Below are 72,089 nucleotides of genomic sequence, written 5' to 3' on the forward strand. Positions count from 1 at the left end.
GCAGCCTACGCGCGGCTATGCTTCCCGTGGAGCTCAAGGAGCGACTGGCCCAAAAGAGGTGTATCGCGGTCTCTTCGCCCGACGTCGCCGAGGAAGCTGACGACCATTACTGGTGGCAGGAACTCAAGCAGCAGGCTAGAGTATGCGGGCATGTCTCTTCCACCGGCTACAACATCGAGGTCATGGACAACGACGGCCTGAGGCGGGCTTGTCACAGGTTAAGTGGCCCACCCCCAACCCCTCGGGTTCAACCGCCGTCGATCTCATGCATGGCCCCGCTGCTGATCTCCTCTGGCTCGCTGTCAACAACTTGCCATCCTACATTGCCATCGAGCCCCTTTTGTCATTTCTGAAGGACACGTTCTGCGACGCTGGCTTGGGATCTACAGCTTCCAAGTCAGACCTTATCAACGGCGACCACGAGGAGGGCACCCTCTCTGGCTCTTCCAAGGGGAAAGAGCCCATCTGCTCTTCCAAGGGGAAAGAGCCCGTCTGTGACATCAGGGAGGGCACCCTACAGCCGTGCTCTTCCAAGGGGAAGGAGCCCATCTGCGACAACACGGAGCGCATCCAGGGTCCGTGCTCTTCCCACGGGAACGAACCCATTTGTGACAAGTGAGGAAACCCATGATTTGTTTTGCCGTGCCTCTTCACAGGGGGAAACCCATTATTTGTTTTGTCGAGTCCCTTTTGTAGTGTAGTGAGAATATGTCCAGTTTTAATTGCTATATCGGGTTGTTTGCAGTATGCCTTGTTTATTTCAGTTGTTCACAATGTGATGCTCTATATGTGCAATTATTTACTGTGCAGTACATTTCATCAATCCAGTTTTAAACATACCGATAGGAATGCATATATTTATTTGTTGTTAAGCCTGTTATAGCTAGCATATGCCTCTTTTAAAAAAATTGGTTTTTCTGTTATTTGTAGTTAGCATATGCCCAGTTTCAAATGCTATCTTTGGTTGTTCATAGTATGCCTTGTTTATTCCAGTTATTCACAACGTGATGCTCTACATGTGCAAGTATGAACTGTGCAGTTCAATTTCATCAGTACCAGTTTCAACAATACCACTATGGCCCTGTTTGTTTCGGATTCTGGGACCAGATTCAGCTTTGCCAGTGAAGCCAAATCTGGAATCCAAAACAAACAGCTATTTGGAGTTAGCTTTGCCAATGAAGCTGAATCTGGAATTGGGTCGTTTTTAGTGCAATTTCCTGAAGCACCTCAAAGTGTACTTCGGTGGTGAAGCTGGTTCGCAAAAACAGCTTCACCACTGAAGTGAATCCATAGGTGATTAAAATCCAAGCGAAGCTGAAACAAACAGGGCATGAATGACTAGATTTGGTTGCTGCATCTTGTAGTTAAACACGCCTCTCCATTTTTATTTAACAATAATCAGTGTACTTAGACCGGCACAATACCAGTTTGAATGACTATGTTTGCTTGTTGTTAAATGTTAGGCCTGTTGCAGTTAACACACCTTTTCATTTGTTTTGCTTTACTAGCGTGCTTAAACCTGCACACTGAAGCTATCTTTTCGAAAATTTTGGTTGATGTTTAGCCTGTTGTGCTTAACATGCTTTTCGATGTCCCTACACAGGACAATTTTGGGAATGACTGCTATTTTCCATCGAGGTTTAGTTTCATCCCATGGCTTATATATGCTCACTGTTCAGGATATCGGTAGCTGGTACCATATAGGCCGGGGGCTGATAAGGGACTAATCGGTGAATCGGACTTTTAACTGAATATATTTGCAACCCATTTATCGTTAGGTTAACTAGGGCCATATGTAATACTCCCTCCGTCCTGAAATACTTGTCGGAGGAATGGATGTATCTAGACGTATTTTAGTTCTAGATACATCCATTTTTATGCATTTCTCCGACGAGTATTTCCGGACGGAGGGAGTATATCTGAGGCTACATAGTAACATGCACTGTACTTAATGTCTACATATGCAATCCTAGGCTACATAGCAACAAGGAAGAGTGTTACCTTAATGTTCTGATGATGTCCAGATACACATAGAAGAGCAGCAGCAACAACAACAACAACAAAACAGCCCTGTTTGGATACTCAACTTAACTTAGAGGTTAGAGTTAGTTTCTAGCTCATGAGGTGTTTGGATGACACGGTTAGATACTTAGATTGACAATAAATGCACTAGGAGAACTAGCTCCAATTAGCACCTCTTGGGTTGGATATTTTTTTGGGTGGGTTATAGATGCAACTAGCTCAATCTAGCCCTCATGTTTAGATATACTTTAGGGCTATTTGAGCCCGAACTAGCTCAAACCAACTCTAACCCATGGATACAGCAGCAGTTAATCAGCCGATAATTTGTAAGAATGCAATAAACTCCTTCCGGCCCATAATATAAGATGTTAATTCATCTAATATGTGAGTATATTGGATGTTATAAGATATTATAAAAGAGTGTTGTACTACATCATTGTGCAATTGGTGTTTATCTTCTAATATTAACTTGGTGCTTTTAGGTGCATATGTCATTGGTAAGGATCCGCGCTTCGACCCTTTCTGCGTATGGGGAAATGAGATATCGATGAACCAGCATCAAGTGAGGAAGCTGATAAAGATTGTTAGTAAAATGGGTCAAAAGATGGCAATTAAACTATTTGTTTACACTTTATCCAATACAACAGCGAACTGCGGGATGGTAAGTAAGAACTCTGCAGCCTTTTTTTTACTGCCCATAATGAGTTGTGTTAGATGACAATGTCTGAATCTTTTTTCCTTTGCAGTGGTTCCCAAAGCAGTTTACTAAAGATTACCTCTCAAACTACATGATTGGTGGGCACGCAAAGGTTAAAGTATTTCTACCAGAACATGATCATTATCTAGATGTTTCCATGAAGACCGTGAAGGGTGGGCGGTCGACCATCACAAGGGGTTGGACTAGAGTCGTGCGTGCCTTCTGCATGGAGGAGGTCACAATATGGGCATTTTGCTTCACCTTGTTTAGCAACCAGAATGTATTTTGCCTCTTTCTTTACTGTCTTTAATAGTACAAGTATACAACTCTGGTTCATCATTCTTTATTTGGTTCTTATATAATTCTTGATGTGTACCTATGAATCGAATAATGCATCAGTTGTTTGAACCTGATGGATATGAATAAGCTATAACATACATTCAATTTCAATTTCAATTTGATATAGCAACAACTAAATTACGGTGAAATTACACTCTCAAGGTTGTTACGGCACACACGGTTGGTAAAATACAAACGTTTATGATATACACCATAATCCGAGACGGTTCACAGAGAGGAAACATGTGCACGCGTGCACACAGTTGCCGTTTGCAAAGCGTGTGCGATGTCAGACAATATGACAAACGGTGCTCGCAAACTAACCATTTGCGATAGATGCCTTATCATACCCGATTCGCAACCATGAACTGTTTTTGATGAAGTATGCATCGTAAACGTTGTACCACAGAATAGCGTGTGCAATACTTGCCTTATCGTACACGATTTGCAACCATGAACTGTTTTTGATGAAGTATGCATCATAAACGTTGCACCACAGAATAGCGTGTGTGATAGTTGTCGTGTACGACGTTGTTACGACGGTCCGACGTTTCGTAATAGTATCCGACACTCGTACGACGATTAGCTAATGATCTTAATTAGTTTCGCATACGGTTTGTGAAAAGCGAATGTGTGTGATTGTATGCTTATCATACACGTTCTATAATAGTGAACCGTTTGTGATGGGCCGCGCATCATAAACGTAGCACCATAGAATACCGACTGCGATGGCAATGCGACCACAAATGAAAAGGAGTATTGTAGGGCCCCTATCCCCGACGGTTTCTGGGTCGTGTGGGAAGGACCCCCTAATTGCCGTCACTCACTAGGCGACGGTTCCAAATGCCGTCGCGGAAAGGGGTTAAAAACCGTTTATATAGCCCCGACGCGTACCAGTGATATGATCTTTTTCATTATTTTCTTTATTTTCTTTATTTTGATAGAAACATAAAATTAAAGAAGCAAAATATCAAACTAATATTTATTATATAACCCTCACTCGATTACATAGATGGTATATCATGAAACTAGCACTCGAAAATAGATCATACTAAACTTCTATTCTTCTAGTTCAAGAAATAACTAAGGATCGAACTAAGAAGGGTAAAGATAATAAAAGTGATGGTGATACGATACCAGGGCATCTTCCCCAAGCTTGGGAAAGCCAAGGGGAGTCCCCATGCCCGTGTACTCAAGTCTCCTTCTTTGGTGATGGTGGTGATGATGAAGTGGCATTCTTCTTCCCCAGCTCACGTCTGAGGATAAAATTTTCCTCCCTCAAATCATCGTTTTCCTGCTCAAGCTTCAATATCCTTTTGCATAATGCCCTCTTGCTTTCCTGCAGAAAATGGGATGGAATAAATTGAGTCTTAGATTTGTTTACTCCATTTGGGGGACTTGACTTCTTGAATTCCACGTGCATATCTCCAGGCTGGGGTAGTGGAACTTCATCTTCATCTAAGGAGGCATCCTCCATCTCCTCCAAAACGGTGTCTTCCTCCTCATTTGTGGCCAATAGGTAGGAATAGGTATCCCCAAAGATATTTGGATCTGGAACATGGTGGGAAACATAGCTCTCCCCATCTGAATCTTGTGACGACATATTTTCATGTCTGCCAGAAAAATAGCATGAAACAAGAATAGAGGATATTTTCGCGATGCGGTGGTCAAATCGTCCGGGATTATATATAAAGAATTTTTATCTTGCGAAACAAGTATATCCCAGGAAAGCGGAGTCGGGAAGGTTCCCGAGGGGCCCACTTCCCACCAGGGCATGCTAGGAGGGGTAGGCGCGCCCTGGTGCCTAGTGGGCACCTAGGTTGCCTTCTCAGGTGTTTCTTCTTTTTGTACTTTTTCTAATATTCCAAAATTGACAGAAAATATTTTTGCGGAATTTTTGGAGTTCGTTTGCTTACCGTATCACATACCTCTTCCTTTTCAGGGCTCGAGAGTGTTCTGGAAGGTCTCTTTTATGTATTCCTCCGGTGTCATGGTTTGAATAGTGTTAGTTGCAACATTAATAGGTGTACCTGAAATATAGTGCTTAATCCTTTGTCCATTGACCACCTTCAGATTAGTGCCTTCGGCATTATTTATCTTAATAGCTCCGAAGCGATAAACTTCTTCAATGATATATGGTCCTTCCCATTTGGAGAGAAGTTTTCCTACAAAAAGTCTAAAACGAGAATTGTTCAATAGAACATACTCACCCACTTTGAATTCCCACTTTGGTTTCTTTTGTCATGCCATCTTTTAACTTTTTCTTTGAACAATTTGGCATTTTGATAGGCTTGGGTTCTCCATTCATCTAGTGAGCTAATATCTAATAACCTCTTTTCACCAGCAAATTTGAAGTCATAATTGAGTTCTTTAATTGCCCAATATGCTTTATGTTCTAACTCAAGAGGCAAATGACAATTTTTCCATAAACCATTTTATATGGAGACATACCCATAGGATTCTTATAAGTGGTTCTATAGGCCCAGAGTGCACCATCAAGTTTCTTAAACCAATTGTTTTGAGACCTATTGACAGTCTTTTGCAATATTAGTTTTATTTCCTTATTGCTAAGGTCAACTTGTCCACTAGATTGGAGGTGATGAGGGTATGCAATTCTATGGTTCACATCGTATTTAGCAAGCAATTTACGGAAAGCATCATGAATAAAATGTGAACCACCATCAGTCATTAAATATCTAGGGACTCCAAACCTTGGAAAAATAACTTTTTTCAACATTTTAATGGAGGTGTTATGGTCAGCACTGCTAGTTGGAATAGCTTCTGCCCACTTAGTGACATAATCAACAGCAACCAAAATATGTGTATACTCATAAGACGAAGGAAAAGGTCCCATATAATCAAAGCCCCAAACATCAAATGGTTCAATAAGTGAATAGTTCATAGGCATTTCCTGACGTCTACCAATATTACCAATTCTTTGATATTCATCACAAGATAAAATAAACTTACGAGCATCCTTGAAAAGAGTAGGCCAATAAAAACCAGATTGTAATACCTTGTGAGTAATTCTATCTCCCGCATGATGCCCTCCGTAGGCTTCGGAGTGACATTTCCGTAGGATTTATTCATGTTCACGCTCAGGTATACAACGTCTAATAATACCATCTACTCCTTTATAAAGATGTCAGTCATCCCAAAAGTAATGTCTTAAGTCAAAGTAGATTTTTTTTTCTTTTGTTGGTATGTGAAACGAGGTGGTAGAAATTTAGCAACAATGCAATTAGCATAGTCTGCATACCAAGGAGTATTATGACAAGCATTTATGATAGTTAGTTCTTCATCACGGAAGCTATCATCAAAAGGTAGTGGGTCATCAAGGATATTTTCTAACCGAGACAAGTTATCAGCTACGGGATTCTCAGCTCCCTTCCTACCAGTGATATGTAAAGCAAATTCTTGTAGCAAGAGAACCCACCTAATGAGTCGGCTTAGCATCTTTGTTTTCCATAAGGTATTTAATAGCAGCATGATGGGTGTGAACGATTACTTTAGAATCAACAATGTAGGATCTGAATTTATCACAAGCAAACACAACTGCTAGAAATTCTTTTTCAGTAGTAGCATAATTTCTTTGAGCGTTGTCTAGAGTCTTACTAGAATAATGGATAAGATTTAGTTTCTTATCAACTCTTTGTCCTAAAACAACACCAACAACATAGTCACTAGCATCACACATGATTTCAAAAGGTAAGCTCCAATCAGGTGGTTGAATGATAGGTGCAAAAGTTAAGGCTTTCTTAAGTGTTTCCAAGGCTTCTACATGATCATCATAAAAAACAAATGGAACATCTTTTTGAAAGAGATTAGTAAGAGGCCTAGAAGTCTTTAATAAACCTCATATAAAAACTAGCATGACCAAGGAAACTTCGAATAACTTTAATATCTCTAGGACACGACATTTTCTCTATAGCATCAACTTTATATTTGTCCGCCTCAATACCTCGTTCAGAAATTTGTGCCCCAAGATAATTCCTTCATTCACCATAAAGTGGCACTTCTCCCAATTCAAGATAAGATTAGTTTGTTCACATCTCTACAAACCTCGATCAAGGTTGCTTAAGTAATCATCAAAAGAAGTTCAGTAAACAGAAAAATCATCCATAAAAACCTCAACAATCTTTTCACAAAAGTCGGATAATATAGCAGGCATACATCTTTGAAAGGTAGCAGGTGCATTGCATAAACCGAAAGGCATACGTCTATAAGCATAAGTTCGAAAACGACAAGTAAAGGTGGTTTTCTCTTGATCAGGTTGTGATACAGGTATCTATTATATATAAAAAGTGCTTGATGGGTTAATCAGAAAAAAGATAAATATGCTAGAAATTACCACAATAATTAGAAACATCTGATCGTTGATTTGGTGGACCCATAAACTTAAAAGGTGTAATTAATGGATTAGATCTAAGAGCCCTCCATCTAAAGAAAAAACTACAACTATCCTTAGCATGTACGTGTTGTAGGAAAAAAATAAAAAGTGCTTGACGGGTTAATCAGAAAAAGATAAATATGCTAGAAATTACCACAATAATTAGAAACATCTGATCGTTGATTTGGTGGACCCATAACTTAAAAGGTGTAATTAATGGATTAGATCTAAGAGCCCTCCATCTAAAGACAAAACTACAACTATCCTTAGCATGTACGTGCTGTAGGAAAAAATGAGCGCTCCATATAGAAAAAAAAGAAACTACAACCTTTGCATGTACGTGCTGTTCAAAAAAAAAAAGAATGAGCACTCCATCTAAAAAAAACAGCTATCCTTAGCATGTATACGTGTTGTTGAAAAAAAACGTACACACAATATATTTATCTACATGTCCATTTATATAAACCTTAGCATGTACGTGCTGTTAAAAAAATGAGCGCTCCATCTCCAAAAAGAAAAAAACTACAGATATCCTTAGCCTGTATGTGTTGTTAGAAAAAGAACCCGTACACACCTTATATCCTTCTACATGTCCCTTTGAATAAACCTTAGCATGTTCGTGCTGTTAAAAAAAGTACGTAAAAAATATACACCTAATATCTTTTTACATGTCCCTTTAAATAAACCATAGCATGTACGTGTTGTTCAAAAAAAAATGTACGTACACAACTTGTGTATTTCTACATGCCCCTTTAAATAAAATTAGCATGTACTTGCTATTAAAAAAACATACGTACACACCTTGTGTATTTCTACATGTCCCTTTAAATAAAATAATTGAACAAAAAACTAGAAGATCTCTCATAACTACATGTAAACCTGGTGGATCCGATTTATCCTATCTACACATCTTATATCTATCTCCATGTTCTTAAAAAAACAAAAAGTATACATCTTATATCCATCTCCAAGTCCTTTTTAAAAAAACTAAAAGAAAAAACTACTAGATCTCACGTCCTAAAAAATGAAAAAACTACCACATCTCATGTTCTGGATATCGGTCTCTCAAAACAAAACAAAAAACAAAATAGTTACTACATCTCATGTACAGAAAAGCTACTACTCCCCTATGTCCTCGACCTCACATAGCAGTCGTTGCAATGGGTATCTGCACCAGCACTGTCGGTCTTATTGTACAACTGTCAGAGAAACAATTGGTAGAAATAGTTCATTGGTTTCAAACATTCACAAAGCACTGTCGGTCTTATTATACAACTCTCAGAGTAACAATTGGTGGAAATAGTTCATTGGTTTCAAACATTCACAAATCAATATTATGTGATATCTAAGTCCTCAAGCTTTTCTTATACTGCAACCAATAGTGAGAGCATTTGGACGTTTTTAAATTTTATATGTAGAATGCAATCAAACATGTTTTCTTATTCAGTTATTAAATCTTAATATGTCTTTGGGAGTTTTTTCAAAATTAATAGGTGTAAGCGAGCCTAACACTGCCAATGTCGGTCGCAAGACCAGAAAAAAATGGAAGAGCATAAAAAAATTAACAATACGCCTTTGCATTTGACTTTCATAACTTACTATCATCATTTTGTAAGTTGGCCATCAGTCAATCGAGTGAACATCAACAGCAGCCATCATACAGGGAGGTACAAAAACATAAAGTGGATGGTAGTCACTAAAAGACTGCCTTAATTAATTTATTAGTTCAATCATACGGTGACTAAAAATAAAAAATGGGAGGCCAGACCTGCAGATTAAAAAAATTAGACCTATCTCTGTCTAAACATGTGTTTGCACATGGAGAACTATATGTAGCATTCTCAAGAGTCAAAATTAAGGGATGGACAAAGGGTAATAGTATATAAATAAATATTTTAAAGGCATGAAAAACAATTTTAGTATAGTTCTTCTTCAATAAGATGTTGATACTGCCCTTTTATTAGATGAGACTAAATACATGAAAAATTTGTATGATCCCTCCGTAACGGTGTATTAGTCATCTTAGGTTGTGCACCACGACCAAGGTGGAAAAAAGAGAGAACTTGATGTTTATTTGCTAATTAATACCATTGCATGCAGATAATTGACGCACTTTATGCTAAGTAGTCTCAAATCATTGAATGCATACACGTCACACGTCTCCTATAGGCTGATTTCGTTTTTCAAGGCAAAAAACAGGGAACAAGATGGGTAGTTAATACACCGCACCTATGTGTTTGGGATTATTTGGTTTTCATACTATGACTTATGCACCGGTACTTAGGGAGTACTACAAACTATCTTCAAAATAATAACTAACATATCAGTGCTAACATGATATGGCGGGATGGATATGGTCTACTGATATGCATAAGTAATGGAAACATGCATAAGCATTTGATGGAAACAACTCATTCATACCTACATCGACGCTTAATATTAATTTATATTTGAGGATCATTACATAGTTGAGAGCATGAATATGAATAGGGGTACGGGAGCAACTACCAATATCAATCCCAAGCATAAATAAAGTTGATAGGCCTAAACAAATTAATATTTTCACAACTTTAATTACATTGCTTCAGCAGTACAAACACAGTAAAAGGATAAGAAGAAGGGGGAAATGTGACATGAACATGATAGGGAAAAATGTTGGACTTGCAGGGGAAAGATAGAAGCCGCTATGGAGGACGAAGATGAAGTGTCGGTCGGCCTTGATTCAGTAATATGGATGTGTCTTCTGGGGGCAATCCAGATCCAAGCTGGCTACAAGAGATGAGATCCATGCCCACAACGAATCAGCAATAGCACCAACGTTGCTCTTTGCAGAGCTGGACATCAGCCGACGACAGCAATTTGGGAGTCAATGGAGAAACGGAGGGTGTCTTTGCTCTATGAGTAGCTGGACATCAGTCACTGGTAGCAACCCGGGAGTCAATGCAGAAAGGAAGGAAAGGAGAAATGGTACAACGGGGATCAGGCAAGACCAGCCTCTGTGTGAAGATGTGGAGTGTAACAAATGCCTGAATGTTGTGTGCATCTACGTGACCATGTTGAGCTAAAAGCCCAACTAACCATTCAAGTGAAAAAAATTATTTTACTACAAACAACACAAATAATCAACTATGAATTATAAAAGACACCTATGATTAATATACATCATCTAGGGAAAAAAGTATAGTGCATATACGTATTTTTAGCGTAAATTATTTAAGTTCTGGTGATGTAAACTTTTTAAAAACAAATCCATGCTAACATATAATTAATGGGAATATGAACAAAACATAAAATCATTACAAAATAACCCATATTGACTCAAATCTCATGCATATGACACTTCTCGGGAAAATATTATATACTAAAAATAGGAAACTTTAATACGCCACAACGGGATTGAAAAGCCAGGCACACACCATGTACAAATCATTGTAGCCGCATTAGGCAAACCCATGGATTCGAGCACGTACTATTAAAATAGTCCAGCAACAATATAGCCTCCAGATATTTCCCCGAAACATTGAAGGGGTAACTCTTATATCCTTAAAATCACCACTTCACGACCAGCCCATAGAACTGGTAAATATGAAATTATTGCAACCAAACTATATTAAATACTAGCCCGCGCGAAGAGCGGGCCACTTTGCTAGTTTGAGAGAAACAGGAATATCCATCAAGAAAGCAAAAGTGTCTGTGCTTTGACAATCTTTATAACATTTTACCAATAAAAGGCAAATGGTAATGATCTTTTCTAGTGGCTTTGTTTAACTTTCTGAAATCAATTACCATTATATAGGCAGTCACAATTCTTTGTGGGATAAGTTCATTTTTATCATTAGGAACAACAGTAATACATCCTTTCTTAGGGACACAATGAATTTGACTTTCCCATCTACTATCAACTATATGATAAATTATACCTGCTTCCAGAAGCTTTAGTATTTCACTTCTTACCACTTCCTTCATCTTAGGATTTAATCGTCATTGATGATCAACAACTGGTTTAGCATCAGGTTCCCTATTAATCTTGTGCTGAGAGAGAGTGGGACAAATGCCCTTAAGATCATCAAGAGTATATCCAATAGTAGCACGGTGCTTCCTCAGAGTTTTTAACTATCTCTTTTCTTCATGCTCTGTAAGGTTAGCACTAATAATAACAGGATATATCTTTTTCTCATCAAGATAATTATATTTCAAAGTGTCGGGTGATAGCCCACAAGTATAGGGGATCAATTGTAGCCTTTCTCGATAAGTAAGAGTGTCGAACCCAACGAGGAGCTAAAGGTAGAATTTATATTCCCTTCAAGTTCTATCGACCACCGATACAACTCTATGCATGCTTAACGTTTTCTTTGCCTAAACAAGTATGCAACTAGAAGTACTTTGTAGGTGTAAAGGGATACGTTTGCAAGCTAATAAAGAATACATAAATAAAAGCTAGGGCTATTTAGATAAAGAAACAATTAAGTTAGTTTCAGTAGAGAGCTTTTTGTCACAAGAAAGTTATTTGTCCCTAGGCAATCGATAACTAGACCGGTAATCATCATTGCAATTTTATGTGAGGGAGAGGCATAAGCTAATATACTTTCTCTAGTTGGATCATATGCATTTATGATTGGAACTCTAACAAGCATCTGCAACTACTAAAGATCATTAAGGTAAAACCCAACCATAGCATTAAAGTATCAAGTCTTCTTTACTCCCATTCGCAACAACCCAATTACTCGGGTCTATGCTTCTGTCACTCACACCACTGACCATAAGGGAATCATGAACATATTACAACACCCTACAGCAGAGATCCCTCACGCTTGCATGACACGGAGAGCACCGTACCACAGGACGTCACCAAAATAAAACATACAACTCAAACCAATCACGATCATCAATCAACCCATAGGACAAAACGGGTCTACTCAAACATCATAGGATAGCCATACATCATTGCGAAATAATATATAGCGTTGAGCACCATGCTTAAGTAGATATTACAATGGGGAGAAGAGGTGCTGCACCACTGCATAGACGGGAAGAGTGTTGGTGATGACGGCGGCAAAGTTGTTGGTGTAGATCGCCATCACGACGATGGCCCCAGCGGCGACCAGCAGCACCTCCTCGAGTAAAGGCTTCCACACGGGGTTGGCTAAAATGAGGATCCCAAATCGCATGAGCAATAGGTCTTACGTGTAAAGGATCCTGTATCCTAGCTTATTTGGCAAAGCAAAGTAGAGTATGTTATAAGAAATTAATCAGTCAGTTGAATATTCAGGAGCAGTAATTTAATTGTTCAAATATTTTTCTTTTTTTATTATTTTTTAGCCCCCCTCCTTCTTTTTCCTTGACACCCCCCCCCCCCTAGATGGGAGAAGGGTTTCTCCTCTGGTCCATGACATCCGTGGTGGCGGAGGGGCGGGAGCCCCTCCGAGATTGGACCTCTTTCTCTGTTTCCTTCTATTTTTGCATTCCTGTTTTCTAGCCTTTCACGGTTTCTTAAATTCCCGGAGATCCATAACTCTGATTGGGCTGAAACTTTAACACATTTTTAATCCGGACATTAGCTTTCTTGCGGCAAAGGAAGGGCACGAACCGCCTTACAGGGGCCCCACAAGCGTGCTGGTCATGCCCAGGGTAGGGGGCGCACCCCTTGAGCTTGTGGGCCCCTCGGACATCGTCTCACGTTGATTCTGCTTCCCAAAAATAACATATATTCCAAAATAAGGAACTGGCACTGGGCACTAGATCAATATCGCGTTTGTACTTCGTTTGATATTGGTATTCTACGAAACAAAAAACATGCAACAAGAAGGAACTGGCACTGGGCACTAGATCAATATGTTAGCCCATATTGTTTCCAAAAGTATGTGAAAGTTGTATAATCACTACAGGAAAGAACTAATTTGCCGTCAGGAGACGTCTTTGCCGTCAGCTTTTCATCGGGCAGACGGCAAAGAGAGGATTTGCCGTCATCAGCACACGACAAAGAAAAATTAACGCAAAAACAGACTTTGCCGTCTGCAAAAAAAATACAGATGGCAAAGAGCATACTTTGCCGTGTGTAACAAAAAACACAAACAGCAAAGATCTTTGCCGTCTGCGAAAAAATACAGACGGCAAAAAGCATATTTTGCGGTCTGTAACAAAAAACGCAGACGGCAAAGATCTTTGCCGTCTGCGTTTTTTATTATAGACGCGAAAGAAAGAAACACAACACAGGGATCGATCACATGGATCGAAGACATGGCAGGATCTGTGCCACACATCCCCACGTGACCCCCAGCCCCCCGCACCCACGTGCCCCACGCCCCCACTGCTCTCTCCTTATCCACCTGACTGGTACCCCATCCCCACCACTATCTCTCTCTCTCTCCCTCTCGTTTCTCTCTCTGGTCTCGATCCAAATCGAGCAGGCCGGCGCCCGCCACCACCTCGCCGCCGGTCGCACCCACTTCCTCCTTCGGCCCCGGCGCTACCGGCCCCGCCACTGTCACCCCCAAGCCCGCCTGCGCTCGCCACCACCTCGCCTGCCGGCCCCGGCCTCGCTGGCCACCATCTCGCTCGCTAGCCCCGGTCCCTTCGCCCTTTGCCCCGGGCGCCGTCGGCCCTGTTGCCCCCAGCCTCTGCTTCGCCCTGGGCGTCGCCGACCCTGTCGCCCCCACCGGCCTCTTCTTCGCCCTGGGCACCGCCGACCCCATCGCCCCCACGGGCCTTTGCTTCGCCCTGGGCGCCGCCGGCCCCGTCGCCCCCACCGGCCTCGTCGCCCCCGCGTGCCTCCGTCGGCCCCGACCCCATCCCTCGATGCTGCACCACCTCCCACCTCGAGGAGCAATGACAGCTCCTCGGCCGTTAGTGTAATCTGTCCTTGGAGAACGGAAGTGGAAGGGAGAGGGGTGTGGCTGTTGGTTGCTGCTGCTCCGGTGAGCAAGGGCACAGGGGATGGTTGGAGGTTGGCGCGGGCGTGCAGATCAAACTCAAGATGGTTGCGCGTGCTAAATCTCGGGCTGCTACATTAGCTATTGCTCTTTTGTAATCTAATGAAATAGAGCAGTTTTTCCTTGGATCATTAAGTGATATATATTCTGTGTAGTCTTGTATTGTGAAATTTGTCGTTCGTCGTAGATTCTTGGAACAAAGTGCTAATGTATACTGTGATGTGCTGTTAATTGTTGTCCTCTGCAATTGGACTATGGGTTCGGGTTATTTTAATAAGAAAAATTCTTTGCCGTCTGTAATTTTTGAGGATGACGGCAAAGATAGATTCTTGCTGATGGCAAAGACATCTTTCTTTGCTGGCTGTAATATTTACGGCAGACGGCAAATCTATAGTTGGCTGACGGCAAAATCTTTGCCGTCTGCCCGATAAAATGCTGACGGCAAAGAATTCTTTGCTGATTTTGACTTTGCCGACTCACTTTGCCGTCACCCTGCTGATGGCAAAATCTTTGCCGTCTGTAATACTGCCTTTGCCGTCTGTAGAAGCCTGACGACAAATTAACTGTTTCCCGTAGTGAATAATGGCATGGAATAATCAAAAATTAAAGACACGACGGAGACGTATCATTAGGCAATTGTTTTAATTCAAACACAGGATCACTTTTAGGTGGAGGTGGGGCTCCTGGAGTTTCAATAGGTAAATTGTGTTTAAGAATAGGTTGTTGTTCAAAGAATATTTTATCTATTTCATTTGTTTCATGCAAGTGCATATCATTTTCATGGTCTAGCAAATATTGTTCTAACGGATCAGCAGGAGGTACGGCAATAGAAGCAAGACCAATTATTTCATCCTTACTAAGCAATTCTTTATCATGAGGATGTCTAGGAAACTTGGAAAAATTGAACTCATGAGAAACGTCACCAAGATTGACACAGTCAGTTTCTTTATGGCAATCTATCTTAGCATTAACAGTGTTGAAGAAAGGTCTACCATATATTATGTGACAAAAATCATCTTGTGGAGGACCGAGAACTAGAAAATCAGTAGGGTATTTGTTTTCCCCACACAAGACTTCGACATCTCTAACTACCCCAAGTGGTGTGATGGTTTCTCTGTTTGCAAGTTTAATAGTGACATCAATATCTTCTATACCATTCATAATCTCTTGATATAAGTTAAAAGTAATAGCACTCACACTAGCACCCAAATCACATACACCATGATAACAATGATCTCCTATTTTAACTGAGACAACAGGCATGTCAACAACATGCTTATTCTTATCTTTAATATCGGGTTCGGCTTCTAGCAGCTTCATCACAGAAATAAATAACATGCCCACCAATATTGTCGACCAAGAGATCTTTAACCATAGTAATACTAGGTTCTACCTTACTTTGTTCAGAAGGTTTAGGTGCTCTAATATTAATTTTGTTAACCAAGGTTGAGACTTTAGCATGTTGCTTTATCCTAACAGGGAAATGTGGTTTTTCAATGTAAGTGGTAGGCACAACTGGGTCAACATTATATATGATAGTTTCATCTTTAACTATGACTGGCTCCTCAATCCTTTCTTTATAGGGGGTTAATATTTAAACCACTTCTCATTAGGGAGGTCAACATGAGTAGCAAATGATTCACAAAAAGAGGCTACTATCTCAGAGTCAAGTCCATATTTAGTGCTAAACTTGTGAAAAGCATCAGTATCCATAAAAGATTTAACACAATCAAACACAAGCTTTATACCTGACTCTTTACCTTCTCGAGTTCCCAATCTTCAGAGTTCCGTTTAATCATTTCCAAAAGATCCCATCTGAGCTATACTTTCTCCGTCACGAGGCCGAAAATTATAAATACAAATCCGATCACAATGAACTAGATGCATAGGTAAAACTTTTGGTGAAATTCTAATTTCAATCGAGTCCAGTTCCAAGCTCCAATATCATCACATAGTCTATAACATGTCAATGCTCCCCCCCCCCCAAAGATAAAGGGAAAACATTCTTCTTAACTTCATCTCCGGGTAAACCTGCAAGCTTAAATAATCCACAACCTCCATCCACAAAGATTATGTGCATATCAGTATGCTTCGTTCCATCTCCTGCATAAGGATTAGCTAGCAGTTTCTCTATCATACCCGAAGGAATTTCATTAACCAACATTTTCAGTAGGTGCAGTAGGTTGAGGAGAAACTCTTTGTGCTTCCGGTCGAGGTGAAGATACCCCGAACAAACCCCTCAAAGGATTATTTTCCATAGTAACAAGTGATAGTATATTTCAGCACGTAATGTAAATTTTTCCTTACCAGTTTCCACTTACCAAGAGCGCTTTACTCCTCGGCAACAACACCAGAAAAGAGTCTTGTTGACCCACAAGTATAGGGGATCAATCATAGTCCTTTAGATAAGTAAGAGTGTCGAACCCAACGAGGAGCAGAAGGAAATGACAATCGGTTTTCAGCAAGGTAATTTCTTCAAGCACAGAAATTGTCGGTAACAGGTAGTTACATAGCAAGATAATTTGTAACAAGTAATAAGTAGCAATAGTAAAATAGGTTCATCAAGGTAGCCCAATCCTTTTTATAGCAAAGGACATGCCAAAACAATCTCTTATAGTAAGCAAAGCGTTCTTGAGGACACACGGAAATTTCATCTAGTCACTTTCATCATGTTGGTTTGATTTGCGTTCATTACTTTGATAATTTGATATGTGGGTGGACCGGTGCTTGGGTGTTTTTCTTACTTGAACAAGCCTCCCACTTATGATTAACCCCTCTCACAAGCATCCGCAACTACGAAATAAGAATTAAAATAAATCTAACCATAGCATTAAACATATGGATCCAAATCAGCCCCTTACGAAATAGTGCATAAACTAGGGTTTAAGCTTCTGTCACTCTCGCAACCCATCATCTAATAACTACTCCACAATGCATTCCGTTAGGCCCAAGGATGGTGAAGTGTCATGTAGTCGGCGATCACATAACACCACTAAGGGATTCACAACATCATCAAAATATCGAACGAATATCAAATTTACATGATTACTTATGACAAGACTTCTCTCATATCCTGAAGAACAAAAGTAACTGCTCACAAGACATGTTAATGCTCAAGATCATAGGGGTATTGAATATCATAATAGATTTGAACATATAATCTTCCACCAAATAACCGACTAGGATCAACTACAAGATGTAATCAACACTACTAGTCACCTATAGGTACCAATCTGAGGTTTTGGTACAAAGACCGAACACAAGAGATGAACTAGGAATTTGAGATGACATGGTGTTGTTGAAGATGTTGATGAAGATTGGCCCTTCCACGATGAGAGGGTTGTTGTTAATGATGATAGCTCCGATTTCCCCCTCCAGGAGGGAAGTATCCCTGGAGGAATCACTCCATTGGAGAGCGGCGCTCCGTCCCGAAAGTCCTCTCTTAATTTTTTCTAGGGCACCGGAAGCAGGCCAGGGGGGCCACTACCCACCAGGGCGTGCCAGGGGGAGGCGCGCCTTGGTGCCTAATGGGCACCTGGGTGGCCCCCTCTGGTATTTATTTTGTCCAGTATTTTTTATATATTCCAAAATAATTCTTCATATAATTTTAGCTCATTTTAAGATGTGCGGAATAGGTATCTCTGACATAGCTTTTTCAGGTCCAGAATTCCAGTTACCGGTAATCTCCCTCTTTGTGTAAACCTTGCATATTATGAGAGAAAAGGCATTAGAATTACTCCACAAAGTATTATATTGCATAAAAACACTATAAATAATAGTAGGAAAAGAAAAATGGACATATCAATGGTCGCTCGTACTTTCATTTGAAAGTGCGTTACACCAAAATGCCTAGCACCTTCGAATGAAGAAGAAGCGACCCCCACGATACCAGTCGGGATTCTCCCTCTCTCATATTTCGACAATATATTGTCGACACTCCCTCACAGATATTCGACTGTCGGTGATGGTTGCTTCCCCTCCTTCTCTCATGCATTACTAAGGTATATCACGACAAGAAGGAGAGGAAACGACCCCCACGACAATGGTCGACATTCTTCTTCTCTCATATATGGTGGAGACTCTCCCACACTGCTTTTTGGACCGTCATCTATGGAGCCCCACAGACTGAAAGTCAACCCAAAATGTCATTTAATCAGCATTCCAGCAAATACAGCGCACTCGATATTTCCTATATTCTAGCCCAAGTCATGCTAAAATTCCTGGAAAAATTTAGGCATGACCTTTGCTTAAAATAGGACATAGGGAGCGCCTGAAATTTGCCGGAACGGAAATGAATCAACATTCTTGCAAAACATAGGCCACTCAGAGGTGTTCCCTGCAAACATAGGCCACATGTCCAAGGATACAACCAATGCATGTCCAAATATCATCATACACATGTCCAAGGACAAGAGAAGGAGGAGGTGGACTTTTAGCTCACCGACTCAGGTGTAGAGGAAGTAGAGGAAGCTCCGATGACGATCACTCCAGGGAGATGTGACACTACAAAGACTGCATATGCCACCGAGTGAAAATTTTAGATCATCAAATCTGTTATAGCATTCTTTGATGACAAAGTTATATTACATAAAAATAATTAAATTGTCCAATACATTTCTATGTTGAAAAAATTAATAAAAATTTCTATACCTAAATTTTCTTACTATAAATTCCTATTACTAAACTTGATACCTAAAAATTTGTCATATAGCATTCCAATAAATTTATATAATTCAAAATTTTTGATACCTAAAAATTTATATTACTAAAAATTTATATCTACATTCTACAACAAAATTATTCCTATCTATTCAATTCAAAAAACCTCCATCCTACCTATATTTTGTATTTTATTCTATTCGAAATACCTAAATTCTATTCATATAAGCTATATGTTCTATTTTATTCAAAAAACTACATTCTACAATCAAATTCTACCATTCTACCTATCTACCACACTACTGCCTACTACCATTCTACCTATTTAGTGGAAGAACTGAGTGTGGGAGGGAAGAACATAGGGTGTGAGGGATGGAGGGAGGGAGGATGGAGGAAGGGATGGAGAGAGGACGGAGGGAGCTGAGGAAGGAGGGAGCGTCGGCGGCAGAGAGCGACGACGAGGAGAGGAGAGCACGAGAGAGAGTGAGGAGAGTGACTGATGAGTCAAGGCAGTGGACGGCCGGGTGGGGATAAGGTAAGCTTAGTAGTAGTGCTGGGTAGAAGTCCCGCACTACTGCTAAGCCCAATACATGTAGTGTTGGTGCAATACTCATGCTACTGATAAACGGGGCCCACTAGTTGGCAGATTATAACCATAGTTGCAGCGCAGGGCTAGGTGCATGCGCTACTGCTATAGGATTAGCAGTAGCGAGGGTATTTCGGGACACTCTGCTACTACGGGTAGCCCCGGTGGGTAAGGTGGGGACCACTTAGCAGCAACGCTGGGTGGAAACCACGCGCTACCGCTAAATAGCAGTAGTGGTTTCCTATTATCCCATGCTACTATTAAGGTTCTACCTATAAGGTATTTCCTAGTAGTGTAGACACATGTCTCAGTTTCATGGTAAGCCTGGACGATGTTCCTAAAGAACATCAAGTTCAGCACGCCTCTTTTCAATAACCATAGTTTTCTCTTCCCTGGCGTTCTAGACAACTGCAAATTTTTCCTCCTACTCTTGGAGGCCAATGTTGATATATTGAATAAGGTTGTGCTGATCTAACATGTCCAATTTCAGATTCTCAATGTCATCTCGTTGCTCTGGTAGGGCATTCTTGACACGTTCAAGTATTTTTTGCTGCTCTAGAAGGGTAATGTTGGCAATGAAGTTGACGTTGCGCATTTGGTAGGAGATGCTTCACAGCTTCATGTTGTTGCTACTGCTCTGCCAGGGCCTTCTTGATAGCTCCAAGTTCCAGCTGCTGCCATGCTAGGGCCTTCTTCATAGTATCTAGTTCGTCATGCTTGTTGTCAGGCCTTGCTCGATGGCTTCTTTTTCTTCCTGATGCACTACCAGGTCATTGATGACTGCTTCCGATTTTTGTTTCTGGGGCGAAAGACATGCAGTAAGGTCATCATTTGAGAATCTTAACTTTCCCTACAGAAAAAATATATACATGTTACAACATATGGAAAGAATCGCAAAATGTAGATGCATCTGCCGCAAAATATAGTGGTAGGGCGAACATAGGTCATAAGGAATTGTTTACAGAAAAGACTTGGCCTACTCACCAGCTGAACCCGCTTTCTCTTTGATTTGCTTGAGCTTGGTAGTACATCTGCAGTAAGAGACATGAGCTGTTTGAACTCTTGAAGCAGCACATGTATACACTTAATTAGTCACTGCTTCTAGTTGATGATGGTAATATTCCTTCCATAATGTAGATGAAGACATTAGATTGTAGTGCACAATTTACATTCCGTGACAAATGCCATAGAAATTAAACATATTGCAACCATAGATGAAGAGTTTCTAATAACACTGTCCTGTACATCTTTAGTCGTGGTCGGATCTGCATCTTTTTGTTCACTTTCAGTGCCATGTTCTATTAGTGCTTCATGGTGTGTACATCTATGTGAAGGAGCATGAGCTCGTAGATCTGACAAAGTTGGGTAATCGTTCATACAACGGGAATACAATGCAAAGCTAGTAAGTTGAGAAGCTTTTCCTGTCGATATAGGTTCTTCTTCTTCATTCGTTCCATAAGCTTCTCCCACTCCGTTTGTGACATGTCAACATCTGCTACATAGCGATGATCAGTGGTTGACACTAGTGCTAGACGAGACAATGATAATTTTAAATATTGGTGCCAAAATGAGTAAACATGCACGTATTTACTCTTAGATCAAGGTAATGAGTAAGCAATAAGAACCCTAGCTAGATTCACCAGCAGCCTTAACCCGAATAAGAACCCTAAATTTTAAATCTTGTAAAAACAACAACTTTCATATGGAAAACTAACTACATGCACCAATGAAAACGCACATGCAAATTTGATGGGGTGCATGGGAAATAATTTGATGGGTACGTGTGTGCAAACTAACTACATACACCAATGAAAACAAGTTTCCACTTCGCGAAAACTTTAGAACTTAGTATGAATCCCTGTAAAAATTTGAAGACATTGACTACAGCACAATATGAATCAACAATAAACAAAACAATGCACTAGAACATGCTGATATACCGGAATATTTTTGGCAACTTTGTAAGCTATGGGTATGCAATGCCCAGTGTTGCTCGCTTTGAGCAACTTTGTAAGCTATGAATTTTGTATGCATGATGTAAGATGTGTATGAAAGTTCAATGAATAGCCCCTCCGGGCGCGAAAGCATCCTTCTTTCTCTCGAGCTCAAATGCTCCTAAAGTGAACAGTAAAATAAAAAAAACATTCTATTTTTTTTGGCAAACATTAAGAAATGTTTGAAGTGCATGCAAATTTTTCATCACGAAATCACATTAAAGGAAGTCGTGGAACACACACACACACACACACACACAGAGCTCTAAAATGCGTTTGAGAGTAACACTTTCAGAGCATAGATTTTGTTCTTTTTATCACCCCTTACATTGATGTGATTCCATGATGAAGTTTTGCATGCACTCCAAAAATTCCTTAAAGTTTTCCACAAAAGAATTCAGAATTTCTTCTATTTTATTTTCTAATTTACTGTTCATCCAGGAGCATTTGAGCTCGATATTAGAAACTCCCCGTCCCGGCGCTCCCTCTGTTAAAAAAAAAAAAAGAGCTCCCTCATTTTCTGTATTATGTGTTATAGAGTTATGAGATAGTATAGGGACTAAATGTAAAGTGCGCAGACACCGATCTGAGTTTTTACCCAATGTTTCTTCCTCCTCTGTCCTCTCCAACTCTAACATTAAAAGTCTCCAAAATCAACCAAGTCAACCCCCACACCTCCCCCCAGCATCCCCACCTAGCTTGGAGTGTTGCATCATCGAGCAAGGAAAGGAGAGATGGAGGCCGCCATAGTGGGCGCCTTGCTGAAGGCGACCCTGCCGAGCCTGTTTAAGCTGATAGGCGACAGATGCAAGCAGCTGGAGCCTGATGTTCGATTCATTCAAAGTGAGCTCGAGTTCATGCAAGCTGCTTTCGGAGATTCTCGCTGGAGAGGCGCCGAAATCAGCAACTTGCGGAGAACCTGGATCTTGCAACTCAGAAGGTTGGCGCATGAGATCCAAGACTGCATCGACAGCTTCCAGATCCACAAAACCTCCGCCACACAGTTTGCCCACGAGATCGCTGACCTCAAGAAGAGGATACAAGATTCATCCGAGGGGCTACACCGTTATATCGGCCAGGGGGAGCCGAGCAACGGAAAAGTTGCTCCAAATCCGATGGCGAATGATGCAGAGGAAGATCTTCTTGCCTTCGTACAGAACCAATCGGAGATGAACGCTAAGGTCATCTGCGCTATTGGCTTCGGTGGCCAGAATACCGATCTTGCGAGGCGAGTCTACGAGAAGGATGAAGTCTGCCGGCAGTTTGGTCAACGGGCTTGGGTTACTGCGGTGGACAGAACCTTCGATGATGTTCTGACGGAGATACTCAGGCAACTCGAGGGGCGCCCTGGGCTGGGCATGATCATCCTCAGCTGGCTCCTTTCCATCTTGTGTTTTTTCCGTGGATTGCTTCTGAAGGTTTTTGGCACCGAGATGCCCGTCGCATCCTGGTCCAGCGCCAGCTCCGGCATCGATTATCAGCTCAGATCACTGCTAAGCAAAGAAAGGTGTGCCTCCAATCTGTTCTATATCTAATTTTACCCCCCATTTTCAGTAACAATGTTCAGTTCAGGGAGTGTCCATTTCCTCTGCTTTTCCTCTGTTCCAAACAGGGCCTCATAGTGTCCATTTTCCCCTGCTTTTAACAGAGTGTGCACATTTTGGGTAACTGTTCTTATTGGGGAAACATAAATGAATGCAAAAAACCACTAATTTCAGAACCTAAAAAGCCATATTCATGTCACTGATAGTCAGGCAAAGCAATAAAACATATTGTGGGTTGTCCTTTTATTTGTGACCTTCCTAATCCACTAATACTCTTATTCATTTATTTTTATTTTCGAACCATTTTTCATAACCCCTCTGGCTGCAGATGAGAATCGATAGTGTTTTATTTACCTCATTTCTTTTCAATTATATGTTATATAGGTATTTGATTGTGATTCATGATGTCACGAAAGAAGAGGTGTACAATAAAATATGTGCCTTCCCTTGGGCCAACAGAGTGGGCGGCAGAATCATCGTGACGACGGACATCCAGTCAGTAGCGAGACCCTGCATCTGTGGTAACGACCCACCACTGCTTGCTCCAGATAGCATCACATCTCGCCTGGTTTTGGTTGGAGAGGTGGGCACTGGGATGTTTTACAAAGAGACCTGCTCTGCACTTTGTGACGCAGCTGTAGCAAGAATGCAATGTTTTGTTGGCAGTGACTATGAGAGGATTGTTGTTGAGGACATGCTGCTATATTTCAGCATGTTCCCATTTCATCATCATGTTCGGAGGAATCCTCTAATAAGGCGATGGCTGGCTGAAGGACTACTTGTCCATGCCATACAGAAGGTGCCTGAGAATGTGTACCGTTTTCCACAGGATGTGGCGGCCGAGCATTTGGACATTCTCATCGGCCAAAATATTGTCAAGTCCATTAAGAAGAGCAACAATGGAAAGGTGAAGAGATGCCAACCTCCAGGTATGGTGTTCAACCACATTTGCGCCAGGGCTGTGATAGATAATTTCAACACCTTGCTGTGTGGTCCATGTCAGAATGAGACCATCCAAGAAGCATATGTTCGCCGGTTTTCTCTCCATCCTTACATGGCTGCTGCAAACGGCGGACTCAATGTGCCAGATGTACATTGTCTCCATACTATGGTGGTCTTTCCAACTGCGGGTGCCCAATATGGAGCTATCTTGAATTTTGACAATCATAAGCTGCTGCGGGTGTTGGATCTTAAAGAGTGCGCTGATGTGACTGCAAATCACGTCTTAAAAATATGTGATCTGTTGCTGCTGAAATATCTGAGCCTCGGGAGCAGTATTAAAGAAGTTCCGAGTGAAATAAGGCGGCTGCAGCAGTTAGAGACACTCGATATGAGTACAAGTGCGGTAGTGACGGTGTCCTCAAATGTACTCAAGTTGCCCAAATTGAAGCACCTCCTTGGCAAGTTTCGGCTATCTAGAGTGGACTGCCCAGATGAAAATCCAAGCATGATGAAGAAGGGCGCAAAGAAGGTAAAGAAGGTGTTGAAGCTCAAGGATGAATTCTCAAAGCTGAAGGACTTCTTGAGGGACAACAGTGTCCTGGAGACTCTAGCAGGAATTGTCATTGGCAACGGCATGGGATTTCCACAACTGTTGAGTGATATGGGGAAGCTGAGGAAGGTGAAGATGTGGTGTGATTCCATGACAAATGAGTCTACAGACTTGACTGGTCTTAAGGAAGGCATCAAGGCATTCACCAGTCACCGAATCCGTACGCCCAACGTTGATTACTCACTCTCTGTTGACTTCAGCGGGTCTTCACAATCCTTCCTGGATTGCCTGGAAGATCCTGGCATGCTTACATCACTCAAACTGCGAGGCAATCTGACACACTTCCGTCCAGTTGCTGCAAAGCTGGTTAGTCTACAGGAGCTGTGCCTCTCGTGGACTAATCTTAGCGGAGCTGCAATCCAAACTGGTCTCAGTAATTTGAGATGCCAACTGAAATTTCTGAAGCTGGTTGAGAACAATCTTGTGGGGCTTGCCATACAAGACAAGGATGCATTCGTAAGCCTGGAACGGATATGTCTCGTGGGCATGCAAAGTCTTGAGGAAATAATTATTCAAGATCTGAGGAAGCTTGTTTCACTCCACTTGCTCTGTCCAACTCTAGGTGCTCTTCCCGGCGTCCAGATCCGAAAGCTCCAAAGTCTCAATGAAGTCGGACTCCATTCTCAAGTTGAGGGTGACATCAAACGTGGATGGGAAGATGCTGCGATAAGCCATAAGCGCAAGCTCAGTATTGTGTCCATTGGAATACAGTAATGCCAGTTGTGTCCAAATCCTCTGCTAAGCATCATCATGTATGGTCAGTTTTTTTTGGGTCCATCTCCTCCGCATATTTATTATTCGTTTTCGTTCTTCTGCAGGCTAATTGTTGCTGCCGGCATACAATTGGATGTAATAACGACATTAGGTTCTTCTTTGTGTGCAGTGCAAAGCATTACGACAAGCCAATCACTAGAGGAACCACTTTCCGTTCTCCAATATCTTCGCTGCATTAGTATTTTACCTCCTTCCATGCAAACAGCCCAACGGATTTTACAATGAAGTTCATCCCTTAGTATTTCTTATTACTGAAGACAAGCCAAAAGGCAAGCACAGAACAAGGAATTTTCCTTACTAGACCGACTCAAGATTACCGGATTTACTCTGAGACTCTCCTCTTCATGGTTGGTCCCCAATTCAGGAGGATGGAAATTACTGGTTGGATTAGTAACCAAGAAAGAAATGGGATTCTTTCGAATGATATTGAGTCGTTTCAGTAGTAAGCCAATTGCCGTTGTAAAGAAATTTTGACCAATTCTCACAAGCAGGAGAGTTGCGATAAGGTCAGCAAAAGCCCTTACAAGTTAAATGTATTCCTTGGCACTATGCTTGACCTCCCCCCCCCCCCCCCCCCCCCCCCCCCCCCTCTATATTTCTACCACTTGCTATCGTTGATATTATTGTACCTTAAGATCTTGCTCTTCATTACGTGTTGTTGTAAATAACCCTGCTACCGTTATTACGTTTGATAATTTTAACGATAAGGCTTTAGATGATGTTCGTTTTGAGTGTTGCTATGCAAAAGATTAGGTTCATACCTCTTGTTGAGCAACTTAATTATAGTGTTCTATGACGAGGAAGAGCTGGTTGCTTTATTTAATAGGTAGCACAGGGTTCGGGGTTCAGCGGCACAGGTTTGCACTGGACGGATGCTGATGGAGCACAAGATACTAGAGCTCCATAGGCCGTAATCTCAATGACTGCAACGACCTTAATTATGCCGCCGTGCCGAGCTGTATTGTGTGAGATCATTGTACAGTACCACAATTTTACTGCTCCGGATGTTGGTGCCTAGCATCTGCAGTTTGTTGATTGTGCATTGTCAAGTAGTTTGCATCCCAAGCTTAAACCTTTTTTCAGTTGGAATGAGTACTAGCAATCTCTGAACTCAAGAACACGACACAAGCGCAAAAGATGCTATGACAATCGATTGATAAACATTTATTCACAATTGTACCAAGAATTTGGTACCTGAATTGGCAAGCGGAAAAGAAAATAATTCAATGAAGCTACAATAAAATCAAACTGTGTTTACTTCCATTGGGTATATTGGGCATTTATGTAGAAACATTATTAAAACCGTGCAACTTTTCTACCCTTTAAGGCCATCAGCGTTCATGGCCATTGGATCGTCACTTTTGGGCATTTTGGGCCATCCGATCGGCTCTTAATCGCACCCCCAGTGGCTTGGTTCGATCCTAAGGCCAACTCCAGCGCACGACCCCAAACGGACGTCCGTTTTGCCCGGATTCTGTCCGTTTGAGTAGGGCAATGGGGTCGTGTCCGGGCCATTTCTCGGACGCAGTGGCCGTGCGCCCAACGCGTGGACACATCCCGGCCGCATCCTGTCCGTGTACATTTTCTTTGCAAGCCCATAACCTTTTTTCATCATTGATTTTTGATATATGGGAATACATCACCAAATTTTGACTAGAAAAGTAAGACCAAAGAAAATAAGAACCACAAGAATACATTTTAGAATATATCCAACTTTCATAACTGCTCCTGTAAGTTGGATTAGTGCCTTCTCGATGCACTCATTGTTGATTTGCGGAGGCTCGATCTTGCGTGCTTCTTTCTTCAAGTGTAAAGAACATCTACTAAATTGTGCGCTATCAATATATCGATGTACTCTTCTTTCCAATACCAAAACTTGCATCCATTCTACACAATAAAATGTTAAGTTAGCACAACTAGTCAAATCCGAGAGCATAACCAAAGCTAAAGTAGTACATACCCCGTTGTTTAAGCACTTGATGAACACCCATCCGGGATGTTCCGGCGTTGTAGACACGCGGTGCACGACCTTCTTTGGGCAGTCGTCGCACTTAATGAGTGGCAACGGTGCGCCGACGAGCTTTTGGGCTAGCACCGAGCCCGGTCGACTGCCATTCGTGTATCTGCCGGCGGACCACCGACGGTGTAGATCTGAGCGGCTAGAGGAGGAGCCACTACCTGCATGCAGCTTTGTCGGGGCCTTCTAGCCCGGTGCCCGGCCAGTCCATCGCACAGCGCGGCCTCCCACAGCCGGGCGAGCTCAAGACCGACCGGAATCCGCTCCAAATCCGGCCGCGGGGTGTGCTAATCAGGTGGTCGTGGTTGGGTAGCTCCGGGGCGTCGAGGGGAAGTGGGATGGGCCGGCAGAGTGGAGAAGAGTGGAGGGGTGCGGCTGGAGGGGGGAGGGGGCGGATAGAAAAAGGGGTCATTGTGCCACCGACGGGCAGGCCAGGGGAGGACACGCGCACACGGCCCGCCCGTCCGCGTGCTGTCCGTTTCACTCCAAAAGCGGCCCAAACTTGGGCCCGGGATGGGTCGAAAGCGGACAAAAAACGAACAAAAGTCCGTTTGCGTCTACGCGCTGGGCCGTCTAGTTTGTCTGTTTTAGCCCAAACGAACCGGGCCGGACCGGATGGGTCGTGTGCTGGAGTTGCCTAATGAGCGCTAACCCTTATTGGGTCGTTGCTCTGGTGGCTATTTTCGGCTTGGGATTAAATTGGGCCTACTAGGCCTGTAACTGCCTCTCGCCCGTGCAACCCAAAAGAGCAGGACGCTTACCTAAAAAAAGAAAAAAAAAATGCAGGACGCTCGCAACCGTGGTCTTCGCTCGCAAGGTTGCAGCCTTCGTGTGGCGGTGTCTCCCATGGGGCGACCAAAAACGGCACCGGACCGGGCTCGATTAAACAACTTCCTGTTACAACTTACAGGAGACAACGGCCGAAGCCCTGAGAGATTTGCGGGTGGGCGTCAGCACTGCAAGATGTCGGCGATGGCAGATGCAGGTAAGGGGGAGCACTGTTGTGGCAATGTTTGTAGTAGGCAGGGAAGCATGATAGATTATTAATGGTATTGAACATGCACGAACACCGAGGACGCGTCATGGGCGGCGTTCTCGGCCGACGCGCCGCTTCAATGACGAAGCTAGAGAGGTCATGTCTGCTTTGAGCCGACGTCAATTCGGAGCGGCTGCTCTATAGCGGCATGAATGCGGGTAGCTGATGCCAGACAGAAACGCGCACAGCAAGGAGGGGCAAGGGTTGGGAGGGCTAGGGTTGTGAGAAACGGGTGTGGCTGCTGTCCGGACGCATGCAAAGTCCCCTGTAATTTGTCTTTGGTTTACAAGAGAATGTGAGTTCGAACTGCCATGCAGACCAATGCAGAATCGTATTGGATGTGACAACACGTCTGGACAGCGCGGTCCGAACGGTTGGGATCCGTTGAGGGTTAACGTGAGATGCCCTAAGTGGGCATAGAGATCAATACATTGTTTTGGTTTCCAGATAATGACAAGAAATCAATTGCAGAGCGTTCTTAGGGAATCTTTCGGAACATCTTTTGGGCCTTCACCATCAGGTTGTCGGTTCACATGTATAGAAATGGCATCTAATTCTTCCTTCATGTGCTTGATGCTTGCTCTGTTTTTTCTGCCTAGTCTCGTGAGCATTCAGGCCTGTGGCCTTTTCAACGAGGTCCCCTATATTCTCTTAGCACAATTTAGAGCCACGAGAATATATGATGTAAGAACATCTGGGCGTCTTAAACCGGCGTCAAACGCCCATGCCGCCCTCACGGTCACAATTTTTCAATCTAGACGGCCTTTTTAAACGAGTCTCAAACGTCTGGACTCACCAACACCCCTCATATCCAACCCAAATATGGGACGGATATAAGGCGTCCGGGCATGTCCGTCACGTCGGTCTGATGGCGGGGTCCCATGCATGCAGAAACGCCTGGAAACACGACGGCTTGACGGATGCCGTGGTGTGAACATCGTGTGGTGCCGCTCTGACTCGTCGCCCGAGACCAAAACTGGCTATTTAAGCCGGCCGACGTCCCGCAACCCTAGCCCATCCACCTCCTCTCTGCGACACCAGCCCGAGCCCATTCACCTCCTCGCTCTCCCGCTCCGGCGCTCCGCCATGCTCCGAAGTAAGATCATCTACTACGCAATGCTCACGCCGGAGCACCGGTAGGAGATCCAGCGGGAGATCCGGACGAGATAAGCCGTGCGCGCCGCCCGCATCGCTGTCAGGCTGCCTCTGCACTAGACGGAGCCGAAGGAGGAGGAGAAGCAGCCGGGGGAAGAGGAAGGAGAGGAGCTGGCTCCGATGGAGGTGGAGGAGGCGGAGCCAGAGCAGGAGCTGTCGGGCTTCAACATGAAGCAGACGGAGAAGGAGTTCGACGTCGCCCAATCGGAGGAGATGTCGGAGTAGCAGGCCATCATGGAGTCCATCCAGGATGAGGCATATGTGGAGGCCAACCGGGCGTTCCTCCGGCAGGAGCAGATGGCATCCGACGCGCTCTTCGCCGAACTCGACGTGGAGATAGAGGCGGAGGAGGCCGGAGCAGAGCAGCCAGAGCTGCAGCTGCCGTCCATGCTGCCGCAGCCGGTCACGGAGATCGTCGACATCTCCGACAACGAGTAGCTAGATCATTGACGTAGTACATAGGTTTATTTCGTTTGCATGTCTTTGTATGGATTTAAGAATCTAATATGAGATGTCCGGATGCAACTCGTGAAATTTGAGGCGGCAAGGTCACTGTCCGCGGGCATTTGAGGAGCCATATTTGACATATCCGGTTGTAGATGCTCTAATGCTACCAAGATTTAGTGATGTACTGCGGTACCACTCTCAAAACATGAATACAACCTGTCAAGAAAAATAAGGGAAACAATACTCCCTCCTTCCCAAAATATAAAGCTAGCTTGATTTTGCACGATTTTTGATGCACAACTTTGACCACTAATATATATCAAAATAAATGGATTAAACATGTATAATGACATCTTCGTATTTTTCTTGCAAAACAGTTTTATTTCATATGTCTGTATACTAATTTTACAGACATATGATACCTGAAATCATATTCAAAATTGTGTAACGAAGACTACAAAAGTCAATGGGCGTCTTATATTTTGGGAAGGAGGGAGTAGCATATATAAGAATTCAAGTGCTTAGGTTGACATAGCACCTGCCTCCAGACCTTGCCATCAGACATGTCAAGAAGGGATGGCAATCGCTGGACAACAGGCTGCAGTTTCTATGTACGTTAATGCAACTTGTCATGAAAAATAATACAATAACATTAGCATGGAGTATAAAAATTCAACAGCTTCAGGAGGTCGGCTAGAGTTTCAATGTGGGTCCACGCCAGCGTCAATAGCATGGCGGCATCTTTTCTTGTTTTGAACCAAATGTGTTTGTCTTTCTGAAATAGAGCCAACAGTGTGGTGCGCCATGGTGGAAGAACCCTCCTGCTGTAAAATCGGTATGATTTTGAATCGGGTCGACGCTAGTTTCAAACTTTCAATGTTGGTGATTTTGAAGCCAAGCCATAGTTTTCTTATTAGATGCCAGTACAGCGTTATCTTATCAGACGTGAGTACAAGTTTGATTGCAGCTATTAACAACAAAGTAGTTACGTCGGGAATCTTTTGGAGCATCTGGTTGGCCTCACCATCAGGTTGTTTGGTTTACATATGTATAGGAATGACTGTGGCATCTTTTTTTCTCCATCACGTGCTTGATGCTTCCTCTGTTTTTTGTGCCAAGCCTCGTGACCATTGCCTGTGGCCTTTTCAGTCAGATTCCACGCATTTGCCTTTTATAGCACAATCTAAACGCACAGGAACATATCCTGTAATACTAGCAAGATTTGGTCATACAATGGTGCCAATGTCAAAATGTTGTGTTTGTGTCGAATATTTTGTACTAGTTGGGTTACGTTTGGACTTGGTGTTGTAGTGTGGGTAGGATACTTGTAGTGTCGGAGTCGGACACGTTATACCCTTGGCCTCTTATATATGAGGAGGCACCCCACGTTGTAACCCATCACGACTAGACAGCGACAGGCTCGCAAGGGGGTGCCGGCGGCTTGTGCCGGCGCCCGGGTGGCCGGTGTTGCGGTATCTCAAGGAGGAGCGCCCGTAGTCATTGCCCCGGGGAGTAGGCGAGTTCGCCGAACCTCGTTAACAAATATCGGTGTCTTCATTGTCTGTGATTGCTTGTTCCTCGGTGGATCGACCGCGTACCTCGGATTTATTCTAACAAGTGATATCAGAGCTAGGTTACGAGGCGTTTTGTTTGGTTGATCCAGAGGAAGTTGATATCGTGGACGGGGCCGTCGACGAAGTCGGAAGAATCGGCGCGGCAGCACGATCGCGTGAAGCAGCGTCGAGTTGGAACCGCAGTCGGAGTCGACGAGATCGGAAGCAGCAGCGTGTGCGCTGGCATTGGGCCAAGGTGCGGTCCAGCACGGACTAAAGCAGGCTGCTGGAGGCGGGCCAGGGCAAGGCAACGCACACCTGGAGGCAAATTTGATAAATTTGACCTATAGACGAAATCAAATCACAGAATGAACTGTCCGTGAAACTATTTCACGTGGCTGACCCGTGGCGCCTAGCTCTCAGGCGCTGCACTAGTGCAACGCCTAGGAGCTAGGCGCTACACTGTATAGTGTGGCGCCTAGCTCTCAGGCGCTGCACACTGACTTAGTAATTTTCGGATCACACGGGTGCGACGCTGGCCGTGTAGCGCCTATCTGTGAGGTGTTGCATAGTGTAGTGTGGCGCCTTTGTGTCGGGCGTCACACAAAAAGGTCAGCCGCGTGAAATAGTTTCACAGACAGTTCATTCTGTGATTTGATTTCGTCTATAGGTCAAATTTGTCAAATTTGCCACACCTGAAGGCTGCATGTGCAAGTTAGCGATGTTGTCTGGGTGCAATCGGAAACAGCGACCGAGTTTGTTTGGAATAAAAAACAGGACCAAGTCCTGGGAAGTCCTCGTAGCCGAGCCGGACTGCTGGAGCCGTGCACGCGCAGTCGCGCACTATATAAGAAGGCAGCCAAGCAAAGGGACACGACGAGGCAAAAAAAACAACAGATCGAATCGGTAGAAGAGAAAAATCCATCAGATCGTACAGGGGCTGCGCATCCATCAGGGAGCACTACTAGCGTAGGGCTCGAGGGAGAAGACAATTGCTAGCATCGGAGATTGAGCCAGGAGCAGAACACGTGAAGACCGGAAGGAATTTTTGGTTGGCTTTGCTTTGCTATTAGTACGCGGAGATCTTGTTCGTGTACTTGGGGCATCGCGTGAGCTCGGATAATTTTTCGCAGGGTTAGCTGTACAAAGAAGCATGGCGACATCGGGTATCAGGTTTGAGGTGGAGAAGTTCAATGGAACTGGAAGCTTTGGGTTGTAGCAGACAAGGGTGAAAGATTCGTTGGCACAACAAGGATGCTTGAAGGCGTTATTGTTGCAGAAAGCCAAGCCAGCTAAGATGGAGGCGGATGACTGGGAGGAGTTACAGTTGAAAGCAGCCGGCACTATACGGTTGTGTCTGTCGGACCAGGTTATTTATCATGTGATGGATGAGAATTTGCCGAAGAAGATCTGGGAGAAGCTGGAAAATCAGTTTATGTCCAAGACTGCGACGACCAAGGTGTATCTGAAGCAAAAGTTGTATGGGATGAGGATGCAGGAGGGGTCAGATCTTGTGGAGAATATGAATGCCTTTAATCAAGTCGTGACGGATCTAGCACGCTTGGGTGCGACGGTTGACGACGAGGATAGGGCAATTCTGCTTCTTTGTTCGTTGCCATCATCCTATGACCATTTGATCACTACTTTGACGCACGGCAAGGAGACCGTCAAGAATGAGGATATTACTGCGGCATTGCTATCTTATGATATGAGAAAGAAGAACGCGGTGGAAGTCTCTCATGGTGAAGATTTGCTAGTCAAGGGTGAGGAGTGGCGGAAGGGATATGAGGCTGGGAAGAACAAGAAAAAGAAAAAGAATATACAGTGTCACAAGTGTAAGCAGTGGGGACATATGAGAAAGGACTGTCCAGACGGGGCAAGTGGTAATAAGGCAACTCATGGTGATGACTCAGACAGCAGTAGTGATGTTCTCATAGTATCAGACACTCGGTCAACCAAAAGTGAAGCGTGGATGTTGGATTCAGCTTGCTCTTTTCATGCGACACCCAACAGGGAGTGGTTCTCTTCGTACAAGTCTGGTGAGTTTGGTTTAGCCTATGTGGGCGATGACACAGGTTATCGTGTTGCTGGAGTAGGTGACATCAAAATTAAGATGTTTGACGGAGTTGAGCGGATGCTTCGGGGAGTCAGGCATGTGCCGGGGCTAAGGAGGAATCTAATTTCGCTTGGTGGTTCTTCATGATGGTGGTATGGTATTCCGTTGTGATCGGGATAGGAAGACCATGAGAATCATGAAAGATGAGGTGACCGTGATGATTGGAGAGAGGACGGCTTCGCATCTTTACAAGCTGCAAGGGAGCACTATTGCAGGTGGAGTCACGGAGACTGGAGTTGCGGGAGTAGCAGCGGGGTCTCACGACGGCGGCGGGTCTAGGGCAGACTCGTCGAGTAGCTCTCAGTAAGCTACGAAGAAGACAACACAAGTCCGGAGTACATGGAAGTTTGACACATGGACAAATTCAAGGTGGTGGAGAATATTCGCCAAGGTGGAGTTTGTTGTGTTTGTGTCGAATATTTTGTACTAGTTGGGTTACGTTTGGACTTGGTGTTGTAGTGTGGGTAGGATACTTGTAGTGTCGGAGTCGGACACGTTGTACCCTTGGCCTCTTATATATGAGGAGGTATCCCACGTTGTAACCCATGACGACTAGATAGCAACAGGCTCGCAAGGGGGTGCCGGCGGCTTGTGCCGGCGCCCGGGTGGCCGGTGTTGCGGTATCTCGGGGAGGAGCGCCCGTAGTCATTGCCCCGGGGAGTAGGCGAGTTCGCTGAACCTCGTTAACAAATCTCGGTGTCGTCATTGTCTGTGATTGCTTGTTCCTCGGTGAATCGACCGCGTATCTCGAATTTATTCTAACACAAAACATTAGTGCAACTTGTCTTGAAAAATGACAGTGACAATAGCATGCAACTTGTCATGCCTCCAGATCGTGCCATCCGGCACATCGGGGAGAGCTTGCGGTTACGGGCCGACTGCAGTTTCTATCTGGGTCAATATCCAGAAATAAGAGACGAAGCTTTCACCGAGCCTTCACAGAGCTCAGGCGATTCTGGCCGTCCGATGCGTTTGCTTGATGGGTTTTAGACCGTCGGATCGAGCCATTGGATGACGTCGGCCGTTGGATCGAATCCAAGGCACTATAGGAATGAATAGTTACCGTCTCGCGGTAAAAATCTCGTGCCACCGCGCGTAATTCCTGACCCCCGCCGAGGGCATTTTCATAATTTCTCTATGGGGTATAAAAGCCCAATGCCCATAGGGTTTCTCCCCAATCCTCATCCTCCCTCTTCCTGTTCACGGAGGGGAGCCGCCACTGCCCCTTCCCCTTCCAGAGCTCGTGCTCTTCCTCTCTTCCCCGCCCCCTCGCACCGCTGCAGCCGCCGCCCCTTCCCTTTCCACAGCTCGTGCTCTTTCTCTCTTCCCCGCCCCCCTCGCACCGCTGGCCGCTGGCCCGCCGACTCCTTCACCTCCGGGAAGCACCGCCTTGTTTGCTCATGTTCGACGGCGGCCGTGGTTGAGCTCGAGCCCGGACGCGGCGGCGCGTTGTTGAGCACGGCTGCGGCCCGAAGCGGCGGGGGTAGAGGCGCAGGGCGACGCGAGGCACCCACTGAGTGCCTCTCCACCAAATCCGGCCGCCACCAGCTCGCCTCGGCCTCCTCATCTTCGTGCATCTTCAGGAAGAAGATGACCCGCGCTGAGTCGCCTCTGATCCGCGGTGTGAAGACAGCGGTGAGTGCCCTTTCGACTTCCCCCGTTTCCACGGTCTCTCTCTCAGATTATTTGTTCATCCCCTCACGATTCGATTACGTGTGTCTGTCTGTTCATTTGCAGGGGAGCTGGATCCCAGGGGCAAAGTTGCAGTCCTCTAGAGCTGCGGGGAAGAAGAAGATGTGACTCATATATTGCCTCTCTCTGGTGGTGAAGACTCTTCCCTGGAATCAAAGATATGCCTATCCCTGCATCATATAAAGTGTGGCCTGCAGGTATCCCCTTACTTCTATGTTGCTATGTGCCTGCGTTGTTCAAGTGCATACTATGTTAGTTGCTACCTGCTGCAAGGAAAATTTAATATCTTTTAATATTCATCATCCACTGCTGGATTCCCAAAGAAGAGATTCATTGGTCTTTGTTGTTTTGTTGGTACCTTGCTGTCAAAGAAAGATCTTCAGGTCCGGCTAGGTTCCAAAGAAGAGATTCTTCTTTGTCTTTGTTGTTTTGTTAGCGCTTTACTGTGAAGCATGGCCTTTGCTTTGTCTGGCAAAATATAATACTTAAAAGGAAATGGAAAAGGTACAACATGGACGGATCCACGCCATGGCCAGACCAAAAAAAAAATGATGGAGATGTGGTTACTGGTAGTTGAAGTCAGGTCAAGTCCTCCTTTTTTGTGGTTGGATCTTAAGCATCGTCGGCTCTAAATTTGAGTTAGCTAGCCCATGTTACTCTGTGAGAGTCGGGCTTAGATTTCGTGTTCAGTTTATGTGTTTCAAGAACATATGCATGTAGATTGTCACTAATATTTGCCTGCTTCATTCTTATCTAAAACTGCAGGTATATTCCCACACTGAGCTGGATTATTGCTATGATTCGGTTGATTGGACATATACTTTATCATGCAGCAAAGCAACGGAGTCATCGATGCAGTGAGAGCTCAGTGTCGTGTCTGTTCGCTGAGCAGCAAGCTAGAGCTGCAGTAACAGAATATAGTGGTTCTACAGTGAGAATCTCATGTCTCTCTCACTATGTGTGTATCTCTCTCTTTCCTGTCCCTTTTTGCCAATCATTCATGCCTTTCATGATCACTAACTTTTTTTTGGGTTTTGTAGTTGTGGATTGCTGGGAGAATGATTACCCTGATTAGTTAGGATTTAAACATGTTAGCCCAGACCAAGATGGATTAGTTTTGATGTATTTTTTGGGTTAGAAAAATGTCAAGCCTTAACATTTACAGGAAGCTTTACATATGTTTGGATTATGGTTCTGCTGTAGGTTTGCATAGATAAATAAATAGCACTCTTGCTATCAAAGTGTGTGTTTCATGGGCCTTTCTTTGTTTAAGGGAAATAACTCAATTTTTGTATCAGCTATAATTCTGCTATATGGAAACAAGCGGTGACTGTTTCTTTTTTATGTGAACTGAGACATAATTCTGATGTATGTAAACAATCATTGGTTCTTTCTTTTTTATCTGAACTGGGAAATAACTCTAATCAGTTGTTTTTATTGTCTAAGTATCTTCCTTACCTGAAACTTGTGCCAAAACTGGTATTTCTTTCATGTGTGCCTTGTGTCATAGATTATCCAACCCCCTCTACTTCTGTACAATTTTTTGTGGTGACAGATTGCTGGCACCATGTGCATCTGAAGCTCCACCATTTCCTTATTTTTCTCTCCTGGTCGCCTCTAGGTTTCCTGGCAAGGCGATGATGTGTGAACCCTCTGCGCATGCCTAGCTATATTGTGGGATGCGGCGGAGGTGGCACATGAGCAGATGAAAGAGGAATAATTGAAGCCCCAATGCCTCCACACATTCTTGCTCCCTGACAATGGGAGTACTAGGTTGCAAACTCCTTCCCATTCCCTGACATTTACAATTCATTTTCGATTAGCCATCACCGATGTTGACTATTGACTGAAATATTTTGTTCTGTTGCTGCACACCTAATATCTGCACACTGTGCGTCTATCGATTTAGTTGGTCCTCACTGTTTCCGAAAATAGATAGATTGTCCATGATGGATGTCAAATTTGTTGTTGGAATAGTTAATGAGAATCTAGAGTGCTGAATGTTACATCAATCTTTCTTTTGCCCGGATAAACTATTAGTGTTGATCAGCTACAAAGAACAGAAAATAATGTGGCTGGATTAAAATAGAGGTACATGGATTTAGAACAGAGTAAGATATGCTTCTGTACAACAACTATTGAATCAGTAATACAAAATACATTTCTTGAATGGATTTATTATTAAGAATAAAATAAGGCGTGAGAGTTCTAAAGCGTCCACTGATAAATCCATGTAATATTTCGAGAAAGAGTTAAACCTGTATATGTTGTGTTCTTGTTATCTAATATTTAGATTCTCAGTTGTATGGAAGTAATAGTACATTTAAGACTATGATAACCATTTATTTAATAGTCACTTGAAACCGTCGCGGTCCTGACGCTTCTATCGAACTAGATTATTTCTTTTTTGCATGCTACATTTGTTTTTCTGCATAGAAGTGATGATGATAATAACATGTTTGGTACTGGGTTCATGTGCGCTTATGCAGGAATATGTATCAGGTTGCATCCTCAAGCACTAATGCTTCCCCTCTTGGATTCTGGTTTCTTCGTCCAGGAATTACCCGAGGTATGTGAGGAAACAACACTCAGCAAGAGTTTATATTTTGAGCCTGCTTTCCTGAAGAAATGTCCCGTTGTATAAGCATATTCATTTTCCCATGAATTTCATTGTTTGACATTAAGTAGGACTTTCTTATACTAAGGACCAAAATCGTTTCCCATCAAATATAATGTCTTTCTCACCTTCCCTCACTGCTCAGTCTCCTGGATGTGCCACACATCACCTCCTCGCGTCCTTGGCCGCTTCGGTGCCCGTTCATGCTCATCGGCGGGACGGTGCAAGGCGCAACTCCGATGCGGTTCCTCGCCGGCTGGACGGCGTTGAGGCGCAACCCCGGCACCCACTGAGTCCTCGGCTACAACCTCCCTCGGTGAGCTCCATCTTCCTCCTGTTCCTCTTCTTCGGGACATGGTCGTGGCTATATTGATGTGGTGCTCGTCTGGTTGATGCTCTATGCCCTACTCATGCATCGGTTCCTGCTTGAGCTCTGTAGTTGTGGATCCATGTTTAGTTGCTATCATAGGCGCTCATGTGATGCTCTGGTTTACATGTGGATGCCCTGGTCCTATAGCTATGCTACTGGATCTGCTAAATTGATCAATGACGTTCGTGCTAGGGCGATAAATGATTAACCGTGGCTGAAATATGTATGCCTTTGAGTAATCGAGGCACCTGTGGGTATCAAGTTGGATCCTCCCTCTTGTCTCTAGGATCCTTTTTGATCTGTAATACTTGTTGTTCTGTCCTTGGATGGTCATTCTTGTTGAGTGATAACCAGGGCAGCTCCCCTGTATTAACAGATTGATCTAGTGATAAGAGATGACGGGGGTAGGTTATATGACCGAGGAAAGGCCAATCTGAGCCCATTATGCAATGAACCCTGAACCCTTTTTATTTGTATTTAAAGGTGTTGCTTATCCAGAAACATCCAGAAATAAGAGAAGAGTGTCTCACCAAGCCTCCTCAGAGCTCAGGCGATTCTGGCCGTCCAATGCGTTTGCTTGATGGGTTTTAGACCGTCGGATCGAGCCACTGGATGACCTCGGCCGTCGTATCGAAGCCGAGGCATTGTAGGAATGAATAGTTACCGTCTCGCGGTAAAAATCTCGTGCCACCGCGTGTAATTCCTGTCCCCCGCCGAGGGCATTTTCATCATCTCATGTACAGGGGTATAAAAGGGGGGCCACGCCCGTGGTAAAACCCTAGCCTCCTCTCTCCTCGGCTACAACCATCCTCGGTGAGCTCCATCCTCTTGCTGCTCCTCTACTTCGGCTATTGTATGTAACATGGCTGTGGCTATATTGATGTGGTGCTCGTCTGGTTGATGCTCTATGCCCTACTCATGCATCGGTTCCTGCTTGAGCTCCGTAGTTGTGGATCCATGCTATTCTAGGGTTCGCAGGTTGTTGTTCATGTTCAGTTGCTATCATAGGAGCTCCTGTGATGCTCTGGTCTACATGTGGGTGCCCTGGTCCTATAGCTATGCTCCTGGATTTGCTAAATTGATAAGTGACGTTCGTGCTAGGGCTATGATGATTAACCGTGGCTGAAGTAAGTGTGCCTTTGAGCAATTGAGGCACCTGTGGGTATCAAGTTGGATCCTCCCTCTTGTCTCTAGAATCCTTTTTGATCATGTGATACTTATTGTTCTGTCCTTGGATGGTCGTTCTTCTTGAGTGATAACCAGGGCAGCTTTGCTGTATAAACAGATTAATCTGGTGAAAAGAGACGACGGGGGTAGGTTATATGATCGAGGAAAGATGAATCTGAGCCCACTATGCAATGAACCCTCAACCATTTTTTTGAATTTAAAGGTGTCGCTTATTTATGCTCAAGTGGTTATACCCATATTATGTAAAGATTTCTTCTCTTTCATACCTTTATTGCATATCAAAGTGCTGCTTTCAGGTGCTAGATTAATTTGGTCCTTGCTTAGCCATATAATCAAATGCCACATAGGTCGCATGGTTGATTAGAAAAAGATCATTTGAGGGTCCATGCGTATTGTGGTTGTAGTTCTGCGAATCAAAAATGTTATTCTTGGTTGCTAGATTAATTTGGTTATCCAGTCGGCTCCCAATTTCCAGTTTCTAATTATATGAGGAAATGGTGTTTTGATGTTAATTACTTTGTTCGGTACTTCTGTTTTCTAATTCTTTGCTTGATGTGTTTTCAATTGGGAGCTCTCCACTCGAAAGATACCTCAACGCCCAGCCACCTCTTTACCACCACACGCCAGTCAGCGCACGAGGCAGCGGAACTGGGTTTGTCTTCGTCCAGGGAAGTGAAGGTCTACCCCTTCTCTCTCTCCTTTCTCTGTTCTTATTTGTTTGTAGGCCCGGGCTTGTAGATTTTTTGTCTTCTCTATCTGAAGATGCTGTTGGACTGAGACTATATTCCAAATACAAGGGCTTTTTGTGCTCTCTGGTTCGGCTAGATTCCAAGTATTAGGATTTTTTGGGCTCTATGGTCTGGTGCTGTTAGTTTCGGCTTATTGTAGCTTCAGAAATGATCAATTTTGGACGTATTGAATTGGAATTTTCTCTCTGTTGGGCCCATCGGTGGAGTTCGCCTTGGGGCCTTTGAAATCCTAGAGCCGGCCCTAGGTTTAGTATGTCATTTTTCCTGAGCGTTTTCCTGAGCATGAGCGGCTGATCCTTAGAGCCATTTGCTACTGAGTGTGATCATAAGATTAAATAATGGTCTCTTACACAGCAATTTGCTTTCTTACACTGTTTGTTACTTAGTTAGTCTTTATTATATCATAACTCACGGCTTCTCTACCTCTTTTTTGTAAAGAAGAATTAAATCAATCCTAAGCCTGCACCACAAATATTTGTTTTAGCACCACAATTATCGTATGGAACTGATATTTGTTTAAAAGTTATTGTGCTCTCTGTCTCTTCTTCTACTTGATTTGTGCTACATTTTGTGCCGCCAGTAAAACTTTCTTTGCTATTCATTAGGCTCAGTTAGTGATTCGTCTCGGGCATTTTCAATAAGCAGGAGCACTTGTGAGCGGCTACCACCAGGAGGTGACCAGTACACGAGCAGCTGCATACGACAAGAGGAGATGCACACAAATGACGTAATATTCAGGTTGACCTGACCACCCAACCTTTTGCTAGGTCTGATTCTTATGCAGACTTCTCTTGCAATGTGAAGCAGCCTAACCAATTCATTACTGCCGATTCATTTATTACGATGTAGTATTAGCTAGAAATACTTGCTTTTTTTGCGGGGTAGAAATACTTGCTTCTGTGATGATAAAAGAAATGGTTATAGCATATTCAACATGTTCTCTTTAGCCTTGCGGCTCATAGTATTCGCTTGATTCAGTGACTTCGATTCAGCTACATTAGAACAAATAAATATGGGTCAAAACATTAGTCACAGTAATTTGGTTACTTACATCCCTCGGATTAGATGCATAATATTGCGTGGACACGACAAGACAATTTTTTAGAAAAAAGCGATCAGATCTGAAGCCTATATGCTATCGACGGAGTGATTTTTTATGACCTTAGACACATGTAATTTGTTCCCTCTCTCCAATATGCTTTGTTATCAAGAGATTTGCTAAAGAACTAAATGGTGCTGCCTAGCCTACTGCATGCAGCCACAAATTGAATCAATTAATAGCGAAAGCACAAAATGTTTTACTTGCAGAGTTTTTATGCTCCACTTTCAACTACTTGCATGTTTATGTTGCCTTTGACGTGACTTGTACACATGATTAGGTGGGTCATGGATTTGTGTAGCTAGCTAGCTAGCATGGCTAATCTTATGTGGCTGATGCGCAAATAGATCGAGTGTCACTTTAAATTTTCTCCACCTAATGATTTTCTTGTTATTTCCTTCTGAATACTTAGCCAAGCACTGTTTCATTCATGTGAAACTCAAGATTTGATAGTGGCAGCCTGAAAGAGATAGTGGTGCATGTACATATCTCACAATTTGACAAATAGTTAAATTCCCTATATTTTAGTATTTCTTTCTTATTCCTATTTCTGGTGACTAAATTGAACTTCTATCCTTTTGTTCCCTGAGTTCTTGATGGAATCAGCACTCAGTTACACGAATCTGTTTCAATTTGTAAGGATTTGAAGGGGCTTTTACCATTTCCATCTATTTTAACTGCAAGTATATTCAGCTGTAATTTTTATTTCAGTCTGCAAAAACTGGCGTCAGTCATGCTCTTGAAATCATTACCACAAGTTATATCTGTTGATTTCTCATAGTTTATGTGTTTCTCAGAGCTTGTGGGAGAACCCAGACGTTCTCTGCGCTCGTTTGATAGTCGATTGACAAGGTATATCTGTTTAAACCTACTTGGAACCTGCAAAATTTGATGGCAGTTTTGTTGTTCTAAGTGATGATCTTGCTGCTACCTCGAGGTATCTTCCTTCGGTTTGATACAAGTGTTTAGAAGTATATGCATCATTGTTGCTTTCTTTTACATGGTTGTTATCTGTCCTTGAAGCAAATCAACTGAAGGCTTGGTGGCAGGTGAAGAAGAGCCCTCCAGCTAAAAAGGCCAAGCTTTAGATCAAACGCCCTTGGGCAACCTACTCTTTTGGTGGGCCTATTCAGTGCCTTCTTTTATCATCTTTGTCTCCTGTGGTGTACACGGTCTTATTCTTATTTGAACTTGTGTTTTTACAGGATCATAATGTGTTAGGTACGTGCCTGCTGGAAATGCTGATCTAGTGATGGGCCATATTAGTCACACCTCTCTTAGAGTTCACAACTCGATGTGTCTTGACCCAAACCCTAGCTCAGTTCAATCGACGCCTGGTCGATTGAACAAAATGTAACCGTGCCTCTCTTTCTTTTTTATTGTTTTTTGCTGCTGCTTACTTAATCTCTTCTCGTAGGTTATGCCCTTGATGGCGCCGCCTTTTGTCGACCTGACTGGCATTTCCTCGGCCATGTGGAACCGACAAATCTACCTTACCTCTCCTGTGATGCTTTCTATGTTGTGGTTTCCTTGTATTACGTAAGGGCAAGCGCTTACTTAATCACCTTGCCTGACTTTCAGTTAACAGTCTAATTAGTTTTCTCAGTATAATTACCCAGCGCTGCTTGGCCTATATACCCTTTTGATTCTGATTAGCCTTTCCTTAAAGTTCAAGATAATAGAGTTGATGCTTGAGTACAACTGCATATAGATTGTCCTTGGAGTTTCCTTTGCAGCAAACTAAATGGATTGTAAATAAGGTTACCTTGGCCATTATTCTTTGTACGATGCAGGCAACAGTCTGCTGGTGTATGTAATTTTTTCTTGCTGGATTGAAAATTTCATGATCTATACTTCTATACAAATCATGATATGTCGTATATCTCACATTGTTAGCATCAGGTTCATGTGAAGTGGTGCCTATCAAGTTTATCGAAAAGGCGAAGCCACTTAGTATGCTTAGTAGCCATGTCTCTGTCGTTGTCTCTCCTTTATTCTGTTGCTGCTCCTATAACTCCCTCCTATATTTGCACTTTTGTTATCAAACTTCATGTCGGTGGCTGTGCTTTTGGTATCGAACTTCATGTCGAGTGGTCATTTTTTGTGGTCTTATGAACGCACTGAACTCGACCTACTAACTTGGCACTAACTGTTTGACCAAAATGTTTAGACCGGCACCCTCGTGCCAAGGCGTGATCCCGATCTATTTCAACAGGATGGCCGGCTTCTTCTCGTGCGTAGAAGCATAAGAACCATCAGGTTGCAATTTAGTTCAACCTGCAAATCATGGTCCAGAGCCTTTTTTTTGAACATCAGTATAGACACAAGCACTCATAGACACGCGCATACGCTCACCCCTATGAACGCACACACGCACACCCTACCCCTATGAGCACCTCCGAAAGTCTGAGCCGGCATATCATCTTGTAATTTACGAAGTCACCGTAGGCACCTCGTCGTCGACGGGAACGTCTCCTCCCACTGAATGCACATCCCCGAAAATCTTGAAATAAATCCAGGAATAAATGCGAACATCCCCGAAAATCCTGAAATAAATCCAGGAATAAATGCAAGCACCAGGATTTGAACACTGGTGGGCTGGGGATACCACAGTCCCTCTAACCATCCAACCACAGGTTGGTTCGCCATGGTCCAGAGTGCAGAACGTCCAGTGCTGGGCTACTGAGCTCAAGTAGAACAACTCCCTGATACGATCAACTCCCTTTGGTAACCTTCGGTCCAGATCCCGATCTCTGCCTTCCCTCCCGTCGCCGCCAGATCCCGGCTGGGCAAAGACGGGGGGGGGGGGGGGGGGGGGGGGGGGGGCGGCGGCGGGGCGTCCCTCCGTCGCGGCTTGAAGGCATGGCTGTGACAGTGGATCTTCAGCGGACGCCTTGGGACGACGTGTGTGTGGCCATGGCGCCGGTCACGCAACGATGTGACCTCCTCTACCTTTGGCTGTCTTCATCATTGGACCAAAGGGATCTGGTCGATGGGTGTTGCTTCGCGGTAGCTTCCCGGCGGCGGATCAACTGGGGGAAGAGATGGTGGCCTAGCTGCTGAAGTGGGTGAGGTTGCCACCATCGCCGGCGGAGCCCGTGGGTGTCGTTTTCCTCGTTGGAGGCGATGGTGGGGCATCCCTCGCTCCATTGTTTCCAGGGGAAACCTCAGATCTGGAGGAGGCTACCAGCGTCGGCGGCGCCCGTGGGTGTCGTTTTCCTCGTTGAAGGCGATGGTGGGGAGTCCCTCTCTACATTGTTTCCGGGGGAAACCTCAGATCTAGAGGAGGCTACCATTGACGGCGGCACCCGTGGGCGTCGTAGCCCTTGTTGGAGGCGATGCTGGGGCGTCCCTCGCTCCATTGTTTTCGAGGGAAGCCTCAGATCTGGAGGAGGCGACCATTGATGGCGGCACCCGTGGGCGTCGTAGCCCTCGTTGGAGGCGATGGTGGGGCATCCTGGATCGGTTGATGGCCACGTCTTCACCGTCACCCCCATGGGGGCATCATCTTTGGAGACATTCATCGGTTGGACGAACATGTGGACGGTTTAGTGGTTCGGCGTCGGTAGGCGGTGGATCGGTACTTCATCTTACACATCGATGGCGGTGGATCTCGGCGGCGTGGTGCAGTGGAGACTCGGCGTCCGATGGGTGGCGATGGACTCGTGCAAGAGGACGATGCTGTCTGGTGTCGATGGCAGAGAGGGATGACAAAGTCCATGCGTCAGTATCTGATCTATGGATGATCGATGGATGAAGGAGGTGACGACCGCCCTTGCAGCATGCACATGTGGTGCCCACTGAAAGTGCGCCGGACCGGTTCGTAACCCAGTCCAGGTATTGTGGCTTGGATGGGGCATCCGGCATTAGATATTAGGTGTTGGTATTTGGCACCCCTTCATCACGGGGATAGGAGTAGCGACGGGTGTTGCCAAGATGGTGGCTTCAGACTTACTGATGTATTATCTTATAAGGACTTTGTGAATAATAAATAAAATGGCTGCATGCAGTGCTCAGATACATTTTCTTCGATTTCTGTAGTGCTCATAAGAATATCGCAGGTGGTCTGAGGGATGTGTATAAAGTAGACCTGTACCTCTGACACTTTCTATTTATGAAAGCGAGCTTGGAACCATGCATGCACCGAGATAGGTAAGGTAAAAGACGGCGTAGGTTTCTCTGATATTCAGATATGTGTTCAAGTTTTACCTTCCAGTTTTCTAATCAATTTAAGAAAAATCTCTATCGTATTTTGTTAAATTTCGCATGTTCTATTGTCCAGTGTGTGTGATACATAGCTGCAGGCCTGTAGAAAGCTCGTCCGCTGACGAATGAGTCAGTTGAAATAAAATCGGCTGCTAATTAATTTTCTTTGAGGGAAAAACACTCCCTCCAATCCCAATTCAAATTTGAACTAAAGCTGAACTAAAGCCGTGACACTTTTTTGGATTGAAGGGAGTAATATATATGTATATTAATCTGATTTCATTTCCAGGCTCCAGAGCCAACAATTTACATACACACGTCGGAGTGTAGTTGAGCTTGCAAGATAGATTCCGGGAGAGACTAGTGTAGAATCTGGGCTTACAGTGAAAGAATAGAAAAATGATCCTGGGCCATTGGATTTGGGATGTAGGGCACAAATTAGAGAGGAGGGATCTGTACAGATTATTTGCGAAACTTTCCCTTTGCTTCCCACGAATTTTATTGAGGTCCTTCTACTTCTAACGACACAGCTCCCTCTCCGGCTGCCCAGATCCGGTGATTCCCTGGTGGACGACGACTACTCCACGACCGCTCCCTGCCTCCTCCCCCTCCCACTCCGGCATCCAGGTTGGATGACTCCATCTCCCGGTCACCCCATCGCCGCGCTGCACATCGTCGTCAGGGACCAAGGCGCCGCCGCCACGGCGTCCTCCTCCCCGGTGGCCGCGGGTGCCCCGCCCGCCAAGCTACCCCTTCTTATCTTTCCGGAGGCGATCTGGTAGTGCTCGAGCGCGCGGTGATGCGGCCACGATATCCTCCTCCCCGGTGCTCCTAGATCTAGCAATAGCTCACCGGAGGCAAGCCGGGGTGCTCGATCTGCTCGCCTCCTTCGCCTCGCAGGCTCAGCAAGCAGAATCAAGGTTAGCTCCGTTTCTCCCATTCCCCTCCCCATCTCCCTCCTATAGATTTCTCTCCAATGGCAGCTCGTATGGGTTCGGTAGCCTTATTCTTTCTGCCAGCTGAAGTCTCCTCTCATTGTGCCTGGCACCTCTCTCTGAGACCAACAGGTTTGATCGCCTTGTCACATATGGTACATATGTCTTACTGTAATTTGGTTGATTCCGGTTAGTGTTCTTTTTCTTTAGGGGAGGTACGTATTTGGATGTAGCTCACTGGCCAGGAGAACCTGCGGTGCCAGCAGACCAATCTAATCCGTAGGTGCTGAATGTGCATACAGTTATGTAGTATGTGCAATTTACTTGCTCTGTTTTTTATGGCGATTTTGGAATTGTTCATACATGCATGATCCATATCCGTTCTGTGATTTCCGTTGTCTATTTCCTGATGACCCAAGTGTGTTTTATTTTCATCTTTCTTTGTCTTGATATAGCTGAAGGTCAACTGCTAGCCCATTTGTGCAATTCACTAATTTAGTTGTGGCTGCTTGCTCAAAGTCTCTTTTATAGTTGGCCAGCATATTATCGTGGAAAAATGTTTAACTGTTTTGGCTGGAACGAAACCAAAGCTGATTATTTTGAAAATGCATCATACCGCGCTGATTTACTATAATATCATGCGTCATCAGGTTTTGGCATATACTTTTGAGTTATATATCGCCATGCCAAGTTGCCAACTAATGATACTCCCTCCGTTCGGAATTATTTGTCGGATAAATGGATGTATCTAGACGTATTTTAGTTCTAAATACATCCATTTCTGAGACAAGTAATTCCGAACGGAGGGAGTACATGGTTATGTTTGAAGAACAATGTTGAGTAGTGCAAGGTTACACCAGCACAGTTTAAACACATCTTTCTTTTTGTTGATAGTTTTTTAGATAGCTGACTGCTTATGCCCAATGGTAGTTTAATCGGGCATCTTAAATTTTCTAAGAATCACACCGCTGCGGCGCAGCACACTTAGGTTGTTGGCTGCTAGTTAGGAACAAAAGGTGCATAAAGGTCCAAAAGCAAGAAATGATTTGAGTCGTAGTGCATAAAGGTGCTTAATTTCCATCTCTTGAATGAGGCCATTCCAAAAAATATCTACTCACTGATTCTCCATTGTGAGGCCATAAATATAACTGTAAAATTTGGATGTACACTTGAACAAGTTCAATAAATCATGGAACAGCGAGAATATACACTTGTCTCCATTATTCTTTTGTAAGATCATTGCCTGAGATATTATTTAGTATGACTTTGAGATTGTAGTGGTTTAGTAAGTATAACATTTTTATTTTCAGTTTGCATTCATTGTAACGTTTCGCCTGAAAGAAACAATACTCTCGTTGTGTGTGCCTTCTAATTTGCAACCTTGCAATTGGAGATGAACTCTCAGTTTGTTATGTTTCAAGACACTAAGCTTTGGGTACGATGGTTAGATGAGAGCTCATTGACCAGTACTAAGCTCTGCCCCTGCCATTCTACTGCTACATCTTGATGTGAAGTGGAAGAAATTAGCACGACGCCGCCTTTAGGAGGCCCCATGTTAAAAAAAAAAGGGAAACTATGTACCAACACTATCAGGTCAAGAATATCTTGATGTATGAAACATTCTATTAACCCCTTGTTTGATGATGTTTGCTCAAAATTTGTTTACAGCCGTGGAGTTGGTCAACAGCGTTCAAAATAAAGATTTCAGCGATGCTACCTCATTTGCAGAGATTAATTCTCCAATGCTCTCATTGATGATTTCAGTACTCCAAAATATATTACTAGAAGTGACATACGATCAGATTTGTTCCTGCTAGTACAATGATTTGTTCTTGTGCTCCAAACTGAATGATTTGTTTGGTATCATCTTTTTCCAGCACATGAAGATTCATGAGCAAGAAGCACTATCAATGGATGCAAGCTTTGGTAGAGATGCTTATTCAGCGGGGATCACTTCAGTCCTTCATACTCGGGGTTCGATGTTCATGTCGTAGAAAATGATATGTCATGTTATGTACCAAGTGATATATGTATGTGTCTTGTGTACTCAAATTAGGATGGATGGCGTGGAACCGAAAAAGTTTCTGCCTAGGATGATCCTCTTGGACATGTATTCAAAAATTCGTGCTGGACATACACTGCCATATTTGTGTCTGGGTCCATATTTGAATTTACTAGGAACAGAATGGTTGTGACGATTTGAAGTAGAAAATGATCATGCCATGATATGTACCAAGTTTATGTATTTATGTGTATTGTGTACTCCAATTAGGATGAATGGCATGCACTGAAATTTTTCTGCCTAAGATGATCCACTTGGAAATGTATTAAAAAAACCGTTCTTGACATATACTCCCTAGTATATTTGTGTCTGGGATGGTCCAGCTTTTTTTTTCCGAAATGGGATGGTTCAGCTTTTGATACACTAGGAACAGAATGATTGTGAAGATTTGAAGTTGTCCAGATTGAATATGAGAAGTTGGGGTTCTTACTGCAAAAGGTCATGTTTATATCAAACTGTTGGTAGGGGGGTTTTCGTCAAATGTGCAATAAGTGGGCTGAGACGCCTCCACTCCAATCTGTACCAACCATGTTCAATCCATCTCTCAAAAAAAAAAACCATGTTCAATCCAACAGCCATGGTTGCTTTTTCTATTCTTTCATTGTAAGCCCAGATTCTACACTAGTCTGCCCCGATAGATTCCAGAAGGGGTCTGTTCCAATGTCAGAATGTTGTTTTTTCACCGTTTTCTAAGTTCCAGAAGGAGTCAACTGAAATGGATTTGTGGAATTGCAGAACCAAAATAATTCAACTTCAACTAGAATTGGAACTGGTCTAAAATTATATACTACATATTTTGATTCCAACTCTGATTTCCAATCCCAATTCCAACTTGACGTGGTGAATCATCCCCTTTATGTGGTTCACAGGATACATAAATAGCATGCAAATCAGGTCACGGTGTTAGGCTTTTGCCAACGATGGCACAGAAATTAACCGCATTAAGCGTGTGGAAGGAAAGAAGCTGCACCCGCGCTGTATTTCTCAATCAAATGATGCCAAGGCAGAGCCAGGGATTCTTAATTCAGAGTAGTACTAGAATGATAGTTTTATTGGCAACACACAACTACTGCAAGGAGGACTGCAGCAAAATAAAACTGGTTGTTGAATGGCCATGCATCTCAGCAACCACAAAGGCAGAGCACCAAATGAAGGGTAGACTCCCTCTGAATGTTGTAGTCTGCCAGCGTGCGCCCGTCCTCCAGCTGCTTGCCAGCAAAGATGAGGCGCTGCTGTATCGGGCGAGTGCCCTCCTTCTCATAGATCTTCACCTTGACACTCTCGATGGTGTCCAAGCTCCCAACCTCAAGAGTGTGGGTCTTTCCTAATAGTGTCTTCACGAAGATGGGCATCGTACCTCCTATTGTACTACACGGGCGGAGGACAAGGAGAATGGTGGACTCCTTCCAGATGTTGTGGTCGGCCAAGGTGCGGTTGTCATCCTCCAGCTGCTTGTTGGCAAAGATGAGGCACTGCTGGCCCTTGGGAAAGCCCTCCATGTATTGGATCTTGGCCTTCAGGCTGCCAATGGTGTCTAGGCTATCAACCTCGAGAGTGATGGTCCTACCTTCTAGCGTCTCTGTCACGAAGATTTGCATCTTTTCTTGGAGGTCAAGCGTAGATTCATGCTCGATGCCATAATCAGCCAACGTAAAGTTGTCCTCTAGATGCACCCCGTCGAAGACGAGACGATACTGATCTTGGATCTTTGCCTTGACGGTGTACAGGGTGTCTGATGAGTGGACCTTGAGGCAGATTGTCCTGCCGGTGGGATTCTTGACAAAGATGTGCATTCTCAATGACCTAGCAAAACCAAACATCACCAATTGTTAGACAATTTTATATATTTGGGCTGTGGAATAATATACAAAATGCCAACAATTCCACTAGGCAGTAGAAGCAAAATCCAATTATTTAAATGAAAAAAAAGGAGAAGCAAGAACAGAAATCTACTACTCCCTCCGTCCCAATAAGTGACTCAACTTTGTACTAAAACTAGTACAAAGTTGAGTCACGTATTTTGGGACGGAGGGAGTATATAAATAGCATGTTTATATGAAACAAAATGCTGCACTAAGCCAATATACATGCATGGTTTTCGTACATTGAACAGGGCTCTCTTGATTCAAAGGAATTTATAGGATTTTTTGGAGGATTTGGACCCTTAGATTTTTTCCATATGATCTATTTGTACTACATTTTGGAGGAAAATTTTCATCCACTCAAACCTATTTGTAGGATTTCTTTGTTTTTCCTGTGCTGTCAAACATTCTCTCAAATCATGTAGGGTACTAAAGGACATGTCAACCTATTCCTGCATTTTGAGGATCCTACGAATCAAAGAGGCCCTTGGACTAATTAGGTGTTTGTGCGTTGCTATGTAACGGAATAAGAACTGGAACATATAGAAGCATTGTTCAAGTGATACTTCTATTTGGTGAAAACACACATAAAGTTGGACACATGTATGGTTTTTAACTTGTCTTTCTTTACTTCCCTCCTTTGAAACCACCACCATGCTTGCTCCCTTGCTCCCCATAGGGCATCTCCATCTTCACCTTCCTCATGAGAGAACATAATTTCTCTCCTCACCACGCCCACTCACTCCAGTGCAACTGCATCATCACCCTCTGCCCCTCCATTGTTCCACATCAGCCTCTCAGTTTCACCGTTGTTACACTAATGTTCCGCTCCTACGCCATTTCGCTCCACTCTATGTCATGTGTGTGGGTGGTGGATCTTCGTCGTGTTTGCAATCACCATCAGCTACGGATAGTGGCAAAAAATTATTGCATCATCTTGGTAATGGCAGTCTTCACAGAAGCATTTGACAACATGAACATGGGTGGACTGGTGGCCGACTGGCTAGGGAGTCCACATACACCGGCGATACCGCCAACCAGACCAGGTGAGGCTCTCCTCGTGACTGGAACCCGGACCGAAGCTACCGTACATGTGTGCGACGTGACGACAACAGAAAATCATGATAGAAAGCAACGGAGGCGATTGGATGGGATGTGAAGGAGGAAATAGAGGTGTCCACAGTTCACTTACTCATCCATGTTGCCATCGTCTCCCTGCAACGACTGGCTGTCATCACCCTCTTCATCGTCCCAGCCATTACCGTCGCCTTCCTCCTGCTCCTCCTCATCTTCCTCCTCCCCCACATCGAAATCTGCTAGGCCCATCAAACACGCAAGCCACTTAAGCATGGAAACAACGAACACGATGCATATGCGTCATATGCATCTCGAACAGAACGAGTCAGAGGTGTGTGTCACTCAAAACTCACCACCATCAAACCAATCCATTGCCAGCTCTGCGGAGCCTCTGTTGGCAGGGGAGCGGCCTATGTCCTCGCTGCCTACCGTGTCAGAGCCGGGAGCAGATTCCTCGATGTGGTCATCTGGGTCAGGACCAGCGGATGATGGGTGCGGGCGCTTCCTTGTGGGCATTCTGGCTATTAAGGACTTGATTTTCATGTTAGTTAAGGATTCTGCGCGGGCATCTTTATGTCAATCAGTAATTTATGTCCCAGTTGGTAATGGGAGAATAGATTTTCATGTTAGTCAAGGCGTGACGAAAGCGTGGAAAGTTGGGCTGATGAGAGAGGGTAGAATTGGAAAGCAAAATGGTGTACCATCATCACCAACTCAGATGACCAACTAAAGATATGTATATTGAAATAAAACCGACAGTAGGTGATGCCAAATCAGCCAACAAAAATCTATTGTTATAGAAGCTATCTAGCGCACCCTTGTTAGTTGCCACAGTGCATTCATTCATCTTAATTGAAAAAGAACAATAATCGCCCCGCCCCCCCCAGAACGCACACACCCAATAAAATTAACAGCAGAACAATGATTCTGTCCAGTTTTTATTTAGACAAGAATTCGTACATACTCCCTCTGTCCCAAAATAAATGTCTTAACTTTGTACTTAGTAATAGGATATATGTGCTTGATGGTTCTTCCACGAGAAAAAGATGATGACCAATTATGATCCTAAGATCAAACAAAAGATGCTGAGATATATGGGATGAAGAATAAATTCCATGAGGCCGGCCAATGTAATCCTAAATTCCTACCTGAAATACCATGAGGCTCTAGAGAGACTGAAATTCGCCAAATCCATGTGCGAACAATTGCGAGGGGCAGGTAGGAGGAAACTTATTAGTCACATTCATTACATAGCGCAGTAGTCTACGGAGCCTTGTGTGCAATGCAAACAAAGGAAAAGACTGGAAATTCACCCAATCCACAAGCAAATAATTGTGCAGGAAAAAAATGATGAAACAATTGCACGAGAAGGGGGTTATATATTTATTACCAGGAAAGAATACAGGCACCACAACCAAAGCAGCAGAAACACGGGCACGGTGCTCGCAAACCTTAATTAAGCGACAGGAACATCACTAGTCGCCTGGCCGTTGCGAGAGCAGAGGAGGAGCGCGTGCATCTAGCTAGCCGATCCTAGAGCAGCGCGGCTCTCAAGAACAAAAAGATTTCGTCATCGGAGATTCAGGCGGGTGGGGTTTCGCATCGGATTGCTCGGGGGAGGAGGAGGATTCAGGGCGCAGAGGAAGAAGACTAATGAGGGTAGGAGCGGGCTAGGGCTTACCGAGAGGAAGATCTCCGCTCCGCTCACCGCTCGAATCCAGTAGGGATGGCTCGCGGGCAGCGGTGCGGCCGTGGAGCAAGGAGAGCGGCACAAGAGATGAAAGTCAAACCACCATCCGTCGAGGGAGAGAGAGAGAGAGAGAGAGAGAGAGTAGAAGGAGATGGGATAGGAAGTCAACTGCAGAGACACCGACGACGGGAGTGCGCGTCAACACCCTCTCCTGCGGTCCTGCCTACTCCGAGATTTACTGTATTTATTTTACTATATCATTAATAAAATTAGACCAGTGATAGGCGTCGGTCGACCGGTCGAAATTTGGCCACCACATGCGTCAGTTAGATTGGAGCCCCCTGCACCGCTGAATCCTCCGATTCCATCTTCTTCCTCGCCGACAGATCTTCCCATCCCGCTGTCTCTTCTCCATGTGGTGACTGCAGAGACACCGACGACGTGAGTGCGCCCATGCTCCCTCTTCTCCAATCCCGATCGCCCACATCTGCTATTCCTTAAATCCCGTAATAGGCCCGTCCGTGCGTCTAGCATTACCGGATTTTCACCTTGTGGTGCCGCTCACTCCCCCTTCATCTAATTAAAACATGCTAAATCGGGATTAGCCTGTAAACTTCTGTACGTCTAGCAAAACTTGGGAGATGGGTTTGGAGTAGGAAGTCAACTGCAGAGATAACGGACAACGCAGGTATGCGGTTGGGTCGAGCCAACTGACAAGCCGCACACCATCCTTTTATTTTGATCTGCGCTGGCGTGCCGGCCCAAATTTGGGTCGGCCGCATCCGCGCCATACGATGCAAGGCATCTCGTCCGCCAGATCAGCTTCCCCGCTTCGTTCCCCCACCCATTGTTCCGAGCGAGTACGAGAAAAAATCCCCTCGCCCCATCAAATCGACGGCCATGCGCACCCCCGCACCTTGGGTTGCCGTCAAATCCTTGACCACTTGCCCCGTCCACCACGCAGGTCGCCGCCCTCGCCGTGGGTCGGAGTTTGTCGTCGCCGCGTCTCCACTTCCGCCCCAACCCCCTCGTCTCCCCCGTGTCCATACCCTGCAACCATGCGCCTCCTCCTCCCCCCTAATCCTTTGCATGCTTCTACTGCTGCACTGGCCAACTCGCCGGCGGCAGCTCGGCGACGCCCCCACGGTCGCAACTCTGAATGTGGTACACAAAAGGCAAAACATGGTGGAAGCAAAAACAATGACAGGATCCAGCAAAAACAGAACATGGTGGAAGCAAAAATCTAGAGCTGTTTCCAGTAAAGAAAGATGGTGGTAGCAAAAAAAATGCTGGATCCAGCTTCCAATGATGCCCGTGGTAGCACTCCGATGGCTGGTCGCAGCATTTATGCATCCCTCCTCCCACATAGAAAAAGCTGCAGCCGAGTGGGTCGTAGCATCCCCGATTGCTGGTTCCATCTCTCCGTGGTGCCCGTTGTAGCGTCCTTGGCGCCGGTTGCAGCAACCCTGCATCACCGCGCGTGCCCCGCCTGGCTGCTCGATTGCAGCTTTTGCTGTCGCCGGTAGAAGCTTTCAGGTCCGCCAGTTGCAACAACGGTGGTCGCGAGCGTGGGCGACATGGTCGCCTGATTGAAGCTTTCACTGTTGCTGGTCGTAGCTTTTTAGCACACCGGAAGAAGCTTTCAGCTCCGGCGGTTACAACATCGAGTAGTCGATGGCGTGGTCGTCCAGTTGAGGTTCTAGCTCCACCAGTTGTAGAACCTTGCAACTCCTCGCCCCGGCCTCGCATCGCATCACAACTTTGTCGCCGTCGCTAATTGAATTAAGCTAGCGTTGCCGTTCTTGGGGAGGGGAGGGTGGGGGAGAGTGTGGGCGGATGGGGAGGAGGGGGTGGTCGAGGGAAGTGCACCCATGGCCGCGCCTGCGAGAGGGTGAGGAAGATGAAGTGAGAGGATGTGGCACCCTGGCTCAGAGCAATCGATTTACCTTGCATTGCCAGCCCAGAGATCATGTCCTCTGGCAACACATAACAACTTGGCACAGAAAGATAACCGCTTTATTGATCTCTTGAGGATACATGGGTCTGAAGATACATAAGTTAACGAGGCCAAGTGATACGTCTCCAACGTATCTATAATTTTTGATTGTTCCATGCTATTATATTATCTGTTTTGGATGTATAATAGGCATTTATATGCTATTTTATATTATTTTTAGGACTAACCTATTAACAGAGAGCCCAGTGCCAGTTTCTATTTTTGTGTGCCTATTTTAGAGTTTCGCAGAAAATGAATACCAAACGGAGTCCAAACGGAATGAAACTTTCGCGATGATCTTTTGGACCAGAAGGAAACCAGAAGACTTGGAGATGAAGTCGGAGACGCAACGAGGCAGCCACAAGGCAGGAGGGCGCGCCCCTACCTCGTGGGCCCCTCGAGGGTCTCCTGACCTAGCTCCTTCGCCTATATATACTCTTATACCCTGAAAACATCCAGGGAAGCCACAAAACCACTTTTCCACCGCCGCAACCTTCTGTACCCGTGAGATCCCATCTAGGGGCCTTTTCCGGCGTCCTGCCGGAGGGGGATTCGATCACGGAGGGCTTCTACATCAACACCATTGCCTCTTCAATGAAGAGTGAGTTGTTTATCACAGACCTACGGGTCCATAGCTAGTAGCTAGACGACTTCTTCTCTCTCTTTGATTCTCAATACCATGTTCCCCTCGATGTTCTTGGAAATCTATTCGATGTAATATTCTTTTGCGGTGTGTTTGCCAAGATCCGATGAATTATGGATTTATGATCAAATTATCTATGAATATTATTCGGTTCTTCTCTGAATTCTTATATGCATGATTTGATATCTTTGCAAGTCTCTTCGAATTATCGGTTTAGTTTGGCCTACTAGATTATCTTTCTTGCAATGGGAGAAGTGCTTAGCTTTGGGTTCAATCTTGCGGTGCCCTTTCCCAGTGACAGTAGGGGCAGCAAGGCACTTATTGTATTGTTGCCATCGAGGATAGAAAGATGGGGTTTTCATCATATTCCTTTAGTTAATTTCTCTACATCATGTCATCTTACTTAACGCGTTACACTGTTCTTTATGAACTTAATACTCTAGATGCAGGCATGAGTCGGTCGATGTGTGGAGTAATAGTAGTAGATGCAGAATCTTTTCGTTCTACTTGATACGAACGTGATGCCTATGTTCATGATCATTGCCTTAGATATCATCTTAACTTTGCGCTTTTCTATCAATTGCTCGGTAGTAATTTGTTCACCCACCGTAATATTTGCTATCTTGAGAGAAGCCACTAATGAAACCTATGGCCCCCGGGTCTCTTTTCCATTATATTGAATCTATTAGTTTCCCGTCAACTTGCCAATTTCTGTCGCCGTTCCTTTAAATTGCAACCTTTACTTTCCAATCTATAAACCAAAAATATTTACTTTACCGTTTATCTATCTCTATCAGATCTCACTTTTGCAAGTGACCGTGAAGGGACTGACAACCCCTTTATCGCGTTGGGTGCAAGTTTTTGATTGTTTGTGCAGGTATTCGGTGACTTGTGCGTTGTCTCCTACTGGATTAATACCTTCGTTCTCAAACTGAGGGAAATACTTACGCTACTTTGCTGCATCACCCTTTCCCCATCAAGGGAAAAACCAACGCAAGCTCAAGAGGTATGATACGTCCATTTTGCATCATGTTTTCCTACTGTTATTTATGTTGTTTTATTGTATAATAATGCTTTTTGGAGTAATTCTAATGCCTTTTCTCTCATAATATGCAAGGTATGCACCAAGGGGGAGAATTCTGGCAGCTGGAAATCTGGACCTGAAAAAGCTATGTGAAGCTACCTATTCTGCACAACTCCAAATGAGCTGAAACTCCCTGAGGATTTTTTATGGATTATTTAAGGAATATTGGAGCAAATAAGTATCAGAGGAGGGCCACCAGGTGGGCACAACCCACCTGGGCACGCCAGGAGGCCCAGGCGCGCCCTGGTGGGTGCTGCCCTCCCCGGCCCACCTCCGGTGCCCATCTTCTGGTATATAAGTCATTTTGACCTAGAAAAAATAAGGGGAGGAAATTCGGGACAAAGCACCGCCGCCTCGAGGCGGAACTTGGGCAGGAGACTTTTGCCCTCCGGCAGAGCGATTCCGCCGGGTGAACTTCCCTGCCGGAGGGGAAAATCATCGTCATCATCATCACCAACAACTCTCCCATCTTGGGGAGGGTTATCTTCATCAACATCTTCACAGCACCAACTCCTCTCAAACCCTAGCTCATCTCTTGCGTTCAATCTTTGTACCAAAACTATAGATTGGTGCCCTTGGGTGACTAATAGTGTTGATTACATCTTGTAGTTGATTACTATATGGTTTATTTGGTGGAAGATTATATCTTCAGATCCATTATGATATTCAATACCCCTCTGATCTTGAGCATGTTTATCATTTGTGAGTAGTTACTTTCGTTCTTGAGGTCATGGGAGAAATCATGTTGCAAGTAATCATGTGAACTTGATATGTGTTCGATATTTTGATGGTATGTATGTTGCCATTCTCTTAGTGGTGTCATGTGAACGTCGACTACATGATAGTTCACCATATTTGGGCCTAAGGGAATGCATTGTGGAGTAGCTATTAGATGGTGGGTTGCGAGAGTGACAGAAGCTTAAACGCTAGTTTATGCGCTATTCCGTAAGGGACAGATTGGATCCAAAAGTTTAATGTCATGGTTAGAATTTATTCTTAATACTTTTCTCGTAATTGCGGATGCTTGCAAGAGGGTTAATCATAAGTAGGAGGTTTGTTCAAGTAAGAACAACACCTAAGCACCGGTCCACCCACATATCAAATTATCAAAGTACCGAACACGAATTAAGCCAACATGATGAAAGTGACTAGATGAAATCCCCGTGTACCCTCAAGAACACTTTGCTTATCATAAGAAACTGTTTTGGCCTGTCCTTTGCCTCAAAAGGATTGGGATACCTTGCAGCACTTTTGTTACTACTATTGTTACTTGCTCGTTACAAATTATCTTGCTACCAAACTACTCCACTACTTACAATTTTAGCACTTGCAGACATTACCTTGCTGAAAACCACTTGTCATTTCCTTCTGCTCCTCGTTGGGTTCAACACTCTTACTTACCGAAAAGAGCTATAATTGACCCCATACACTTGTGGGTCATCAAGGCAATTTTCTGGCGCCGTTGCCGGGGAGTGAAGCGCTCTTGGTAAGTGGAAATCGGTAAGGAAACATTATTACTACGTGCTGAAATTTATTGTCACTTGTTACTATGGAAAACAATCCTTTGAGGGGTTTGTTCGGGGTATCTTCACCCTGACCGGAACCACAATTAGTTACCCCTCAACCTACTGCACCTACTGAAAATATTGAATATGAAACTCCTTCGGGTATGTTAGAACAACTGCTAGCCAATCCTAATGCAGGAGAGGGAACCGAACATCCTGATATGCACTTGATATATGTGAATGAAATTTGTGGATTATTTAAGCTTGCAGGTTTGCCTGGAGACGAAGCTAAGAAAAAGTTTTTCCCTTTATCTTTGAAGGGAAAAGCATTGACATGGTATAGGCTATGCGATGATATTGGATCATGGAACTGGAACCGTTTGAAATTGGAGTTTCATCGGAAATTTTATCCTATGCATCTAGTTCATCGTGATCGGAATTATATATATAATTTTTGGCCTCGTAAAGGAGAAAGTATCGCTCTAGCTTGGGGGAGGCTTAAGTCAATGTTATATTCATGCCCCAATCATGAGCTCTCGAGAGAAATTATTATCCAGAATTTTTATGCTCGGCTTTCTCGTAATGATCAAACCATGCTCGATACTTCTTGTACTGGTTCTTTTATGAAGAAGACTACTGAATTCTGGTGGGATCTTTTAGAAAGAATTAAACGTAACTCTGAAGATTTGGAACTCAAAGAAGGTAAAGAGTCAGGTATTGAACCTAAGTTTGATTGTGTTAAATCTTTTATGAATACCGATGCCTTTCAAAAGTTTAGCACTAAATATGGACTTGACTCTGAGATAGTAGCTTCCTTTTGTGAATCTTTTGCTACTCATGTTGATCTCCCTAAGGAGAAGTGGTTTAAGTAACACCCACCAATTAAAGAAGAAATTAAAGAACCGTTAAAAGCTAAATAAGAAACTATTATTTACAATGTTGATCCAGTTGTTCCCACTGCTTATATTGAAAAACCACCTTTTCCTGTTAGGATGATGGAACATGCTAAAGCGTCAACTGTGGTTAACAAAAGTTATGTTAGAACATTCAAACCTTCTGAACAAATCAAAGTTGAACCTAGTGTTGCTATGGTTAAAGATCTCTTAGTTGATAATATTGATGGGCATGTTATTTACTTCTGTGATGAAGCTTCTAGAATTGCTAAACCTGAAGGAAAAGATAAACATAGACCAGTTGTTGGCATGCTTGTTGTCTCAGTTAAGATAGGAGATCACTGTTATCATGGGTTATGTGACGTAGGTGCTAGTGTGAGTGCTATTCCCTTCTCCTTATATGAAGAAATTAGAGATGAAATAGCACCTACTAAAATAGAAGACATAGATGTTACTATTAAACTTGCTAATAGAGATACTATATCACCAATTGGGATTCTTAGAGATGTTGAAGTCTTGTGTGGGAAGATAAAATACCCTACTGATTTTCTTGTTCTTACCACCTCACAAGATAAATTTTGTCCCATTATATTTGGTAGACCTTTCTTGAACACCGTCAATGCTAAAATAGACTGTAAGAAAACTGTCCGTGTTAGCTTTGGTGATGAATCTCATGAGTTTAATTTTTCCAAGTTTAGTAAACAACCTCATAAGAAAGATTTTCCTAGTAAGGATGAAATCGTTGGTCTTGCTTCTATTGCTGTGCCTCCTACTGATCCTTTGGAACAATATTTGCTAGACCATGAAAATGATTTGCATATGCGTGAAAGAAATGAAATAGATAGAATCTTTTTCGGACAACAACCTCTGCTTAAACACAATTTGCCTATTGAAACTCTAGGAGGTCCTCCTCCACCTAGAGGTGATCCTGTGTTCGAATTAAAACAATTGCCAGACACCTTGAAATATGCTTATCTTGATGAAAAGAAGATATATCCTGTTATTATTAGTGCTAACCTTTCAGAACATGAAGAAGAAAGATTATTGAAAGTTCTAAGGAAGCATAGGGCTGCTATTGGATATACTCTTGATGATCTTAAGGGCATTAGTCCCACTCTATGTCAGCACAAGATTAATATGGAACCTGATGCTAAACCCGTTGTTGATCACCAACATCGGTTAAATCCTAAAATGAAAGAAGTGGTAAGAACGGAAATATTGGAACTTCTGGAAGCATGTATAATCTATCCTATAGCTGATAGTAGATGGGTAAGTCCTGTTCATTGTGTCCCTAAGAAGGGAGGTATTACTGTAGTTCCTAATGATAAGAATGAGCTTATTCCACAAAGAATTGTCACGAGCTATAGAATGGTAATTGATTATAGAAAATTAAATAAAGCTACTAGAAAAGATCATTACCCTCTGCCTCTTATTGATCAAATGTTAGAAAGGCTATCTAAGCACACACATTTTTGCTTCCTTGATGGGTACTCTGGCTTTTCACAAATACCTGTTTTACAATCTGATCAAGAAAAGACCACTTTTACTTGTCCTTTTGGAACGTTTGCTTATAGACACATGCCTTTCGGTTTATGTAATGCACCTGCTACCTTTCAAAGATGTATGACTGCTATATTCTCTGATTTTTGTGAAAAGATTGTTGAGGTTTTCATGGATGATTTTTTCGTTTATAGGAAGTCTTTTGATGATTGTTTAAGCAATCTTGATCGAGTTTTACAAAGATGTGAACAAACAAATCTTACCTTGAATTGGGAGAAGTGCCACTTTATGGTTAATGAAGGTATTGTCTTGGGCCACAAAATTTCTGAAAGAGGCATTGAGGTGGACAAAGCCAAGGTTGATGCAATTGAGAAAATGCCATGTCATAAAGATATCAAAGGTATTCGTAGTTTCCTTGGTCATGCTGGTTTCTATAGAAGGTTTATCAAAGACTTTTCTAAAATATCTAGGCCTCTTACTAATCTTTTGCAAAAGGATATTCCCTTTGTGTTTGATGATGATTGTATGGAAGCCTTTGAAACACTAAAGAAAGCCTTAATTACTACACCTATTGTTCAACCACCTGATTGGAACTTGCCTTTTGAGATTATGTGTGATGCTAGTGACTATGCTGTTGGTGCTGTTCTAGGACAAAGAGTTGATAAGAAACTAAATGTTATTCATTATGCTAGTAAAACTCTAGACAGTGCTCAACGAAACTATGCTACTACTGAAAAAGAATTCTTAGTAGTGGTGTTTGCTTCTAATAAATTCAGATCTTACATTGTTGATTCTAAAGTAATTGTTCACACCGATCATGTTGCTATAAAATATCTTATGGAAAAGAAAGATGCTAAACCTAGACTCATTAGGTGGTTCTTCTACTACAAGAATTCGATTTGCATATCACTGATAGGAAAGGAGCAGAGAACCCCGTAGCTGATAACTTGTCTAGACTTGAAAATATTCTTGATGACCCACAACCTATTAATGATAGCTTCCTTGATGAACAACTAGCTGCAATAAATGTTTCTCATAGTATACCTTGGTATGCTGACTATGCTAATTATATTGTTGCTAAATACATACCACCTAGCTTCACATACCAACAAAAGTAAAAATTCTTCTATGACTTAAGACATTATTTTTGGGATGACCCACATCTTTATAAAGAAGGAGTAGATGGTATTATTAGACGTTGTGTGCGTGAGCATGAACATGAATAAATCCCACGGAAATTTCACTCCAAAGCTTATGGAGGACATCATGCGGGAGACAGAACCGCTCATAAGGTATTACAATCTGGTTTTTATTAGCCTACTCTCTTCAAGGATGCCCGTAAGTTTGTATCATCATGTGATGAATGCCAAAGAATAGGTAATATCGGTAAGCGTCAAGAAATCCCTATGAATTATTCACTTGGTGTTGAACCATTTAATGTTTGGGGATTTGACTTTATGGGACCTTTTCCTTCCTCTAATGGTTATACACATATTTTGGTTGCTGTTGATTATGTTACGTGATAACCCACAAGTATAGGGGATCGCAACAGTTTTCGAGGGTAGAGTATTCAACCCAAATTTATTGATTCGACACAAGGGGAGCCAAAGAATATTCTCAAGTATTAGCAGTTGAGTTGTCAATTCAACCACACCTGGATAACTTAGTATCAGCAGCAAAGTATTTAGTAGCAAAGTAGTATGGTAGTAACGGTAACAGTGGCAAAAGTAACAGTAGCAGATTTGTAGTAATTGTAACAGTAGCAACGGTAGAGTAAATAAGCAAAGAGCATTATGTGAAAAGCTCGTAGGCATTGGATCAGTGATGGATAATTATGTCGGATGTGGTTCATCATGTAACAGTTATAACATAGGGTGACACAAAACTAGCTCCAGTTCATGAATGTAATGTAGGCATGTATTCCGAATATAGTCATACGTGCTTATGGAAAAGAACTTGCATGACATCTTTTGTCCTACCCTCCCATGGCAGCGGGGTCCTAATGGAAACTAAGGGATATTAAGGCCTCCTTTTAATAGAGTACCGGACCAAAGCATTAACACATAGTGAATACATGAACTCCTCAAACTACGGTCATCACCGAGAAGTATCCCGATTATTTTCACTTCGGGGTTGTCGGATCATAACACATAATAGGTGACTATAGACTTGCAAGATAGGATCAAGAACTCACATATATTCATGAAAACATAATAGATTCAGATCTGAAATCATGGCACTCGGGCCCTAGTGACAAGCATTAAGCATAGCAAAATCATAGCAACATCAATCTCAGAACATAGTGGATACTAGGGATCAAACCCTAACAAAACTAACTTGATTACATGGTAAATCTCATCCAACCCATCACCATCCAGCAAGCATACGATGGAATTACTCACGCATGGCGTTGAGCATCATTAAATTGGTGATGGAGGATGGTTGATGATGACGACGGCGGCAAATCCCCTTCTCCGGAGCCCCGAACGGACTCCAGATCAGCCCTCCCGAGAGAGATTAGGGCTTGGCGTCGCCTCCGTATCGTAAAACGTGATGAAACTTTCACTCTAATTTTTTTTCTCCGTGAAAGCAAATATATGGAGTTGGAGTTGAGGTCGGTGGACGTCCAGGGGGGCCACGAGGCAGGGGGCGTGCCCTAGGGGAGGGGGCGCGCCCCCACCCTCGTGGCAGGGTGTGGGCCCCCCGACGTTGATTCTTTTGCCAGTATTTTTTATTAATTCTGAAAAGTTGCTCCGTGGATTTTCAGGTCATTCCGAGAACTTTTATTTCTGCACAAAAATAACACCATGGCAGTTCTGCTGAAAACAACATCAGTCCGGGTTAGTTCCATTCAAATCATGCAAGTTAGAGTCCAAAACAAGGGCAAAAGTGTTTGGAAAAGTAGGTACACCGGAGACGTATCAACTCCCCCAAGCTTAAACCTTTGCTTGTCCTCAAGCAATGCAGTTGACAAACTGAAAGTGATAAAGAAAAACTTTTACAAACTCTGTTTGCTCTTGTTGTTAAAATATGTAAAGCCAGCATTCAAGTTTTCAGCAAAGATTATGAACTAACCATATTCATAATAACACTTAGGTCTCATGTTTACTCATATCAATGGCATAATCAACTAGCGAGCAATAATAATAAAACTCGGATGACAACACTTTCTCAAAACAATCATAATATGATATAACAAGATGGTATCTCGCTAGCCCTTTCTGAGACCGCAAAACATAAATGCAGAGCACCTTTAAAGATCAAGGACTGACTAAACATTGTAATTCATGGTAAAAGAGATCCAGTCATAGTCATACCCAATATAAACTAATAGTAATGCATGCAAATGACAGCGGTGCTCTCCAGCGGGTGCTTTTTAATAAGAAGGTGATGACTCAACATAAAAGTAAATAGATAGACCCTTCGTAGAGGGAAGCAGGGATTTGTAGAGGTGCCAGAGCTCGATTTTGAAATAGAGATGAATAACATTTTAAGCGGTATACTTTCACTGTCAACATAACAACTATGAGATCTCGATATCTTCCATGCTACACACATTATAGGCGGTTCCCAAACAGAATGGTAAAGTTTATACTCCCCCACCACCAACAAGCATCAATCCATGGCTTGCCCGAAACAACGGGTGCCTCCAACTAACAACAGTCCCGGGGGAGTTTTGTTTGCAATTATTTTGATTTGATTTGAGCATGGGACTCGGCATCCGGGTGACCAGCCATTTTCTCGTGAATGAGGAGCGGAGTCCACTCCTCTTGAGAATAACCCGCCTAACATGGAAGATACATACAACCCTAGTTGATACATGAGGTGTTCGAGCATACAAAACAGAATTTCATTTGAAGGTTTGGAGTTTGGCACATACAAATTTACTTGGAACGGCAGGTAGATACCGTATATAGGAAGGTATGGTGGAATCATATGGAATAACTTTGGGGTTCATGGAGTTTGGATGCACAAGCAGTATTCCCGCTTAGTACAGGTGAAGGCTAGCAAGAGACTGGGAAGCGACCAACTGAGAGAGCGACAACAGTCATGAACATGCATTAAAATTAATCAACACCGAGTGCAAGCATGAATAGGATATAATCCACCATGAACATAAATATCGTGAAGGCTATGTTGATTTTGTTTCAACTACATGCGTGAACATGTGCCAAGTCAAGTCACTCGAATCATTCAAAGGAGGATACCACCCTATCATACCACATCACAACCATTTTAGTAGCATGTTGGCACGCAAGGTAAACCATTATAAGCTCCTAGCTAATTAAGCATGGCATAAGCAACTATAATCTCTAATTGTCATTGCAAACATGTTTATTAATAATAGGCTGAATCAGGAACGATGAACTAATCATATTTACAAAAACAAGAGAGGTCGAGTTCATACCAGCTTCTCTCATCTCAATCAGTCCATCATATATCGTCATTATTGCCTTTCACTTGCATGACCGAACGCTGTGGATAATAATAATAGTGCACGTGCATTGGACTAAGTTGGAATCTGCAAGCATTCAATTCAAGGGAGAAGACAAAGTAATATGGGCTCTTGGTTAAATCAACAATCATGCATATGAGAGCCACTTAAACATTTTCATTATGGTCTTCTCCTCTCGACCCCCAAAGGAAAGAAAAGAAATAAAACTATTTACACGGGAAAGCTCCCAACAAGCAAAAGAAGAACGGGAGATATTTTTGGGTTTCTTTTAATTACTACTACAAGCATGGAAAGTAAGCTAACTATTTTTTTGGTTTTTCTTAAGGTTTATCAAACACACAAGAAGAAAGCTAGAAAAAGAAAATAAACTAGCATGGATAGTACAATGAAAAAGTATGAGCACGGACAACTAGAATGAGTGTGTGAACATGAATGTAATGTCGGTGAGAAATACGTACCCCCCAAGCTTAGGCTTTTGGCCTAAGTTGGTCTATGCCCATGGATCACAGCTACTCTCTCCGGTGTACTGAGGAGTGTCATCATACTGCCACTGGCTGGCGATCTCCTCCGGATCCCACTGATAACAGGATGGTCGATAAGGGTCAAGTGGTGGTTCCGGCTCAGGCTCTGGAGCTGATGTCTGGCCACGGAGCGCATAGACGGCCTCCGGCAAGAAGAGGTAAGGGCCTGCAGTTAAATCAAACAAAGAGGGTGCAGGTAAGATAATAGTCTCACTGTGTTTCTTATGAAATCTCAAATTATACAAAAGCATCTTATCATCATTTTTAACAATAAACTCATGTGCTACCATGCTCTTATAATATAGAAAAGTAGGGGGCAGCCGTTTTTCCTCTTTCTCAAAATGCCTAATAGGTATCCTGAAATGTTTAGCAAGGCGTGCATCATAGATACCTACAAAGATGGGGCCCTTTGTACGGTTCAGGCTTAACCGTTTAGCAATAATAGCGCCCATACTAACAGAGTTATCACGAAATAAAGGATGGAACAAAATAATAATATCCGGAACACTAAGGTTTCCACAGTTTCCGCGACCAATTAAGCATCGACTAGCAAATATTGCAAAGTAGCGTAAAACAGGAAAATGTATGCTAGTAATTCTTGCATCGGAAACCTTCCTCGTTTCCCCTATAGTAATAGTATCAATAAATCCATCCACATATTTACGATGTGGTTCCTCTAAGCTGCCCCCGAAAGGTATCTTGCAAACCGTGCAAAATTCATATAGTGACAACTCCCTAGCCACATCATATAAATGAAACTCTACCGAAGGAGGTGATTTCTTAGGATAAAAGTAGAAATTTTGCACGAAAGTATTGGTGAGTAAGAGATACTGTTTGATTTGGTCGTGGAGGAAGTCGGTGAGGCCCGCATTATCAACCAACGAATAAAAATCATCATGAATCCCGGCTGCTCTCAAGAAATCATCACAAGGCCATTCACACGGCCGTACTTCCGCCACATGAGGGAGATTATACTTGGGCTTTTCATTCTCATTAGCTTGTTTATCCTTAGAGCCTTGGCTGGAAGAGCCCCTCAAGAAAAATCTCTTCATCTTTTTCCAAAAATTTCTGAAATTTTTAGTAACTCAAAATAAAAGTGAATCAAACTCAACAAAATTGATAGCAACTACTCCCACAAGTGCCTAGAGCCTATATCATGCATTAAAATTACTTGGGACCATATAAATTTGACATGCAAGCTCAAGAACAGGGTCACCTAGGCAGCAAAAATTTGCAATGAATAAAGCACTAGAACAAAAACTAATTGGACCATTGGAGGAGTCACATACCAAGGAACAATCCCCCAAAGCAGTTTTGTGAATGGAGCTTTGAGCAAGGAGATCGAAAATGGCAGCAAAATGAGCTAGAACTCGTGCTTGAGCTAGATGGTGATTTTTTTGGGAGGAAGAAGAAGTGTGTGGGTGTAGGAATAAGTGGAGGGGGGCCACCGTGGGCCCACGAGGCAGGGGCGCGCCCTATAGGGGTGGGCGCGCCCTGGACCCTCGTGGCCAGGTGCCAACTCCCCTTGCTGTGTTCTCAGTGCCAGATAGTCTCAAATATTCCAGAAAAAATCATACTAAATTTGCAGGGCATTTGGCGAACTTTTATTTTCGGGTGTTTTTTTATCGCATGGATAATTCAGAAAACAGGCAGAAAATACTATTTTTACTTTATTTTATCTCAATAACAGAAATTAAAAGGAGGATACAAAAGGTTGTGCCTTCTAGTTTCATCCATCTCATGATCATCAAAAGGAATCCACTAACAAGGTTGATCAAGCCTTGTTAACAAACTCATTCCGAATCGCATGAAACCGGAGAAATTTCGAATAACACTAGGTTACCTCAATGGGGATATGCACATCCCCAATAATAAGAATATCATATTTCTTCTTGACAGTAGGAACAGGAAATTCAAAACCTCCAATAATAATAGTTGGAATCTTTCCAGTAGAATTGATGCTCTGAACTTGAGGTTGTTTCCTCGGAAAGTGTACCGTATGCTCATTACCGTGAACATGAAAAGTGACATTGCCTTTGTTGCAATCAATAACAGCCCCTACAGTATTCAAAAAGGGTCTAACCAAGGATAATCGACATACTATCGTCCTCGGGAATATCAAGAATAACAAAGTCCGTTAAGATAGTAATGTTTGCAACCATAACAGGCACATCCTCACAAATACCGATAGGTATAGCAGTTGATTTATCGGCCATTTGCAAAGAAATTTCAGTAGGTGTCAGTTTATTCAATTCAAGTCTACGATATAAAGAGAGAGGCATAACACTAACATCGGCTCCAAGATCACATAAAGCAGTTTTAACATAGTTTCTTTTAATGGAGCATGGTATAGTTGGTACTCCTGGATCTCCAAGTTTCTTAGGTATTCCACCCTTAAAAGTATAATTAGCAAGCATGGTGGAAATTTCAGCTTCCGGTATCTTTCTTTTATTGGTAATAATATCTTTCATGTACTTAGCATAAGGATTCACTTTAAGCATATCAGTCAAACGCATACACAAGAAGATAGGTCTGATCATTTCAGCAAAGGGCTCAAAATCCTCATCATCCTTTTTCTTGGATGGCTTAGGAGGAAAAGGCATAGATTTCTAAACCCATGGTTCTCTTTCTTTACCGTGCTTCCTAGCAACAAAGTCTCTCTTATCATAACGTTGATTCTTTGATTGTGAGTTATCAAGATCAACAGCAGGTTCAATCTCTACATCATTATTATTGCTAGGTTGAGCATCAACATGAACATTATCATTAACATTATCACTAGGTTCATGTTCATCACCAGATTGTGTTTCAGCATCAGAAATAGAAATATCATTGGCATTCTCAGGTGTGTCTACAACAGGTTCATTAGAAGCATGCAAAGTCCTATCATTTTTCTTGTTCTATTTAGAAGTACTAGGTGCATCTACATTATTTCTCTGAGAATCTTGCTCAATTCTCTTAGGGTGGCCTTCAGGATACAAAGGTTCCTGAGTCATTTTACCCGTTCTAGTAGCCACTCTAACAGCAAAATCATGTTTATTATTTAATTCATCGAGCAAATCACTTTGAGCTTTAAGTACTATTTCTGCTTGAGTGGTAACCATATAAACATATTTGCTAATGAGTTTAAGTTCACCTTTAACTCTAGCCATATAATCACTCAAGCGTCCAATCATGTAAGAATTACTCTTTAATTCTCTACCAACATAAGCATTGAAATTTTCTTGTCTAGCCATAAAGTCATCAAATTCATCCAAGCATTGGCTAGCAAACTTAGTAGACGGAATTTCAACCTTATCATATCTATAGAGAGAATTTACCTTTACTACCTGTGTCAGGTTATCAAGACCATGTGTTTCTTCAATAGGTGGTAAATTAAGACCATGTATTTCTTCAACAGGAGGTAAATTCTTAACATCTTCAGCTTGAATACCTTTTTCTTTCATAGATTTCTTTGCCTCTTGCATATCTTCAGGACTGAGAAATAGAACACGCCTCTTCTTCGGAGTTGGTTTAGGAGTTGGCTCAGGAAGAGTCCAATTATTTTCATTAGTCAACATATTTTTCAATAGCAATTCAGCTTGATCGATTATTCTTTCCCTGAAAAAACACAACCAGCACAACTATCCATGTGGTCCTTGGAAGCATCAGTTAGTCCATTATAAAAGATATCAAGTATTTCATTTTCTTAAGAGGATGATCAGGCAAAGCGTTAAGTAACCGGAGAAGCCTCCCCAAGCTTGTGGGAGACTCTCTTCTTCAATTTGCACAAAATTATATATTTCCCTCAAGGCAGCTTGTTTCTTATGAGCAGGGAGATATTTAGCAGAGAAGTAATAAATCATATCCTGGGGACTACACACACAACCAGGATCAAGAGAATTAAACCAAGTTTTAGCATCACCCTTTAATGAGAACGGAAATATCTTAAGGATATAATAGTAGCGAGATTTCTCATCATTAGTGAACAGGGTGGCTATATCATTCAATTTAGTAAGATGTGCCACAGCAGTTTCAGATTCATAGCCATAAAATGGAACAGATTCAACCAAAGTACTTATCTCAGGATTGACAGAGAATTCATAATCCTTATCAGTAACAAAGATAGGTGAAGTAGCAAAAGCAGGGTCATATTTCATTCTAGCATTCAGAGTTTTATGTTTCAGTTTAGCTAATAACTTCTTAAGATCAGATCTATCATTGCACGCAGAAAAATCTCTAGCAGTTTCTTCATCCATAACATAACCCTCAGGAACAACAGGCAATTCATACTTAGGGGGAGAACCTTCATCATCACTATCTTCAATAATTTCATTTTCAATAATTTCATTCTCTCTAACCCTAGCAAGTTGTTCATCAAGATATTCACCTAATGGCACAGTAGTATCAAGCATAGAAGTAGTTTCATCATAAGTATCATGCATAGTAGAAGTGGCATCATCAATAACATGCGACATATCAGAAGTAATAGCAGAAGCAGGTTTAGGTGTCGCAAGCTTACTCATAACAGAAGGAGAATCTAGTGCAGAGCTAGATGGCAGTTCCTTACCTCCCCTCATAGTTGATGGATAAATCTTAGTTCTTTCGTCTTTCAAGTTCCTCATAGTGACCAGCAGATATAAATCCCAAGTGACTCAAGGAATAGAGCTATGCTCGCCGGCAATGGTGCCAGAAAATAGTCTTGATAAACCACAAGTATAGGGGATCGCAACACTTTTCGAGGGTAGAGTATTCAACCCAAATTTATTGATTCGACACAAGGGGAGCCAAAGAATATTCTCAAGTATTAGCAGTTGAGTTGTCAATTCAACCACACCTGGATAACTTAGTATCTGCAGCAAAGTATTTAGTAGCAAAGTAGTATGGTAGTAATGGTAACAGTGGCAAAAGTAACGGTAGCAGATTTGTAGTAATTGTAATAGTAGCAACGGTAAAGTAAATAAGCAAAGAGAAATATGTGAAAAGCTCGTAGGCATTGGATCAGTGATGGATAATTATGTCGGATGCGGTTCATCATTTAACAGTTATAACATAGGGTGACACAGAACTAGCTCCAGTTCATCAATGTAATGTAGGCATGTATTCCGAATATAGTCATACGTGCTTATGGAAAAGAACTTGCATGACATCTTTTGTCCTACCCTCCCGTGGCAGCGGGGTCCTAATGGGAACTAAGGGATATTAAGGCCTCCTTTTAATAGAGTACCGGAACAAAGCATTAACACATAGTGAATACATGAACTCCTCAAACTAGGTCATCACCGAAAGTATCCCGATTATTGTCACTTCGGGGTTGTCGGATCATAACACATAATAGGTGACTATAGACTTGCAAGATAGGATCAAGAACTCACATATATTCATGAAAACATAATAGGTTCAGATCTCAAATCATGACACTCGGGCCCTAGTGACAAGCATTAAGCATAGCAAAATCATAGCAGCATCAATCTCACAACATAGTGGATACTAGGTATCAAACCCTAACAAAACTAACTTGATTACATGGTAAATCTCATCCAACCCATCACCGTCCAGCAAGCCTACAATGGAATTACTCACGCACGGCGGTGAGCATCATGAAATTGGTGATGGAGGATGGTTGATGATGACGACGGTGACGAATGCCCCTCTCCGGAGCCCCGAACGAACTCCAGATCAGCCCTCCCGAGAGAGATTAGGGCTTGGCGGCGGCTCCGTATCATAGAACGCGATGAAACTTTCTCTCTAATTTTTTTCTCCGTGGAAGCAAATATATGGAGTTGGAGTTGAGGTCGGTGGACGTCCAGGGGGCCCACGAGGCAGTGGGAGCACGCTCTAGGGGAGGGGGCGTGCCCCCACCCTTGTGGACAGGGTGTGGGCCCCCTGACGTTGATTCTTTCGCCAGTATTTTTTATTAATTTTGAAAAGTTGCTCCGTGGATTTTCAGGTCATTGCGAGAACTTTTATTTCTGCACAAAAATAACACCATGGCAGTTCTGCTGAAAACAACGTCAGTCCGGGTTAGTTCCATTCAAATCATGCAAGTTAGAGTCCAAAACAAGGGCAAAAGTGTTTGGAAAAGTAGATACAACGGAGACGTAACATTACTAAATGGGTAGAAGCTATTCCAACCAGTAGTGCTGATCACAACA

General features: G+C 43.2%; 2 protein-coding genes and 1 long non-coding RNA gene across 7 annotated transcripts; 2 read left to right on the forward strand and 1 right to left on the reverse strand.

Annotated features, from left to right (window-relative positions):
- The first annotated feature begins 22,198 nt into the window (after positions 1–22,198).
- Positions 22,199–26,205, forward strand: LOC109764727 (disease resistance protein RGA4). 2 transcript variants are annotated; one of them, XM_020323515.4, is made up of 3 exons: positions 22,199–23,123; positions 23,545–25,469; positions 25,596–26,205. In XM_020323515.4, the coding sequence occupies exons 1-2, from the start codon at positions 22,351–22,353 to the stop codon at positions 25,424–25,426; spliced, it is 2,655 nt and encodes an 884-aa protein (XP_020179104.1). In that variant the 5' UTR covers positions 22,199–22,350; the 3' UTR covers positions 25,427–25,469; positions 25,596–26,205. The 2 variants fall into 2 exon arrangements, with proteins under 2 accessions (XP_020179104.1, XP_020179105.1); XM_020323516.4 differs by having other exon boundaries at positions 22,200–23,123; positions 23,545–25,464.
- A 19,924-nt stretch (positions 26,206–46,129) lies between these two features.
- LOC120962088 (uncharacterized) lies at positions 46,130–48,940 on the forward strand. The gene is made up of 2 exons (XR_006671238.1): positions 46,130–46,651; positions 46,877–48,940. It is a non-coding gene; the product is annotated as an uncharacterized lncRNA (long non-coding RNA).
- Positions 48,941–49,678: 738 nt separating this feature from the next.
- LOC109764742 (polyubiquitin 11) lies at positions 49,679–53,529 on the reverse strand. Of its 4 annotated transcripts, none has more exons than XM_040385985.3 (4): positions 53,349–53,529; positions 52,021–52,184; positions 51,783–51,903; positions 49,679–50,531 (listed from the first exon to the last, which is right to left on the reverse strand). In XM_040385985.3, exons 2-4 carry the CDS (start codon positions 52,181–52,183, stop codon positions 49,850–49,852), a joined length of 966 nt encoding a protein of 321 aa, XP_040241919.1. In that variant the 5' UTR covers position 52,184; positions 53,349–53,529; the 3' UTR covers positions 49,679–49,849. The 4 variants fall into 4 exon arrangements, with proteins under 4 accessions (XP_040241919.1, XP_020179112.1, XP_040241918.1 ...); XM_020323523.4 differs by having other exon boundaries at positions 52,021–52,188; XM_040385984.3 differs by having other exon boundaries at positions 52,021–52,198.
- Positions 53,530–72,089: the final 18,560 nt, after the last annotated feature.

Source organism: Aegilops tauschii, chromosome 3 (genome assembly GCF_002575655.3).
Source record: "Aegilops tauschii subsp. strangulata cultivar AL8/78 chromosome 3, Aet v6.0, whole genome shotgun sequence".
Taxonomy (NCBI): Eukaryota; Viridiplantae; Streptophyta; class Magnoliopsida; order Poales; family Poaceae; genus Aegilops; species Aegilops tauschii.

What these genes read in the sequence shown, in the direction of transcription:
- LOC109764727 (XM_020323515.4), top strand. Translation starts at nt 22,351, where the DNA reads ATGGAGGCCGCCATAGTGGGCGCCTTGCTGAAGGCGACCCTGCCGAGC. An exon ending in TCACTGCTAAGCAAAGAAAG is followed by an intron (nt 23,124 to 23,544) that starts GTGTGCCTCCAA and finishes TATGTTATATAG; the next exon opens with GTATTTGATTGTGATTCATG.
- LOC109764742 (XM_040385985.3), bottom strand. Translation starts at nt 52,183, where the DNA reads ATGCCCACAAGGAAGCGCCCGCACCCATCATCCGCTGGTCCTGACCCA. An exon ending in AATGGATTGGTTTGATGGTG is followed by an intron (nt 51,904 to 52,020) that starts GTGAGTTTTGAG and finishes TGGGCCTAGCAG; the next exon opens with ATTTCGATGTGGGGGAGGAG. An exon ending in GACGATGGCAACATGGATGA is followed by an intron (nt 50,532 to 51,782) that starts GTAAGTGAACTG and finishes TGGTTTTGCTAG; the next exon opens with GTCATTGAGAATGCACATCT.